This window comes from Pithys albifrons, chromosome Z, assembly GCF_047495875.1.
Source record: "Pithys albifrons albifrons isolate INPA30051 chromosome Z, PitAlb_v1, whole genome shotgun sequence".
In the NCBI taxonomy this organism is placed as follows: Eukaryota; Metazoa; Chordata; class Aves; order Passeriformes; family Thamnophilidae; genus Pithys; species Pithys albifrons.
The window spans coordinates 11,302,461-11,356,617 of NC_092497.1; the positions used below are offsets into that span (position 1 = coordinate 11,302,461).

General features: G+C 40.8%; 1 protein-coding gene across 1 annotated transcript; it reads right to left on the reverse strand.

The window, feature by feature from the left end:
- Positions 1-10,746: 10,746 nt before the first annotated feature.
- On the reverse strand, positions 10,747-42,931 carry MTMR12 (myotubularin related protein 12). The gene is given in 17 exon segments (XM_071581323.1): positions 10,747-13,128; positions 14,130-14,291; positions 15,036-15,151; positions 15,154-15,202; positions 15,926-16,098; positions 17,004-17,074; positions 18,685-18,763; positions 21,607-21,731; positions 23,866-23,972; positions 26,188-26,263; positions 27,426-27,549; positions 30,735-30,828; positions 31,465-31,595; positions 32,802-32,874; positions 33,766-33,905; positions 35,019-35,073; positions 42,827-42,931. Coding segments are annotated over 17 exon segments (2,208 nt in total). The 5' UTR covers positions 42,887-42,931; the 3' UTR covers positions 10,747-12,555.
- Positions 42,932-54,157: the final 11,226 nt, after the last annotated feature.

Genomic DNA, 54,157 nt, shown 5'->3' on the forward strand with positions numbered 1-54,157 from the left:
AATGTTAATACCTTCCATAGTATCTTCTACTCAGGAAGCAAAAGCATTGATAAATGTTTGTAGCGTAAACATACAGACATCTCTGATTCTTCCTAATTCATTCAAGGTAAAACCATGTCTAATTACTTTGCTAAAACTAGCTTTTAAAACATGGAAGGATAAAATCCAAGTCAAGTCCTGTCTTACCATCTTGCTGTGAACTACCTTTCACAGCTGACTATGATAATGGGAGAAAATCCCAGATGTTTTTTAGAGGGGATGCACTTGCTCTTAACTGAGGAAGTTGAGAGGCTGGTCCCCCCACTCAGCTGCACAGAGTGCTCAGCTCCACAGCACTGCCAAGTCTGTTTCAATCTGTAATTCAGGTGCCTCTGCTGACTGCAAGGCAGAAAGTTTAAGAATATTCTTCCTGTGAATAGGTCCCCAAAGGGCAAAACCAAGCTAAATATGGGCTAATATTTTGGGGGGGGGGGTAGTTAATTCTGCACTGGATATCTATCTGCACTGAAGCAATATCTATCTTCAGTATTGCAAAATGGTATTACATAATTTCGTTGTGATGGCTTTTAAAGAGATTTTTTTGGCAAGCACTTGACTGTCTATGCAAATACATAAATGTGCTGCAAAAGAGCTATTATTCAAACAGAAATCGCTTCATAGTCAATCCTATCCACAGTGCAGACCACATTCCTAAATCAAATTGAAACAGTAATTTGAAGGGTTGGGACAAAGGCTGTTTAGAATGTTACCCGCATAGCAGAGATTGATGAGCATTTTAGCTTCAAAACATTACATTATTTCTAAGGTTAGCCAGTTATTTAAAGACTTATTGCTGTCCAGTTGAATGTTTTCATAAGTACTGACTGTATTAAAGAGTTCATTAATGGCCTAGAAATGTGGTAAGAACTCCTGCTGTGTACTAATGTAGGACCAAAACCAAGACTACCTGTGCAGATATAAGTAAAGGTGATGTGAGACACATGGGGTGGTGATTCTAGAATGTCTCCTGTTTTTTGAAACTAGTATTTGTACCTGGGACCTGACTAATAGTCAGGAACTGTCAGAAGACTCATGAAGAAGTGATAATCTTACCATCAGCCATGTACACCTATAGCATGTTCATGTTTCTGCCTTTAAGTGGATTTTTTTTTTGTCCCTGAAAAACAGATTGAGGAAGAAGGATGGGGGATTTGAAACTTCACCATTGAAGCCAAAAAGAGCTAAAACAACAGCAGAATTACACAGTAGAGCTGGAAATGTTACATGACTCTTTTTCTAGGGATGCTGGTATGGGGAAAGGGAACTCACTAGACAAAAGCTTCACTGACTCCAGAGTGAACTGGCATCTTCATTTCTCTGCAAGCCCAGACATGCAGCAAAGAGCAAGTGACAGCCAGTGAGCCTGACGAAAACAGTGTTGAAAAACTTGTCATTTTCTGTATCTGGGAAGAAAAGGAAACAAAGTGTGAAAAAGTGCTTGCATCCCTTGTTCAGTGATGTGAACTGCTGTCTTGCTGATGGCCACTTGGTTCTGTATCTATCTCTCTATATGTTCTGTATATCTATATTTTTGAAGGTACTAAAATGTTGCAAATGTTATCTTTGAACAAGGCAGAAGAAGCTTTTCTTTCCTCGAATCTGTTTACTGTTACATTATAACTTCAAGCTATGACAATGCTGCCTTCCCTGGGGCAGGCAACCATCGGTCGCTTTCCTGTGCTGATGCAGGTACTTGCAGGACCGGCTACACATCAGAAACTACCTCTGAGCCTCCCCAAAATCTGCCTTCCACAGCTGCTGGAGGTGGCCTGCTGCTCACAGCAATAAGGTATGTCAGTGAAGCCAGGATGAGACTTCCAGGACTCCAGTGGGAGGCCTCCCTGGGGAGTAGAAATAAAGTATTAGCAGCTGAATTATCACCAGTCACAAATTAAGATGGAAGTTAGAAACAAAAAGTTAGTGGAGAAACCCAGCTGGTGACTGGTAGCAGAAACACACCCAGCAGCCTGAGAAGGTGGCCTTGGCATGGTCCAGCAATCTCCAAACAACAGGGATGCATCCCTAGGCTGCAGCAGGGAACAAGAGTAGCTGCACAGTACACCACTGTTTTTACTTGCATAGACAGTACGCCAAGAACTCTGACTGGTTTACAAGGCATTTTTGGAAGAAGCCAATAAAAATGATTTTTTCTGCCTTGCTGAAATACAACAAATGACACCTGAGCTATCCATATTTAACATAGACTATGTCACACTAATGAGTCAGCCATCTTCATCACAGTGGCCTACTTTGGTATGTATGGTCTTTCCTCAATAAGTGTTTTTCCTAATGTTTCCATAGGTACCAGCTTAAGTCTCTTTGCCAGGGGATAAAACAGTGATTTTAATTAACAGCTATTTATTACACAGTTAAGCACTTCAGAAAGAAAAGTCAAAACCAAAACAAAACCAAACAAAACCAAACCTCAAAAACAAACAAAAAACTCCCCACAAAACAAAACAAAAAATGAAGAAAACAAACAAAATCCCAATCCAAACCAATCCCAAAAAATCCTTTATAAAATTCCCCCCAAACTAAAACTACTCTTGTTTTTCATAGTCTGTTATGAAGTAGCAAAAGCAGATCTTGTGTTTCTGCAGAACAAATGCATGAGCTGAAGATACTTAATGTTTTACTGCTCTCAGTGGTCAAAATGCACCTGTGGCTGAAATGCAGTGAGGTGATCTCCCACTGCTTAGAGCAGGAGACCCGGAAACTGACACACAAATTTTGAACTTTCTCTCCTCTTTTGATCAAGTGGGTTCTGTTTTCCTATCTGCAAACTCCACCTGGAAATGGAGAACTAACTTGGCACTTCACTGTGAGCCATAAACATCCTGCAGTCAAAACCAAAGCATTACTTACATCTGCGCAACCCAGGATTGTAAATTGGCCTCAGATATGAATGTCATATTTGAATATGTGTTTGTTAGTCTTTGTTAATACAAGGCTAATAGAAAAGTGCCAAGTGTTTCTAACATCCTGTTTTATGGCAGGAACTATTTTTGATGCTTCACAAGGCCACGTTGCTCTCAGCTATACTACTACAACAGAAGAAGAAACTTCAGTAAATAGTTTTTATGAAGGTGTGCTGCAATCTGACTGTAACTGGGACTTCATTTTTCCATTAGTATCAGGAAATATGGCATGGAATATGGAGGACCAAAACTCTTTAAGGAAGAAGGTACAATTTTTACTGCTTTCCATTGGCAAGATCATACTGGAAAGATAATGCTGCACAGAAGTAACTCTGAAATTTGAAAATGCACATATAGATAAAACTTTTTCAAAGGACACTTTTTACTACATCTCTCCAGCACAGCTGACAAAAAAAAAAAATCAAGACTCCTAATTCTGCTTCATTGGCCAGTTTTCCTTCCACAGGAAGAGATCTTTCTTGATCTGGGCAGTTGGCCAGCTCGGAGTCCAATAGGTCACTCCAGTTAGGAATAAAGCATCCTTGATGCCGTTTGGTTTATTTGCAAAATTGTAAGCAGCCCTGCTTCTTTGAGCACAGTATAAATCAAACAGCTGGAGGCAGACAGCTTCTTTGAACACAGCTCTTTCAGCCAGCACCTGACCCAAGAGCCCTTTAGCAAGGCATCTCCCCTAGCATTTCTCCACAGGTCAGTTCTCCACTTCATGCTCCTCAATGCCATCAAACACCCCTCAGAAATCTGACTGAACTGGCAGACAAAAGTCGTGACAGCTGCTATTCCCTGCCCCCCATGAAACAGACTACTTAGACTTCTGTAGCCCAGCAGTGGGGATTTGGTGATGGCCACACTGAGATAACTCACTTTTTAGTGCAACAAATGTACCTTCTCACAGCAGGCCCAGGAAGACTTTCAGGAGACTGGGGAAATATGAATCAGTGGCTGCCTGGGTGATGCCTACTGGCAGACCTATAGTTAAATGAATGGGAAAAAAAGCTAAGATAGATGCATGAGATACATTTTCAACATCTTTTAAACTCAGCCATACCTAAAGGGACTGAAATTCTCACTATAAAAGCTTTCAAAGAGCTCACACAGTCTTTAGGGGTCTGCATGTCTGGGGTCACCAATTATAGGGGTACGTAGTGGGTCACCATTTATCGGGGTCCCCTTATCCTGAGTACTGGGGACAGCGTGAATGACAGTCCGAACAGCTCAGGCACAGCAGGAATCAGAAGGTTTTGATCAGAAGGCTTACAAGACTTTAATCAAGATAGTTTAACAGACAGTTCATAGTAGTAGTAGTAGTAGTAGTAGTAGTAGTAGTAGTAGAAGTTCCTAGTAGATCTAGTTCTAGTTAGTTCTAATCTCACTCCGTAACATCCACACCTTTTATATCCTCTCATATCCAACATGTCATGACATTATTTGTTAACCAATTCACCTCACATTCACCAAAGCATCTCATTGGATACAAGACCTCACACACACTCCAGGTAGCTCTCTTCTCTTTAAGGGAGAACTCTAAACTTCTTTCCTTAAGGGATACACACACTGTCACCCCTACAACAGTCGAACAGATGCTGTTACAGCTGTTTAAGTGTTTGTGGTGGGTTCACCTTGGCTGGATAACAGTTGCCCACCAAAGCCACTCTGTCACTCCTCTCCTCAAGAGGGAAGGAGTAGAACACACAAGTGGCTCATGGGTTGAGATAAGGACAGGGAGAGATCACCCACCAACCACCACCATGTGTGAAACAGACTCGATGTGCAGCTATTAATTTAACTCACTGCCAATCAACTCAGAATAGAATAATGAGAAGCAAAGAAAAATGGATCTTAAAAACTCCTCCACACTCCTCCCTTTTTTTTATACTCAGCTTCACTCCTGGTTTTTTGTCTCTTCTCCCTCAGTGGACAGGGGAACAGGGAATGGGGCTGCAGTCAGGTATGTTGTCCTTGCCTCTCCTTCCCCTTCAGGGGTTAAACTCCTCACTCTCTTCCCCTGCACCAGTGTGGTGTTCCTTCCACAGGAGAAAGTCCTCCATGCCTTCTCCAACAAGAGTCCTTCCCATGGGCTGCAGTTCTTCATACACTGCTCCAGTGTGGGTGCCTTCCATGGGGTGCAGTCCTTCAGGAACAGGCTGCACCCACACAGGTCTGCCACAAGGTCAGAAGTCCTGCCATCAGACCTGCTCCAGTGTGGGCTCCTCTCTCCATGTGTCAGAGGTCCTGTCAGGAGCCTGCTCCAGCAAAGGCTTCCCATGGGGTCCTCTCAGCATCCACTTGCTCCAGAACAGGGGCCTCAGGTGGCATCTGTTCCCACATGGACTGCAGGAGGACAGCCAGCCAACGCTACCTTTCTGCCACATGTCCAGGGAAAGAGTTAATCCTTCTTTACTCACTGGAAAGAGGTTAAGTGTATTAAAGAATTCTTTTCTAGACTTGTGATTAAATTTAGCTTTCTTTTTAGTTTGATATACTCATATATTATTTTATTAATTGAATGTAACTTTTCAAAAGAAGTTTCTTGGCAGGGAAGAGTCATTTATAATGGTCCTCTGACAAATGCAAAGATGTCGGTCAACTTTTCCCCCTGTGTTGCAGCTGGGGAGATATTTGCCTTGTAAGGTTGTAGTGGGAAGGCAGCAGGTTGTATATTAATAACTGAGGGGGAAAACATTCAAGGAGCGGAAGGATGTCCATCAGCCTAGACAAAATACTAATGTCAGCAGCCAGTATAAGCAGAGCTATTATTACTTTAATAAGATCCAAAGATTATAAAAAAACATTTACGTTCGGTCATTTCCTGCTGTCTAAGTCAGTCTGGGTCCCTGGTAATTGTGTTTCAGCTGTTTGTAGCATTCATTATTACCTGCAGAACTCCAGAGGTTTGCATGTCCATGCAACCTGTACTTAATACCAAGCCACTGAGTAATGGTTTTACTATTACTGCATTTCATTTCAGTAACCTTCCCTTTTTATCATCCTGTCTCCAGATAGCTGTTCTACTGCAATTACAATCATAAAAAGGGCCAGTGCCTTCAGAACAACACTAGGTAAATAAACTTCCATGGAAAATTAGGTAATATGTCCTACACCTGAGAGAAATAGTGGATGGCATACAGACAAGGCAGATCACCTGCATTAAATCTAAACAAAAAGTAAATAAGTAGAAGATGCTAAAGGAGTGTGGGGGAGTAACCAAACAGCTCCCTATGTGTGGCTGGAGTTTAGAAGAAAAAAGCAGGAATGCACCAGGAATCCACCATCACTATCTGAGCAAGGGTTGTTTTTAGATTACAAGTCAGAACACGATCTTTGCTTTTTAACAGCTGCCCTCAATCACTGCTTACTCACAGCCAGGCAGGATGATGGTGTTTAAAACCTTTGCCAGCCAAACCAAAGCACAGCCTAAGGAACTGCAGGCCTGAAGATCATCAGAGTGCCTTGAATGATGATAGATTGAATTCACTGGGTTTGCTTGCCTTACTTACCTTCCTACTGTAGAAACAGGTCAGATCGAATGCAACTATACTTTAAATCACCCTATAAGGCTTCTATAGGCAACCTCAAAACAAAGCTGGCTTGGGTTGTGGTTTTTTCTTTTTTTTCCCCCCTCAGAAGTGTTAAATAGCTGGAGTTGGCTGTGCATGTTATTTAGAACATTTGAGCTAGCCACTCTTCAGTTGTGGTTCCCAGGATTTATCTCTTTTTCAACAACATGGCAGATGGAGAGTGATTTCCTGCTCCTGTGGTTCCGCCTTACACCCCATCTGCTCTGACTGGGGGCTGACTGTTGAGAGGGGCATCCTTGAACCATCCACTCCCCTTGTTTCCCCCTGCAGCCTCATGGGATGATTCAATTAACAAGCTGATCTGATAGAAAGCTAATCCACAAAGACAAAATACTTATTTCCACAAAATCAGCTGGCAGCTCCCCAAGGCCAACAGCAGAGGTGGGAGGACAGTGCACAGCAGGACCTCTTTAGTGTCTGCATTTGCCCCACACCTGGTGTCACCCAGGCCCAAACCCAAACCTGCTGGGAGTTCAGACCATCGTTCTGTGGGCACTTGTGACTCTCCACTGCAGGAACCATCACAGCAAAGTACTGAAACCATGGGAGACACTCTGCATTAGAAAACACATCTTGGGATTATCGCTCTGTTTCTTCTTTGATGCAGTTTTTGTTTGGGAAAAAATGCTGTGCAGGAGGATTTTACTTTAGTGTTGTCATTATGATTATTATTAGATAAGTTCCAGAGCTGCCATGCTCCATATTGACAGGGACTTTGCACTTTGAGAATACTGGTTAAATCATCTGTAATATTCCTTGTTTGGCCTTCAGGTATTCCCACCACAGCCCCTGCAACAGGAAAAACTAAGTATAGCTGGCAGTTATAAAACCAATCTTTTCCAAAGTTGAATGAACAGCCATCAGAAAAGCAAGAGATTTTTTTTTGAGAGAGAACCTGCAGCAGAATGTGTGGGATGGGAAACTGGAAAATGCAAGAAATGGCTTGTAGGAAACAAACTGGGTTCATCTGTATAGTGAACTCAAGGAGGCTGGTGAGGAGCATCCTGTTTTATGAATTTGGGTCATAGTGAAAGTTGAACTATCTTTTTGCATCATCACCAAAACATGAAGCAATGAACACTTAGACCCTCTGCATAAAATTAGCTTCTCTGTCATCATATTAATGCATAAACATACTTGAAAAAAAAGTCTCTAATACACAAAAGAAAATTAGTCTCACTGACTGCAAAGTGAGCCCACAAAGCACTGACATTTAAAAGCTCACTAATGTTTGTAAAATACTTGAAAATTTACACTCTTTAATAACAAAACTGTACATTAATTCTAGCAGAGTTAGCTGTTCTTAATTGGAAACTTCCTTCAAATGGGAATTAACAGTAAGGATTTTAAGTGACCTTTCAGAACGCATAGAAATATCAGTTGTTTCAGGAAACTCTGTGTTCTGTGGACTGAATTTTGGCTTCTACAGTTTAATGAAAAAATTATTTCAGAGAATAAAACCAAACAATATGCAAGATTAAAAAAATTGCATTGAGAAAATTGGGATATCTGATCTTACTGTAAAAGCAGATTTTCCTATCAGAGAGAAGCATGGCTTTTAGCCTGAGAACTGCAGATTTGAATCTTGCCTGAGCTGCAGACATGGGAGGGTTCATTCCATTCTCCCACCCTGATTTCCTTGGTAACCACACAGGGCAGCTCACTGGTGTCCTCTCCATCCACCTGCTTTGAAAACTAGCAGGTAATTTTTGATGATATTTTACCAAAAATTACATCTAAAGTGACTAGATACCCACAGTTAGTCTGAAGGCTACATGGCCTGGCCAGGCCAAGTCGTGTGTATTTACTTGGTTCCCCATGAACTGAGACACTGTCCTGTGCAGCAGGTCAGCAGCAGTGACAAACCTGCGTGCTGCTGGTACAGCACGTGACTCAGGAACAGAGAGGAGATGGATGGAGACTGAAGATGCTGCCAGAAGCAAGGGCAGGAAATGCCAGAAGGATGGACAAAGCTGAGGGAACTGTGGTATAGCCAGACAAGACAAGGCTATGGGAAATTAGAATTCACAGTTCTGCTGCACACAAAATAAATTTACAAATGCATTTCCTAGGTATGTGTTATCCTCCTGCTTTAAGCATTGAGGCATAACATTCAGGGAAGCACCTACTTAATTTTACTGGATTGCTGGAACAAAAACCAGAGAAACAAAATGCTTGCTGGAAGCAGAATAACATGGTGCAGTCAGGCAGCAGCGTTTGCTGTCCCACAGGGTTTGTACAGGAGCCCAGAGCTCCACAGCAGCCCAGCACCAGCCATCCCTTGCCCACACAAACACTTGCCAAGACATTAGCAGTCCTCTACTAACCTTTCCTCAGCCTCCATAGCAAGTTTAAAGTTGTGACTCAAGTCAGACTTACCTCCCAAGCAGAGGGAGTCCCCTCTGGGACTCAGAACTGCGTGTAGTCTCTACCATGTTCTTCTAAGGTAGCCTGGACAAACCCATTTCTACTCTGTGTTCAACAAGGTGGTGCCCTCCCCACAAAAATGGTTTCTCCAACTCAAATATCAGCTCTCCTTACCTTCTGTGTCCACTCGTTTCCAAGGTAACTCTACTATCCCACTGAGTTCTGCCATCCTGCAAATACTGACAAAAAGCATTTGTCACATTAGCTTTACTATAAACCATGAAAATGGATGTGAGACTGTAGGAAGTTTTGCCCCTTCCACTCCCCCATCTCACCCAGTGCACTGTGGAAGAACATGTATAGTTCTGTATGTAGAATGCTCTTTTTAGACTCAGCTCACTACTTGAATCTCCTTACTGTCCCAGCAAATGAAGCCCATTCCACTTAATTTCTAAAGTTTTATGCAAAAAACAGCTCTTTTCAAGGGAGTACCAAGCTGCAAATACTGCATATGAAGTCTCCACCTAAAGGTTAGAATGAAGGTGTTCTCTGGTGTGACAAAACACATCCATTGTAAGAAATCCTCAGTCGAAAGTACTCTGCTACCTCCTGACATTGTTCTGCTACCATCCTTTGAGTGTAAATGGAAAAATCTTTATCTGGAGCAAGAGATCAGGAGGCCAAGCTGGCTGTGACCACCTTTGTACAATATGTTTGCATTCCAATCTGCTACACATCAACAGCTGAACATTTTCAATAATGAATAGAGTCTTAAATCAAAGCCAAGTGGTCAAAGTACACTCGCTGGGCTTTAGAAAGTGTGGGTGAGGCAGAGGCACACCTTGTGTTACAACGTGACCCGCAGCAGCTGCACAAGCTGTTGCTACACAGGGCTTCAAGAACAAGCCTGGCATAGCCTTGGAACACTCTAGGAAACAACCCGAGTGGCACAATTTTTGAACATGTGACTGGCACTAGTGCTGACTTTGAACAGGGGCTAGTAATTGGTAGTATCTTGAAAAAAGTGGAATTTTTTTGGTTTGTACACTACAGCTTACTGTGACTGCCTCTCAGTCCCTGCTCAAACACACACTCAGTTTGAGAAACACCTCATGTGGCAATTTCAAGAAGTTGCTTAATTTAACAATGTAAGAACCATGTTCACAATGGACATGGGGGAAGTACACTGCTAAGACAAAAATAAACAGTGTTTAATACACACATTGAGCAGACAGCTTCCTGATCACCTTAGTAACTTCCCACAGCCATCCTACTTCCCTGCACTGAACTTTCCTCTCTTCGGTGCTGACAGCACCTCTCCAGTAAGTACAGCCAGAACAAAACTGCAGAGCTTCATCCCCATAACAGCCTGTAAAAACACTGGAGTATAACCAGAAAAGACTTGTCACTGCAGATTGTTGAGCTGACTACGATTTAACACGTCATTTGCAAAACAGGACTGTGAACATACATTCTCATTTCACGACAAATATTTCAAAGTATATTTTATTGACACTCTTCAAAGAGCCTGTTGGAAATAACAAGAAGGTAAAAACCTGTAAAGCTTCTAGCTTGCTTTCAGTGTTAAACTTGGAGGTAAGCCTGAAAGTAAAAATATGAAGTACATTTCCAATCCCTCAGTGCAGAAAAATGGTAACAATGGTATTTACTCTACATTAAAAGTGTTTCCATGTTCAATTGCAGATATATGCTTCTCTTCTATATATAATTCTGAAAACTTATGTACAAATAAATGTCCAACATCTGTTCTTTAATATAAATATGTAATCTTCATGACTGAAATATTACAACAGTTTGATCAAAAGTATAGAAAAATCATTTTAATATTTTTTTCCTAATGGCAGTTTAAAAAAAAAACACCCTTGAACCCAAATGACCTTAGAATGACAAGTATTTCTCCACCATAACAAAACACTGCTCATTCAACATGCAAAGTATTATTGCATACATGATTCACATGAATTACAGTTAAGTCTGAAGGAAATGTGCTGTACAGCCCCTTCTAGCAAGTGCTAGCTGTAAATCATACATATCACAGAAGAAAGCATAAGTACTAGTGTATTTTTAAATAAAACACTACAAACTCAAGTATTGTCCTCGCACTAAGACTTAAGGCAATCAAAGAGCTGGGAAGCTTCAGTCTGGCAAAGCTGCATCAAGCTCTCCCTCTTTCCCCATTAATACATTTACTTCAACATATGAAGAGTTATTTTTAGAGAACTGCTGGTGAATTGTTGCTACACATTAATACAACTCAGTGTGAAGTGATAAGTCAGTAAGAAAGTGTAATATCCCCAGTTTCACCAAGCTGATCAAATTTAAGCAACAGTTCATCCATCAGCTAAGTTTTCCAGCATAGATTACAAAGTTGCTATGAGAATAGAGAAAATATTCAATGTCTAACTTCTCAGTGTAACTGATTTTATGACCTGAATCTGTTTTTGGGGTATTTTAGAATTTAAGGATTCAAAATAGATTTGACAGTCAAATAATATTCAGCTTTACAAATGACAATTATTTGCAGTAAAAATACTTTATATAAACATACACACAGTAGATCCAAGTCAACAAGCATTTCTTTATGGCTTTTTTCACTGAGGTACATTATAACATCCAGCAACAGGATGCAAATGTTCTATGGTATAAACGCCACATTCATAAGCTGTACCACCAACCCATGATCAGTGGCAACAGACTGCAAATCCTGCAGGATCACAGGAAAAGAGTCTTCCCTGCTGTATGGAGGGTCTCAGTGCAAGATACAGAAAGCCTTAAAGGCAACTGGCATCAATGGGGGAAAGTCAAAATGAAAGTCTCACTCTACTGAAAGGAGAAAAACCTTGTGGCAAATTAGAATCTCATAGTCGGGCCACTTGTTAACATTAACAGCAAACTTAATATTCCAAGGCAGCAAGGGCACGTAGCACAGCAGCACTAAGACTTGAAATGTGTCATTAAGCTCTTGCATCTCACCCTGAGCTGAGGCCATGCACAGACTCAGAGCAGCCAACCTGCGACCACGATACCAGACAAACTCTGTGAGGGTTGAGGGGACAAGCACACGAATTCTGCTGATGCAACACTAGACAGAAAAGCCCTGGTGACCACAGGTTTATTCCTCAGCTGTCAAAAGCTGATTTGTGAATGCACAGTTAGTTGCACCATTCGCTGTTTATTTATGTGGGGGGAAACTGCAGATGTATTAAATTTCTAATCATCATACTTCCACTGCCAGTACTCTTGGCATAAGGGGAAGAGGTGTTATGTTAAGAAAGCATGATTGTTGCTGTATAAATTTAGTATTCCACCTTTAGAGCAGAAAGTCTTCTTGCTTGTTTTTCCTTTTTAAACAGAGTGGCCATATGGTTACTTCAGCCAAGACTCCCATTTTTATTACACCTAGGCTAAAAATAAATGTTTTTAGAGTGAAATGAAAGTTCAAAACACACTCAATTAATTATGGCAAGTAGATCTTTCCAATTAATGTTTTGTGACCCCACAAACCCCTTAGACAGGTTGTAGATGCTCGAGCAAATTCTTTATATGAAGATACAGCACAACATTTAAACTCAGAGCTTAGACACATACAATCCATACTGTAATATATATACACACTATGACATATCCCCACTTAGATCAACAAATTCATCATCCCTCTTGACCAAGTCATCTTCATCTTCCAAGTCTTTCCAGGTGCTGGTGGGTAAAGCTGGTTTGACAGACTGTCTCTGAAGTAAAGCAAATGGAAACAAGGATGACAAACGGGCAGAATTTCTCGGTGTGGTAACAGAATGTACATCTCCAGAAACAGCTTGACTATGTTTTTCATCCATTTTCACCTGCAAGCTTTGTACTTCCTCCATCAAGTCCAAGATCTTGGCAGTTATAGCTATTGTTCCCCCACCATGAAGCTGGGCTTCAGGAATCCACCGCAGATACCGCTGTGCCCAGACTTTGATTTCAGGGCCATCGATGCGAGGTAACAGAAGACCGTGATAGTCGACAGGTTTGCAATGCCAGCTCTCATAGAACTCCCTGAAGCTATTAGGCTCATCTGAAGAATTTATGAACTTGCCAATTCTTTTACCCAGAATGTTTTTAATTAAATGATCTGTTTCCTCCCTGAAAAATCCTCTCTTCGTGGAAGGCTTTTGCTGCGTCAATGGCAAAGAAAGTTGCCGTTGATGCTTTAAGAAGAAAGAAAATACTGAGATAAATATTGGTGGGACTTCAGAAAGCAGCTTTAAGAGGAAGAAAAACTTTTATTCAAGAATTACTTGCAAGCAATAAAGTCACTTGAACTGTATGGCAAAGCAGTGGCTGTGTTTAAACTCTTATTTGTCAGTGACTAATACACCAAATAGTTCACAGAGCATACTCAGTATTGCCAGATACCTTCCCTGCACTAACTATAGCAATGAATTAACACAGATAAAGCAATTTTCTCTGAAAAAGCCAAATCCTTTCAAGTATTGCAAACTCCCACATTTAGTTTAAGATAGTAACAAATCAAAGAGCCCTTGATTTATAAGTGTTCATCCAGTAGTTCCTCACTGCATCTCACTGCCTAAGAGATTAATGCTGTAGATGATATGGGCAGCATCTCACTTGAGAATGCTTTGACAGAATTTAACCAACCAGGAAATTTCAATTGAAAGAGGCTACTCCAAACATTTTTTCTTGAGCTTGTGCTCCTTTTCAGTAATGAGGTGGTCTACCCACAGTCCTCCACACCACAGAAAGTTTTTGCTGTTGTTGGTTCCTCTCCCTCTCTTGAGTGCACACACACTCCAGTTACACTCAAAAAAAATCTAGGGAGGCACTTATAAACCTGCTATGTATTCCAGTTAGGTACCCTGTGGAACAACAAAATAAACTCCCTTCAAACATGTTGGTGCGACTCAGCTGAATGTTAAATCTGACGATTAGCACTATACTTTTGTAAAAGAATGAAGAAAAAACCCTTAACTTCATGGCTATGCATAGTTACTGTAAAAGTTATTTACAACTGAGGTGAATGCAAATTGGGTTTCTAAGATCCAGGTGAATTTGAGGTGTGTATGTATTTTATCAATTTTAAAAAAAACTCTTTGTACCAACATTTCCACTGTGAGCACATTTGAAATAAGAGATGTGAAAAATATTTCTATCATTACAAAAATAAAAAGTTAAGCAGCACACATCTTACCTTGAATCGTGCAGTTTTCCGTTGACTTTTATCGAGTTTTGGTTTCTCTGCGTAAAAAGGGTTGTTCAGAAAAGCCTGGGCTTTGGGGTCAAACTGCACAGACCAGTCCCACACAGTAAGAAATCTGAAAGGACCACTTTGTGTCTTGAGGCTTTCACCACTCTGCCAGAACAAACAGGTCACAATTAATACTGTTAGAAAGGAATTCTGACCAAGTCAAGGTGAAATTTAGGAACTGACTTTTCAGAGAAAAGGTTACAGAGTTGCAACAACCCTTGTGCTTTCTACATGTTCAGTGACTGAACAATAGAGCAATTAAGACTTTCACAGTTGAAAATAAGGTTAAATAATTTTAAAAAAAAGTCGAACTTGGGCAGCAGACAGATTCTTCAAACACAGGCAGAATGTCAGGCCACTGTAGTAAAGCAGTGCTAATGGTTTAGATTTTACAATCAACAATTTATTTGTAAAAGACAGTGGTCTCCACTTTTTGTTTTCCCTTTTTTTAATCTCTGTGCAGCCTTGCAGAGATTGCTAGGCTGGAGCAAAGGACAAACCAAATAAAAATAAACGTTCAGGAAATGTTGATTTTGGAATACAACAGAAAATACTATTAAAGAATTTAATAGGTAACTTATTCTGCAGGTTAAAGAGCTCCATTTGCATTGAAGAGCAATAAACATGAAACAACAGCCACGCATGAGAAGTAATATATCCCTTCTGTTATCATAAACTCTTAGGTCCTGAACTTTACTCCTTAGAGCCAGAGTTGCACTTATTCACCCTTCAAGGCACTTCAGTAAGTATGGAAAGAGGTGCTGATACAAAACTAGCTTTAAGGTTTTTTTGTCTGTTGGTCAAACTTGTTCTCCAGTATTCTGTATCCACAAAATAACAAACCCTTACCGCACTGGTGTCTCTTTGATGCTGAGAGTTGAAGAAGAATGTGCTAAAAATAGGCACATAGAGGCTGTCTGACAAGACAGTTAAGTAAGTTTCTGTGAACTCAAATGCTGGAGGATTTGTTGTACCAACTGCCAAACACAATTTAGCAGAAGCAGAAAAACAGGAGCCTAAATAAAGAAAATATTGCATCAGTTTCAGGAAGGAAAAAAAGTTGCACTGTGCAAATTATTTATTTTACAGTATTTAGTGTCTCCAAATAGAAGTATCAAGGCAAGAAGCCTGGTTAACTACAAAACTGCTGCACATACATTTGGCTGAACTATGAAGAAGTAACATCTGAGCTACCCTTGGCCAACTGGTGACAGAATAGATGAACGTTTTCTACACTGATTTTGAAAGATGCCACTATGCAGCCTATTAAAGTTGGCAAAGCAAAACTAGTTTATAGCAATTCTTGTTTAGAACTACTCAGTTTACACTTATTATTTCCATTCTTTATAGCAATCTGATCTAATCCCAAGAAATAAGGAAACATGGAGAGGTGAGACTGCAACATTTGGCAAGACAGCATAAAGCTGATCTCTAGAGCTAACAAGAATAGGCAATTCCCTTGAGCTATTTCTATGGAAACTACTACCATTTAACACAGTTTTCAAGGACAGAAAAGACTCCAAGACTCAAGAGAACAAATGTAGAATTTCCCACTCAGTTATAAAGACATTGCTGACCTCTTAACAGCAAAAATAATAAACCTGTACAAAAATCAATCCATATAACAAAACACAAAAGATCCTCAGAGTAACTGGAACTTCTGTTATAACAGCTAAACCCTCCTTACACTGAGTAAACTTGTAAATACTAAGTAAGGAAAGTAATAAAAAAAATCATACCTCCTCTTTTTCACTTTTGCGTAGGTGGTTACAGCGGTCCAAAAAGGCATGTCCTCCAATTACCCACTCCTTCTGAATAAGGCTCTGAAACCCTGACTTTGTTCTGCTGTATGAATCCATCATCACTTGAACCAGACTAGAGATTACACAGCACAGATCAGAGGCACTGTCTTCTACAGAAGAGAACAGAAACCATATTGTTACTAAGCCATTCCAAAACCTTGTGTAAGAAAGCAAAGCATTGCTATCTTCACAGAAATACAGTATTTCAAGATCAGAGAATTTTTTGCAAGTGTTACACCATCAGAGAGAAGTTAATCCATGTTTCCAATCCTCTGTTTGTAAAAATGTAAGGTTACTTATAGATTTTTACTAGGAAAATACTTGCACAATAAAACCTGACAACAAGGTGTGACACTGCCTTCTCATGCAACACACATTCTTCATCTTTCAGCTGCCTGCCAAACCACCTGTTTTCTGCGCTAGGTTCTCAAATGGCAACATGTGGAAAAAACCCAATCAAGTTATCAAAGAGTAAGAGTAACTTAATGGTTTACATTAAGTAACTTAATGGTTTACATTAAGTTTGGCTTTCCATGTCATTACTGTACTCATTCTATGACAACAAACTCTGCTCAGAATGTGTACAGTAAGCATATTCTTTATGTCTAATAAAGAGACTACATACTGTTCAGTATGTAGCTAGAACATGAAAAAGTCCTTTTACAAAGTCTTCGTGTTACTGATACTCTGTGTAGATATAGTCTCACTCCCCCTTGAGGTACAGCAAAGAGTCCAGGAGACATTTATTAAAATAATTTAGGGAGCAGGAATAATACCTCTAACTTTATGTATAGCTCTCCTGTCAATTTATCAGCAGTTCTCATTCACATCATATTTCTCTTAGCCTGGATCTATGTTTATCAAGTTATTTTAACTACAGGAAGCATTTCCAGGAGCATGAGAGATTGAGGTGCCTGGCATTTGAATACTCAATGAATTTTACCAAGTCTCTTCCATAATTATAAACTTACAGTTAGAAAAATAAATACATGAGACAATCTCATTAAATTCTTACCTATAAGGAGAACATTTGTATGTTGTCTTTCCAGACACTCAGCAACTTCTATTGCTTTCTTCAAGACTCTCCTGTGGTGGTACAAGAAAAGTCAAGTGGAAGTTTTCAAGGTATTTTTACAGCTAAGTTGCTTACATTAGTTTCCATTAGACAGGGTTAGAATGCCATACTTGAAAATTGACTAGTCCTTTAAAACACAAAAACCATGCTCAGCTTGTGTAAATGAAGAACTGTCTATCTTCAAGAGTATCTTATTTGTCCATTGCTCATGCATTTCCAGTTGTAATATACAAGACTTTATTCTGGATCAGCAGCAGCCATTGCACACTGAATTATTACAGCTGCTAAGAGCCAGATTCTTTATGCTGGAAAGAGTCAACATCACCACGTTTGAATTCTAATATCCGAAATGTCTTCCATAATCTGATTTTAAGAGGCAGAGGAAAGGATGAGCAATGAGATCTTGTAAATACACTGATGAAATTTATTCAGAGATTATCATTACACATGGAAAATGGAGTGGAATTAAAGATCACATAAAAACAGATCTAACACTGTTGGTTTCTAGATCCAAATCTTCATAAAGGTGGTTATTTTTAGAAAAAGTTTGCATACAAATTCTTGCAACTGCTTAGGTCACTAATAGAAGCTGACAGTTTACTTCCTAAGTGTAGAGTTGTCAGATTCTTTCTTCTAGATGCTAGAAATTCTAGCTGAGCAAGCATTCCCACAAACTGCAAGAGCCAAGACCAGGCTGATCCAGGAAGCAACTGCATCCAAGTGTGGAAACAACCAGTCTGAAAACAACCAAGGACAGGAACTTGGGCTGGCTTACACTTTAAACTTGTGATCTTGGTTATGTCAATGAATTTCTCAACATATGGTCTTAACTAGAACCTATTATTAAACACACACATTTAAATTCTGGATTGATGAATTAATAATTATCGATATTTACTGATTAAGATTAGAAGGGACTGGAACTGACTACAGAAGCACTTCATGGTAACAAGTTGGGCACAGAATAAACTGACAGACAAGAGAGCTAAGCACAAAGCAACACTGAAAGCAAAACTCCTCAACATTCCACTGTAACAAGCCTTAAGTTCAGTTAGCCAACACCACTCCAACACTTACTCACTGTGGACTGCTGAGAGAAGAAAAAGGAACTTGAGGAACAATCAGGACAGGAAGGGGACAAAACTGAGAACAACTGTCATTTTATAAATCTTTGGTGGGCTAACATCTTGAACACTGCAGATCATCCTGTCCTAAAGGATATTGCAGAAGTAGAGAGTATAGAGAAGAATGGCAAGGCTAGTCAGAGACATGGAACAGGTTTCATGCAAGAAACAAACAGGACTCGAGTTTGGAAAAGAAGGTGACGGTGCAGAAGGGAAATTACTGGATATGTATTTTTAATAGGTTTTCTGGAAGAGCTATAATTTGAATGATCTGCTGCTTCTCACATCCTTTAATGTGGGAGGCTTAACACAAAATTGCACTGTAAAAACACTGTTTCAAGTTGCAGAAGATATATAAATGGGTCTGTAAGTGTGTCTTAAATTTTTTCCTACCACCAGTAAAGAATGTTGCTACATTTCAGAGAAACCAGACAGAAAACCCACTACAAATGCATTTACCAACAATTTGAAATGCAGAAAGCTAAGATATAGCAAACCTGATTATCTCTAGCCAGTTTGTGCTCTCCAGTAAAGAAAACCATTTCACATCAGTTGCCCAGAAGTCTGTACTGTTATCTGCAAAAAAAGCCAAACCAAAAAATTAGTTTGTTCACATACACACTGTGCTAATTAGCAGCCATTCATTGTATTGCTCTTCAATTATGAACCAATACCAAGGAGTCAGCATGTCCCAATCACTGTAAAGCTGACACCTTGTAATTAAATGAGGAAGAGGAGGAGTCCTACAAACACCAGTGAAGTTTTATAGCACCATAGGCTTTTAGAAAAAGTATGTTGAAGGTTCACAGCAATCAAACCAGGTAAATATAAATTTGTTCACAAAATGTGAAAAGAAAATAAGTCTACTGAGAGATGATGATCTATAAAAAGTTTAACATAAGGAGGCTGAATTTTCAAAATCATTACCATCAGAGCCAGAAACGTCAACGGGTTTTAGAAGCAGGTTACAAAAATGTATGGAATGTAAGACTACCAGAGAAAGGTTTTAAGCAGTTTTGATGGCAACCTTAGAGGCATTAAATACATAAAAAGGCAGCAGCTGAGAAACTGGAAGGCCAAGTACAATACCACAAAATCAGTAGACTTATGAATTTTAATAGGATTTCTGTACTTTGTTTTAAATGCAACTTAAGTCTCCATTGCTTTTATTTCTATAAAAGCCAGTAAGCAGAAATTGGAAACTTCTCACAAATTGACACAGTCAATTAAAAAGAGAATAGATTACCCTTCCTGGATGAGCCAAGCCTTGAAGCCTGAGGTATTGTGGACGGGTCCAAAGGAGACGGCACACACCAATATGATGTTCAGGCAAATCCCAATTTTATTCAAATTAGAGAACATATATAACCTGAGATAACCCGCCCCGGGCACAGCACATCTGACTCCATAGGCTAAGGTTAGAAACATGTACTTATAAGGTAAAATCCGAAGCCCTTCTGGGTGAGATGCTGGGCTTGTAGTTGTTTGACCTCTGAGTCTGGTGTCACGTGGTTCTTCTGGACCCACTGGAGTCAGTGGGCGGCAACACTGAGGTCTGACAGTTCTGCTACTAAGAAACTGCTGATACACACCACACTTCCCTTCCCCACCCTTTCCATGAAAGCTTCAGTTCTGCATGTTTCTGTGCAATTGCTCCCCTCCTAAAGTCTCTCCATATACTTCCAATATTTAATTCCAGCCCATATATACTTCTGTCTGTTCTGCATCTCATCTTTCATCTGTGATCCTCAAGTACACAGGCATGTATCCATTTTGTTCCCGTACATGTTCTGCCTCCATGCCTCTGCCCCTCATCCTGTTTACTAGACATTAAAAAAAGAAAAAAATCTTCCTTTCCCCAATTCCCTTTCACCCTCATGACCAGAGAAAGTCATTCTCCACAAAAAGATGGGAATGCATCTCCAAAGCTCCCTGTTCACATTACATGTAATTTTCACCAGTCTCACCACCCTCACAGTAAAGAATTTCTTTCTGTTACCTCACCTAAACCTTCCCATTTCCCCTTGCCCTGTCACTACATGCCCTTGTCAAATGTGCCTCTCCAGCCTTCCTGTAACCCCTTCAGGTACTGGAAGGTGCCATAAGGTCTCCCTGGAGCCTTCTCCTCTCCAACTCTCTCAGCCTGCCCTCGTAAGAGAGATGTTCCAGCCCCCTGAGCAGCTTCATGGCCCTGCTCTGGACTCTCTCCAACAGGTCGGTGTCCTTCCTATGCTGGGGACACCAGAGCTGGATTCAGTGCTCCAGGTGGGGTCTCATGAGGGCAGAATTTCCATCCTTGACCTGCAGCCCACACTGGTTTGGATACAGCCCAGGACACAACTGGGTTTTTTGGACTGCCAAGCACACACTCCCAGGTCAAGTTATCTAAAACAAATTAACTAGGTATGTACAGGACAAAAATAATAGTTAATGTGTTCAGACTTTAAAAGAAAGCAAAAGGGCAATAAATTCTGCAGGATCTTAGTACTTCTGTGGAAGGTTACCTGAATGTTTTTCTCAAGACTGTCAGTGCATAGTACTATATTGAGTGAGGTACAGTCTACTGACAAACCTTATTTAAAAAGCCGTAAGACAAAAACACATTTACTGGATTGCAGTTTTAACATATTTCCTTTTGCTTCAATATAAGAAAATAATACAATTACATCATTGAAATATGCAGTATTTCCTGAGAGATGTTAAATGACTTAAATTCAAGCTTTGGCCTTTTTCCTCCAGGAGGATGAGTTACCAAAAGCTGTATTAATAGATAGGTATTTATTTTTAGCTTTTGAGATCCACTGTGGATTTGACAGTGTATTCTGGACAATATCCTCAGTATGAAACTCTGGCAAATACCTCATATTGCAAAGTGGAGGGGAGCGTTTTTCATGTCAAGAGGTGAGGTCAAAGTACTGTTTCATGACAGCAGAAAAGGAGTTTCAGAAAAAAGAAGTTTGAAAGTTTAGAGTATACTTTCACATGGCTTCCATTTTACTCCTTTCAAGTGGACAGAATTTAAGCATCTTTGTGTGTTTTGAGATGTGACTAACATGTAACAAAACCTAGATCAAGAATTAACGAGCATTTTGACTCAACTCTTAACACAGCACAAAGGCTAAAAGGTTGACACTTAAATTTCAGTGTATTATGGAAGACTGAAAAAATCTCTTCCATGAACTTCACTCTAGTTAGTGTATTCCTACTAACAGACACTCCCTTTAAAAGTAATTTTTAGATACAGCTTAGCTAAGAACTACAAACCTTCATTAGTGTGCTACACTTGAGTATAGTCTTCAGTTACAGATTTTAAAATCTTCTTTTAACCACTCTCCAAAGGAAGACACCCAGTAAGAAAATGACTGCATTCATGAGACAAGGCACAACCTTGTTATGCTTTGCTTTAAAATTTGACTTACCTATCAAAAACAGTTGTTTAAATCTTGTATATGCAGTCTGGATATCTTGCAGAGATGGAAGGCTGCTTGACAAGTCATCCATCTTCAGGAGTTCATAGGGAGGTTTGCTAATTGTCTTATAGATTCTAAATCAAATCATCAAGAGATTAAAGCCTTCTGCTTCACAAGTCAAATAATGCATCAACTATTAACACTAAAGACAAAGTTAGTAGGAATGGTTTTGGAAAGAGCTGTAACACCAAAAGTTAGACACCTGAAAAGCTACTCCCCTCCCATGCATTTTCAAGTGCTGTCTGGAAGTTTGCCTACAAGCTTATAACAAGATTTGATGCTTTTAACCATTAGAGCAATAACATTACATTCATGCCTATTTGTGCAGTTACAAATATTAGAGGCACTACTTTGATTTTTACTACTGCTTCTTTAGAATTGTCTTCACTAGACACACCAAAATCACTTTACTAAGTGGGCTACTAAAGGTGAATCTAGAAAGAAGTGATGGATAGAAACACAAAAACCTCCCAGCAGAAGCTTACAATTTCTCCTGACTTTTACCAACCAAATTATATTCTGATATCTATCTGCCAGGTCTGCTAAAAAAACACATGAGTAAATGAAAATTTGGACTTAAAGACAACAATATGCCTTGCACTTCCTTACATATCTGCTATTTTTTTTGCTTGAAGGAGAGATAAAAATACCAGACCAGATGAAGCTTTGGTTTGGGCCCAGAACATCCCCTCTCACTCAGGTTCCAGAGCTCAGATGAATATCAGCTTAGTAAATATATCTGCTGTCATGCTGGCTTTTTATTGTCAAGACCTGGAAAAAGTTGCTCTAGCTCATATTTCAGAAGTGAAGCCTTGTGGGCACTTTTCTAGGCAGGACAGAAACCTTTGATTCCTGTATGTTGCAGTACAGAAACCTGTTTTAAGTGAGAACTGTAGGCAGCCACATCAGAAAAACAGGTTACTACACCTACCAGAAGGTGCATGAGATCAGCGAACTAAGGGAAAGCAAATCATTAGTCAAATACAATACTGCTTCCAAATAAAGTAGTAAAGAAGTAAAGAAGCGCTGGAAGATCTGGCTCTGAACAGCTTTTTCAGTAAGATAAGCTGTTAATTGTAAACACCTGCTTTGTGCCTGAGTTGAGACTACTGTTCCAATGGCACATTAACATACCCTCACAGCAATTTGCATATATATTTTTAGATACCTGTGGTAAACGCCAGTACTCCACAGCAAAGAAAATCAGCAATACTGCCCCAAGTTCAAATGATCTCAGGCAAGGGATAAAAGTATCAGCTGACACACTGTAACAGCTTAGTTAGTTTTACTTATTTTCACATCATGAAATAGCATTAAAGAGTTCCAAGTCATATAATCTTTCCCATCTTACATGAGAAATATTACAGAATCTGCAGGAAGAGTAAAAAGCCTTTTTTATGCAAGTATAATTAATTTTAGAAACAAAAGAGGTTTTGAGAGCCCAATCAAACCATCTTCTGTTAATCCTGTGTGATGAAGAGCAAGGAGCTAATGTTGAACGTACAACAGACTGTCCACAGGAGTCTGATCAAAAGCTGGCTACTAAGACAAGTCTCTCCAGAACACTCAACAGGTTAAAAAAAAAAGCCAAAACCAAAGACAACTCTCAGTCAGGCAGCTCTGCTCCTTCCCTTAAGTTCAACTTTGCATTTTTCAAACTGCTGAACTAATTCAGATGACTGCATCAGCAGAAAAAGCAATGCCTGCCTTCACATCTGAAAGCTGCAGTGGTGAACTGCAAGACTGTCTCAGGGATTTTAGATAAAGTTCTTTAAGAACACGAACCTAATTCTCAGAAGATGACAATCTAAAACACTCAGCTTGCAAATACATGTTTAGAGCTGGAGCCTGGATTTCTCCTATTTGCAAACACAATTGAGCTCATCAGTTCACAATAGTTTAACAGTACTTATCACCTACAGGCTTTGGTGTTGCTTGTCCCAAATAACACACCACATTTTGTAGACAGATTCCTCAGATTACACAGATGTACTCTCACAAAAACACTTACAGTGAAGTTCCAACCCTGCGCAATTGACCAATGCCATGAGGTCAAGGGCTTAAACCTATTTTCACTACAGAACACTACTTTTATATCTAGAACTTGTTTCCTGATGTGTGAAAGCTTAAAAGATATAGCATATACAGAAAAAGAGAAGCAAGGTCCATACCAAGCAAAGTGTTGTGGACAGAATAGCTATTACTGACCCATCCAAGAAGGCTTTTTGCATTTGTGAAGTGCTGTCATCCTGTTCTTTGGGAAATGCAGACATTTTGAGAAGAGCAGCACCATTATGGCAAGACCAACACCAAATCTGCAGAAAGACATTTACCAGGTGACAAAAATTACTAAATTATCCCATACAAGGTATTTGCTTAACTGATTGAGTGATCACACAAGAAATTTCTCTATGCTGTGCTTCACTGAATTTTTGATGTATTCAGCTGCTCCATCAGTAGCAGCAAACTTCTACACCTGCACCACAATTACATGCCTCAGTACACCACCTTACCACTTACAACTTTTAAGTTAGGGTCTACATAGACACAATGAAACAGAATGTCAGATCAAAACATTACTTTCTCAACTGCCCTCACAGGTGAAAAAAAATCTGTGGCCAGATTATGCTGGTACATATGCCACAGCAAGGTAGCCCTTTTAAGTAACTTATATGTATTAACCTTCTGTTTCTGTTCTAGCTCAGCCTCAAGAAAAATCACAACAGATGCACTGACATGCATAAAGGGTTATCTAGGCATACAAAATAAAATATTAAACACTCCACAAGTGAATGAGGTTGTCTAGTCACAGGTATTCCTTGTACCAAATCAAGTCCTCAAAGCTTCTTATTTCCTTTAAACATGATTTCTTCTCACACACATACTGCCTGAAGCTCTCAAGCTGATCTTTACCTTGTTTTGAAGCAAGGAGTAAGAATCGTTTTCTACAGGAGTATCACACAAGTCAAACTGGGAAGCTGAAGTTCTGCTACCAACTTACAGTAGCCAAGAGGTGCACCTGAGAAGGATGCAGAAACCTCACAGCCATAAAGAATGGAAAAAAATACTACTGTCCTTTCACTGTCTTTTCCAACCAATCTAATATAGTCAAGCTATCTGGATCGCAGCTTCACAAAAATAATTTGGAAATAATTAGAAGAGTTCTACAAGGCCTCTGAACAGGACAGGGGAAGAGCTACAAAGGCTGTCATGTATCCTGTTGTAACACATCTAGAGGAGAGACACAAAGATGATCTCTGCCTGTCTTTACAGCAAAGGATCCCCAGTCCTCTGATCATCTAGGAAAGAGAAGGCTCTGGGGAGAGACCTTATTGTGGCCTTTCATTTCTAAAAGGGGGTTTATAAGAAAAAGGGAGACAGACTTTTTAATAAGTCTTGCTGTGACAGGACACGGTATAATGGTTTGAAGCCAGGAGAGAACAGATGTAGAACTGGATCAAAGAAGTTTTTTACAATGGGGTTGGTGAAACACTGGATGGAACAGGTTGCCCAGGGAGGTGATAGGTGCCCCAGAAACATTCAAGGTCAGCTTGGACAGAGCTCTGTGCAACCTGATCTAGGGGAAGATGTTTCTTTTCAATCTGGAAGGGAACTGGACTAAATGTTTAAAGGTCTCTCTTCACCCAAACTAATCTGTGATTCTATGAATGCAAGATGGGATAAAAAACCAAACCCACTTCTGTTTCTGTGTAAGAGCCAGTGTAATGAGTCTCTGACTCTGAGAAAAACTGAACCAATCTACTTTTTGAACTTTAGGAAAGGCAATACAGCATTATCTTCTCCATGGACCAATTAATTTAGGAGTATGAAATAAAGATGGGTTTCCTTGGCAAATCTGGACATGCAGCAACAACTGTAAGACCTCACAAGTGAGATTACCTTGCTCCTTGTCTCCATCTGCTCTGTCTTACTGGTTCTTAAACTACAAGGTAGGAAGCCAAAGCCAGCTTGCTACAGGTTGCAAACCAGTATATTTAACTTTGTTTTCTGTATGACTGGTATAACTAGTTTTTCAGTTGGGTTAAATGACTCTGTGAACACACTGCATCATCCCAGCCATACCATTTACCAGCACCCAAGCCAGGTATCTGGAGGAATTCATCTACAGCCTCACATGCATGGTCTTCACCTCAATATCCAAACAGCACTTGAAGTCCCACAGCCTGTCCCAACCAGACGTCAGTCAGTACAGTCTTGTGAAAAATATGCTGGTGGACAGATGGGCTTAGGAGTACTGGTAGTTTGTAGGACATTGGACATCTCATGTAAGAAAACAGGAACAGTATATTCACATAGTGCTGTTATGTGTGTGTTTTGCTACATATTACACAGTTTAGCAAAATACAGAATACTTTGAGCACTTCTCCTTCCAACATCTGTTTCCCTTCTGCAGATGGCAGGTGTAAGCTGTTAAATCAAGTACTAAAAACATGCAGTACCATCTGAAATGCTGATTGAAATTTTGCCATCTCAGTGAGATTTCTTTCCCTCAGCCATGCACATACTTACAGGAATGCCTCTGCCTTCATACTTCAAGATACTCTCTTCAGAAATGCATATGGGAACAACGAAATACAAAGGCAACCTAAAAAAACAAAGACGAGTTTCTTGATCTTAAAAAGTGAACAAAGAATAATTGCCAAACTCCTTTTGATGATGGTGAGTGTTGTAGCCCATATGCTAATTATATATTCATTCTAACTGCTACAATAATCTTTCCAACTAGATAATTACATTGTCCTCAACACTGTCCCTCTATTTTCAGCTGAGCAAGGTATTTTTTCCAATCTTGAGCTCTTAATTATTTTCACTGCAACATTCCCTTGCCTTTCCAAGGTTGTAATTAAGTCCTACATTTAACTGTAACCTCTAAGAGTGATTGTCAAGACCCCTTTGGTTTTCTCACGCTTTATTGTTTCAAAAGATAACCCTCGCAGTATTAGACAGCTAATCCTGTTTCCATGCCTTTTAAGCAGTTCACATCCCAATTCAAAAATGTAATTAATATATCATGGATAACCAGCACTGGCCAACACTATTTATGTTCAAGGCCCACAGAAGCAAAAAAGATAAGTATTTAAACTCAGTTTGGGTCTCAAGAAAGAGCTCTAGAATGAATAATTAAGCCTTCTTGGAAAGTTGGCTGTTAATTTCCAAGATCTGCCAAGCCTTTCAAGATTTGACTACTAAAACAGTAGTAGTATGCAAAGCTTTGTATACATTCTAAAGGGTTCACCAATAGACGCTACTCAGCTACACTGGCAGGTAACCTCAGCTAAACTTAGCTAACTTTCCATTACAGGCAACACTACTTAACTTTCTCCAGCACAACTGGCAGACATACCCAGCCCCTCTCAGCTAAAACAAAGAGCCAACTCTAGTGCATTTAACTTGAAACTTCACAGAACAGGACTGAGACAGTGTCATCCTAACCAGTATGACAGAACTCTAAGTCCCAGACCTACATATTTTCTATTCCATTTTAAGGTGGTATTCTCCACTCCTAGAACTGCACAAAGCCTGACTGACCAAAGTTCTGAATAGTCCGACCTAATGTTGAAGTTAACACTGCTTGAGCCAGGGATTGTGTAAGATCACTCCCTGAGGTCACATATCAAAAGTAATCCATAAATAAAAATGGAAATCAAATCCTAAAAAAACCTCTTAAACAATTGTATAACCCTGAGCATCAAAAGTAGCACTGCCTTTTGCAAATCCAAGTTCACTATTCATCAGGGCATGCTTACTTTTCAGAGACTCTGTAGCCTTCATTTGTGGTCACTGTTTTATACTTCACATTCCCTTTGGTCCGCTCCAACTCATCACGCCAGTCCTCAAGGGTATCAAACATCACAGTTTGGTTTCTTCCATCTGTCAGATATGAATAATGTTAACTTTGCAGACTATCAGGGACTCTTAACACAAAAGCATTCCTAAATAAAGTAGTTTGCTGCCATTAAGGTAAGCCAAGTAAAACCTCTTGTGTACAGCAAGCCTTGAGTCAAAGATAAAATGACTCTTGTGCACCACATTGTCTCTGATCTTTAACAACACATCTTCTGTCAAATACTGCTGTGACCTCAGCACTGTCTAGAACTACCTGAAGGAAAGTTACAGCCAGGTGGGGGTTGGTCTCTTCTCCCAGGCACTCAGCAATAGGACGAGGGGGCATGGGCTCAAGCTCTGCCAGGGGAAATTGAAGTTGGAGAGCAGAAAAAAATTCTTTCCATAGAGAGTAATCAGGCATTGGAATGGCCTGCCCAGAGAGGTGGTGGATTCCCCATCCCTGGAGGTTTTTAAACTGAGACTGGCCGTGGCACTGAGTGCCATGATCTGGTAGAGGGACTGGAGTTGGACGAAGGGTTGGGACTTGATGATCTCTGAGGTCTTTTCCAACGCAACTGATTATATGATTCTATGACTAGTAACTGCAGAAACGTACAGTTCTTACAGAACTTCCATACACTTGAGGCTTTCCTCACGTCCAGCCTAAAATCCAAAATACTGTGCAGCACATGCTATTTTATACTAATACATCTTAATGGTATCTAAGAATACAGGTTTAAATGTAGAATTCACAATGACACCAAAAACCTTTCTAAAAAAATTCAGATAGTTCATTTCATTTAAAGTTCATTTTTTATCATGGATATGAGTTCTGCGTGGAATAGAACACCTCAGGCATTTGAAAATTCATTCCAGCAATTCAGTTTCCATAATTTCAACTGAGAACCTTTCCTGTAATTTTGTTAGCCACTTCAGCAGCTTGATTTAGCCTCAAAGCTTGTATAATAAACATATAATTTATGGACTAGCATCAATTGTTTTAGGCACACATCATAGTTAAGCAACATCCTGAAACATCAATACCAAACAGAGATAGGACTTCCAGAGAAGATACAATGCCAACTTGAAACTCTTCACTGTAAGAAAATAACATTGATGAAAAATTTACAGCTCAAAACAGAACATTATTAATGAGGTCTTAAGAGAAGCTACAATTTTAAAAGAATCAGACCCTAAGAGGCATAAAAAAAAATTTCTACAGTCCAGGATGAGACCTAGCCACTTACCATTGAAAACTGTTATTAAAATATGAAAGAACTCAGGCACAGCACTTCAATGCTGCTATAAAGACGAGGCTTCTCCCACATTTGCTCAGTCTCTCCCTGGAAAAGCTTAATCTTACTGATATTCGTAGCTGAAACTGAACACCACTTACAGGTGAATTCTGCAGCAACCACCTGAGCCAGCAATGTGCCCTTGCAGCAAGGGCACACAATGTATTCTTGGGCTGCATTAGGAAAGGGACTGGAGCACAAGTCCTATGGGAAGAGGCTGAGGGAACTGGGGGTGTTTAGCCTGGAGAAGAGGAGGCTCAGAGGTGACCTCATCACTGTCTGTAACTACCTGAAGGGAAGTTCTGGCCAGGTGGGGTTTGGTCTCTACTCCCAAGCAGTCAGCAATAGGACAAGGGGGCACGGCCTCAAGCTCTACCTGGGGAAACTTAAGTTGGATATCAGGAAAAAATTCTTTACAGAGAGAGTAATCAGGCATTGGAATGGGCGGCCCAGAGAGGGGGTGGATTCCCCATCCCTGGAGGTTTTTAAACTGAGATTGGCCGTGGCACTGAGTGCCATGATCTGGTAAAGGGACTGGAGTTGGACCAAGGGTTGGACTTGATGATCTCAGACATCTTTTTCAACCCAATCAATTCTATGATTCTATGAAATCCACTGCCTACCAGGGACCATTTCTCTCAGCCTTCATAACTGGAAGACTGTGCCCAGTGCGCGGCTCCCAAGGTCACGACAGGCACAGGATTCCTGGATCAAGCCCAGTGAGGGCTCATGGTCATCACTGAAGGGCTCAAAGCACCTGATACGAGGAGGGTCTGAGAACTGGGATCATTCAGGCTGCAGAAAAGAGGGCTCAGCAGGGGCACAGAGGGGCAAGAATCTACCCAGTGTGCATAAACATCTGACTGGGAGTGGAAGCACGGGAGGAGAGGAGAGAAGATGGATCTAGACTCTGACATGCCAAAAGGCAGTTACGCACAAGCTGAACTGCAGCAAATTGCATTTAAAAGTCGCAGTAATTTTCACTATGAGGAGATTCTAATAATGAAACAGACTGTCCAGAAATGCTGTGGACACTCAGTAATTGTAGATATTTGAAACCCAACTGGATGTAATTCTGGTAAACTGCTGTAGTTAACCCTACTTTGAAAGGGAACAGATGGGCAAGAACATGACTAGATGAGCTCCAGAGGTTTCTTCTAAGCTCAGTGATTCTGAAATTCCTTGACATATTTTGCTAATTGTCTGACCTTGCATACATCAGAATTTCCTTCTGTGACAGGAATAGGTGGGTTTGGTTCACTGAGGATCAGGTTCCTAATTCAAAACAGCATTACCAAAGTCTGAACTATGGAATCCTAGAAAGTGCACTGACAGCTTTCTTAACCTTGAATTTTGCAGTTTACTGACTGTATTATTCAGCCCACTTTGACCAAGAGGAAAATTATGAAATAAATCAGCTCTATGAGGAAGCCAGATGCCTTCCGGAATCTTACTATGCAAACCTATCCTTTTTTTGCAGTTGCCTGGGAGAAACATATTGCTTGCAAATGAGAGCAAAAAGGAAAATACTCTTTGATAAGATGCCACTGCAAATGCAATAATTTCAGAATTAAAAGCAGCAATTTGGTTCACAGCAAAAGCAGAGAAAAACCCACATTGATAAAATAAGCGATTTTTTAGATGAACCACATGAAAAGCGTTTGCACATACTGGTCACAGTAAGTTTTCAGTCCAGGGATGCTAGTCTTGCTTGGAAAATTTCTGTGCAACTACCTCAAGGACATCAACAGCAGACGATTTAGAGATTTTCAGCAACAAGTCTAACAATGTACAGCAAGAGGAAAGTGAGTCTTCTGAGGCTACCTGGCAGCAGGACAGAGTCATAAGCCAAGCATACACTCAAATACTAGACATCCCAGACTGCTTAAGGAACTAACTATGCAACAAACAGATCAAAACCAGAAAAACGTTTACCTGTGTTGTTTGGGGCAGCTGATGCATAAGAGAACAGAAACAAACGTTTAAGCAGCTTAGGCGTCTGGCTATGGTGAACTATACCACTGACGATCTAGAAAAGGACCAAAAATTAACACCCAAACAAACACACACCAAGATGATCAGTGCAAAAAACGTGATTTTTTTTAACACCCTCTTGGTCCAAGTTTTAAATAAAATTGATGGATTCTAACCCCACCAGCTGACTTTTAGTAAACCTTCTCTGTTGTCTGCAAGATACTACACCTACTTGGCCTAAGGAGTAATATGTATGTTCAACTTTCAGAATTACTATTATTTAAATAAAGCTAGTAGCCTCCTAGTTTGGAGTTCAGATTAACCAGTTGAAAGAACTAAAGTTACCAGAAAACTAACAGCTTTCATAAGAAAAAGGATGAAGTCTAAAATATAATGAAATTACATGTCACAAATAGAACAGCTTTACGAGTTTGCCTGAGCTGAAGCGAATTTCCTGTAGCACTCTAAAGTTCCAGTTTTCTTTAAAGAGCCAGTGCATCTGATCTTTTAAATGCTACTCATAATGATGCTTAATGAATTCATTGAAGCAAAATATCTTTATTAAATGATCAGAAAACACTTAAGGTTTCAGGGATCTCTCAAGGTGAATTTCATCCTTCTTTCATGCTCACAATTAAACACTCAACACTAAGCTTAAAAATAGAAAAACAAATGAAGTTACTATACTTACTCTTTTCACTTCCTCTTCTTTTGTGTATCTCAGGCAGAAATTAAATACTCTGAGGTCTTTGCAGTAGATAATTAACCTTTCTGGGTATTTTCTCAGCTGTCCAGTTAAAAGTTTCTTTTTCTCATCATAAACTGCAAAATTAAACAGCCTAAGTAAACATCAAAAAGATATTTGCCATTTGTTGATAAAGGTGTCCCTGCTTGACTCTTCAAAATTCAAGAACCTATTTGAAGCCCAAATTTTAGCAAAACAAGTATCCTTTAACACAAGATGGCATGTTCTTGTGCTAATATACTAAATCTTTACTTTCAAATCCCTCAAATTACTTCATACAAGGTAGAAACCAAATTTCCAGCAAGCCAGCTGTTCAGTGATTATTTCTGTTCACATTCTGACAGCACAGTAAGTTCAAAGTTTCAAGACACAAAGAACACCATTTAGTGGTGTTTACCCAAGGAAAAGCCCCCAAACAACTGAGATTACTCTAAGTCCTTAGAAAGGTTTTGTTAATCATGATGAAGTCCCCAAGACAGACTTTTGCTTGCTTCTCTTTGAGAATGTACCATTTCACAACTTCAAGAGCTGTCAACTCTGTATGAAACTAAGGAGAGCCTCAAACAGCTTCACTAGACTGCTCCATCTCACTCTTTCACCAATCCACACCACCACTCACAGACACTCTGAATACTCTAACACTAGACAAGGTCAGATTTCTCAATATAGTCTTCTTATGCTTACAAATGATCAGCCCCATTCTCATTTACTTTCTTTAGCAATACTGGCATGCCTGTAAACCCTGCTGCAAAGCACTCCTTGATTTACTCAAAACCTAAAACCTCATTCCCCGTCTCCTTTAATATGCTGAAGACATCATGGATCTCACGGATCTGATACAACAAAGTTCCCTTAGACAAACAAAAAGTATTGTTTAGAAACTTGGTACCTGTACTGCTCTGCAGTACTGCTGCTCAAATGAACTGAAAACCTCCACTTCTACTGGAATAGTTGATACAGTGGAAGATCATTGGGCACCAGACTTAAGAGACTTTTCACAGTACGTAGTCTGGTTGGAATGACTATTTTGAAAGAATTGTTCTGTCTGTCCAAGCAAGATAATTGATCAAATTAATTCAACGAAATGAATTAAAATTACTTTGACAAGCTTGAAGGATAAGAATGGGTTCTGATAGCTTTCTTATCTCACATTTCATCATTAAATATAACTGCAGCTGCTTCTTCTAGACTACCCAATCCTAGTTTCCAAACTGACAAATCCAGCAGTTTCCTAAAAAAGATGTATATGTACAAAACACCTCAGAGGAGAAAAGCCAACCTACCTCCATAGATTTGATCTACACATTGCAGGGTTATGTCATTTTCTCCTACAATTTTATTCTTAAATTCTGGCTCCTAGAACATAAAAAAAAATTCTTAGAAATGTCACACTGCCAAGCAATAGCACCTTCTCACAAGAAAAGGATGCACTCAGTACATCAATATCAGCATCACTCCTTACTCTTATAAGCTGTGTAAGGCAAAACGCCGAAGAATAGTTATTGAAATACAAACAGGTGCAGGTTACACAGACATAGCTTGTAAACTGCAGATACAGTTTTATTCAAATGTCAGCCATGCTTAAAATGGAGACAGTTTTTACTTTTCAAATAGTTCAAAGCATGCATTTCTACTGAGAGTCATTTTTCAAACTACAATCATTGCAGTAAACAGGAAATACAGTAACTTGATGTAATCTAAGCCCTTTAAGACAAATTTCCCTGCTATGGGAACCTGGCAGGAAATACTAAGTCTCTTAAAAGAACAAGTATCCCAAGAATATTCCAACATTATAGTCAGATCTATCACTGGGTAAAATGAAGACATGCGCAATGCAATTATCTTGTCTATTGTTGTCACCAAACTTGAAGTGACTTGGAGTTCCCTTCACTTTTATCATTCCACAAGTTCAGAGGTAAAAAGGGCATTTGAATGACACCACACTTAAACACTTATGTAAAATATTATTGCCAAAAGGCTGATGTATGATACATATACTAACTATGTCTAAGGTAAGTGTCCACATAAAGACTTCCATTGTTTTTACTTAAAACAGTCATTAGAGCTTGAGGGAGGATAAGCACAGATCAAGCAGATGCAGATTAAAGTTAGTCTGAATCATTAAAACCTTTTATAAAATTTATCTTTCCCTTATATAAGGAGGCAGAACAAACATGATTACTTATTCGGACACACTACAAGGCCTCAGGGCCTGTTTGGTCATAATTAGAAGACTTGTTTTCCTACGTTATCGTCTGAAGCAGAATCATCATCAAGGAAAGAAATCTTGAAGTTTGTGCACACGAGTTTCCCGTAGGTGCCACGGTTTGACCCATCTTCTTGCATATACTTGTACACTGTGCTTGCTTCACAAAGCAGCAGTTCACCTGCATAAGAGAAACACTGAACTTTCAACACAGCAGACATTTGTAAGTGAATTATTTCAATTGTCATCTTAAACTCATCATTAAATTCCTGACAGTCGCTTAGAACTCGTCTGAAAATATTTCATCACTGTTACATTAAACCATTAAGAGGCAGCTCCTGAACCAGCATACTGAGAGCCTTCCAGGTCACTCACTTTATTCCAGACAGCCTGAACTGCAGATATTTAGGAGTTCTGTAACCAGAGGTACCCCGAGGTACCAGAGGTAGTCCCAAGAAAGTAGTTAATACAGTGAATAAATAAGTTGATAATTGTTCAAACATTCCTTACTGTTAAACTCTAAGAATGCTGAAACATTTGAGTTAATTATTTCAAGTTCATCACAGCTAATCTTTCGTAGGTTTCACTGAGGATGTTGCTTATTTTACAGGTCCCAGGGCTGTTTTAAAGTTCTCAAACACAGGTTTGCATAAATAATGGTCAGTGAAGATGGAGTCTTAGAATTCATGGGAACTGAACTTCAAGCTTAAGAAAATAAAGTTTTAATAGGTATAATCAGACACATTCTTTCCTAGAAACTGCAAAAAACCCAAAAGAACAATACTAGTTTACTGAAAACTTCTAACTAAACTTTTATTGGTATTTTGTCTTTCCTGATCTTGGAAAACATTTTTTAAAAAGAAATAACTGTAAATTGAAAAAAAAAAGTCTTAACAGTAAATGAAGCATCAGAAGGTCTAAGTAACTTGCAGTAGAACTCAAGCAACTAGGAAGTTTCCTCTATTTCTTGTCTTCAGTTCCCATACAAACAAAAACCATCCAAATTTATCTTTTAAGAAATAAGGCAAACTGAAGTACAGACAGTTCTCCACATGCAGCTTAACTAAAGATACTGTACTCTGTAAAAAAATAATTTTAGAGTTTAACATACCATGCAGATGCAGATATTAAAAATAATTCAACCTGACTGGTTGTTAAACCAAACCCTCTATCTTACTACTTGTGGCAGGGATGTCACAAATGTTTGCTGCAAATGTGGAAATATTTTAGTATTATTCACATAATTGATTTTTAAAAATTGTTTAATCCTAATATTATAACAGACAATGGTTACCTGGCAATAAGTGAGGATTTACTTCCTTTTCTATGGGTTCCTTTATATGTATTTCCTGAAGAGAGAAAGAGTCATTATTACTTTGAATTATTACACTTGAGATGCTGTAAATAACTGTACTTTCCCTTGTAAATTTCTTACATTCTAGCAAACAGGCAAATTAAAATTATGGGGAAAGCCTTCTATACGAAAGAAGAGCAATTTTGCAATGTGATCCCTCCACTAAATGTCAGCAGTCAATTAGCTAAATAATTAAGCAGTTTGCCACTCAGAGTGACATTTCTGAATACACAAAAAAATGCATTATTTGTGTGAGTAACAGACAGAAATAAAGCATTACAAATACTTACCGAGTTCTCTCAGCACACCTGAATGGATAAGCATTAACTTACTATTACAACACCATCTCCCAGAATTCATTCATAAGCTTTTCCACATTTGACTCAGTATTTTTTTCAAGGTTCACTCACCACTACTTGTTTCTGATTTTCTTACATGTATTATTTCAATCAAAGTACAAAAGTTACTTAAACAGCACTAACATGACTATATGAAAAGGGATTTCAGGATCTCAGAGCCAAGAGGTTAAAAATGGTGACAGGATATCCTTTAGTTTGGACCTAAACTGAACCTATTAAACTCTCAGTACCACTTATTCTAGCCTTAAGGCACTGATACAGTTGGGCTAAAATCTCCAGCCCAAAGACTAATAAACTAGAGGACATGCTCCACCCTTCCTGCTCAGGCAGTTTAGAACTTCCTCTTCGAAGTCCAAATCCCTTCACATGCATTGGAGTCTTTCTGGAAAACTATTAGTTAACTGGAAACCCCCCAGGGCCAGGGCAGTGAGCAAGCTAATTTTAGTCTGTCACCAGCATCCAGAGTCAGAGATTCAAATCAAGGCAAGCAACCAAAGGGAGATATAAACTGGATTAAATACAGAGAAACAAAAGTCCCTGAGAGCACAAAAATAACCCCCCTCTGCCATTCATATAAACACTTGTTTTCAACACTCAGAAGACCCAGAACAAAGTTTGAAGGTTGCACAGCAAAGCTAAAACCACCAGGGAACTGTGTCATGAGAACAGTAGAGATGTTCAAGACAGGATGAAAAGAGGTGGTTATAAAATGAAAACAGTGGCCATGTGAAGAAAGAAATCCATAACTACAGCTGGGAGCTAATGCAGAAAGTGAAACACAGTTTGTTGCCTTTGACTTCTAAGTGTGGATGTTGTACAAGTAAGTTTTAATCAAAGTTCATGCTTGTCAGCTAAAAATGTTACTACAGGTTAAGCTGAACACTGCTGCATTCAGAGAAGAACCAGACACCTTTCTTTGCCTGCAGTGTTGCCTCCTCACCACTGGTAGCTCTAAGCTAAACTCAGGGTTTACTACTGACTTTAACAGCCATACCTTATACAATCCCTCTTTGTGTACAACAACTACAGCAACACTGCTCAGAAAGTGTGTGCCAACAATCACTGCTACGGGACAGTAAAGCAGTGTATTAACCAGGGGCTTTTCCAGTAACTTTTACTTTGGGAGATGTCATAAGGCATGTGGTAACTACTGTTTCTGTATTCACACTGCCTGAATGTTTGAACTCACTGCCATGAGACCAGTTTATGCTGGTGTTGGCAGATAAGACCTGAGGGAAAAAAATTACCTCAAAGACGTTCTTTACGCTTGCCCATTTGCTAAAATGCAATGAAGTTTTTATAATAGGTATCTAAGGCAAATGGTTTTGAACTGGTGGTCTGGGTGTTGGTTACAAGTTTAATCGGTTATCTTCTGAAAGGAATTTGAATTTTCATTAAATTGCATCACAGCAGATTAGAGACTTCAGTCAAACATTGAGATCACCTTGTAAAATCCAGGTTCACTTTGTGGAAAAAACCCCACCACTGAGGTGCTTAGCACAGGCAGAACTCTGTAACATGCAACGGCTTTCAAGAGCTAAGCCCACAGAACAGTTCTAGTTGAAAGTCAACATTTGTATGTCCAGAATGAAATCATAAACATGTTAAAGACAGTTTTGATACATATATGCGAGGGATAGCTAGACTGCAAGCCATGAATGTCACTGAAAAATTCATGCTCATTTTACAAGTGAGGGTATTAAAACACATTAAATTCTACCAACATCACATTTTGTATTTGCTCTTTTCCAGGAGAAGGCAAAGATCTTTAGGAAGAAAATGTGTTACCTCACCATGAGTCAGTGCAAGTTGTGTAGGAAGCCACATGTTTAGCTACCACCTCCACTCTTTCAACTTCGTTTTTATAATGAATTCAAGCTTTGGGGCAACACAGATCACACCACTGACTTACGAGCCTGTTGACACTACAGTTCATGCTGCTCATCCCTTTAATCAGTCACAGGTTCAGAGTCACCCACCCACTCCTCTTACCGCGGGTTTGTCTCATGCTGAGGTAATTTGGTTCCTAAGATCAGCTGGGATGTAACTTGTGTTACATCTGGTTTTGTAGTCAGTGCCCACTTTTAGCAGAACTGGCTCATCAACAGGTCAGATGAGCACAGAAACAAAAGGAAGGGAAGCAGCAGGAGTTAATCTATCCTAAATCTTTCCTTTTCCACAAGCTACTAAATACACTTTGGACTTCAGGAATCTTCACCCTCTGACCATTTGTTGAAGCTAAGCATGCAAGCACTTTCCATATGTGACCACAGAAATGCACACAGACCTCTACACAGACACTTCTTCATCTGTAGCTTCCCTGTTCTGAATACCCCAAGGAGTATTTTGTCACTTCTTATTCAAGATACAACACAGGAAACCCTACCACCAGCCACCGCTAAAAGCAGACACCCACAAGACACCACACAAATGAGGAAAATTAACTTTGATTGCCTCAGATACCATGGAGACAAAGACCTCAACTTTGCTGAGGGTTTTAGAAACTTCTTTCTCAGAGATGCTTCTCCCTTGTGCACTCACCTTGTGCTGCAGTTCTTTTTCCAGCCTCTAGAACAGTGGTATTACTGCAATGCCCTTTAATTATCAATTGTAAGAGTATCAAATCATGCCAAAACTTCAGGCTGACACATCACACCTTACACTAATTCATAATGCATCCTCCTTTGAGCTAGTTCAAAGCAACTTCGGGTGGTTGCCCTATAAAACCACAAAGTGCCAGGGAAAGGAGACACCACACTCCTCAAAGATTCTCTGCCTCATCACAGGGGAGACAAGACAACACAGAAACTGTTTTTCTTATGGAATGGGTCACCTCTTCTTCTATTCTTGCTTTTTACCCAAGTATAAGGAAAAATTGCAGTTTGCAATGCCCAGGGACTACATCCAACTCTTCCCAAAAATATGTGCATTTGCAGAGACTGGTGTATTATTCCCCATATCTGTCTGAGGAGACAGGTCTTCTCCAAGTGCTGAAGGCACGCGTGAGGCAACATCACGTTTGGGGCAGCAAAGTAAAGCAGCAGCTCTGCTTCATTAACAGGGTCCTAACAGTCAGAGAAGGACAGGAACCCCAAATGATTCCTGCTTTTCATCCAACAGCCTCACCACAACTGAGCGCAACTCCTCATTCCACATGAGGGTACACAACTGTTTACAGGAAATATGTAAAGAGTGAAAAATATTCCCTGCATGCCAGACTCCAGATCTTCTTAGAGAATCTGGATTTACTTTTTTTAATCGGTATTGCAAAACATATAGATAGACAAACACAGGCCTAAGAGCAACTGGATGTTGCTCATCACTCCCAGCACACACCATGCACTGTCTGCTGCTGCAGACTGTATTCTGTAAACCCTGACCCACCTCACTCCACAATAATGCTTCCATTTATCCACAGAGGTAATTCCAACAATGAAAAGTAAGATTTTTAGTAAACATACTGAGAAAATACATTTCTGAGATTCAAATTACAAAGGAACCAGTTATCACTTTCAGGGCATCAGGAGTACTGGTTGCAACAAACATTCTTTCAAAGCTGACAGCAAATAGTAGAGCTGTGAGAGCACAGGATACTTTCATGTTTTTATATAGTTTCCCACATGTGAGCTCTGCACAAGGAAGCTCTACATCATGGTGAGGTTTGCTATGAACATCTGTTTTTTCATATTTACTTCACTAAAAGAGGGGTAAGAGAAAGATAAAAGTAGAGTAAAAAAAGTTATCCACTGTAGAAGTCAGTGTATGGAAATACTTGCAAACTAGACATGGTACTCCAACAAATGGGTTCAGTGTTGCAAAATAAATCCAACTTTTGTTGGATTCGACCAGAATGTCATATGAAAGAGGAAATACCTGTGCAAATGCTTGGCATATACTTTATATTCAGAAACAAACCGCATTAAATATTTGGTGTTTTCTTTATTGGTCACACAAGCCTGATCCCATGTTGTATGCCATGCAATCCAGAGGATATACTGACTACACTCTAATAACATTGCTGAAAATAATCTCTAACTGCTTGTTTTCCTTCCTTTCACTCCATTATTCAGCAGTCCATTAGATCATAGCGCATGTTTTCCATGTGTGTTTCATCTCTTATCCTTTCCCTTTTCCTTACATTGTCCTGTCCATCCCCTCTGACATCAGCTCCTGGCTTCCCCACTGTCAGCCCAGCTGTCCACTTCAATAACTCCTATTCCTTATACCACCTTTTAATTCCGCAATTCCAGTTTTCAAGGAGAACTGTACTATTTTAAGAGTGATCTCTGCAGAACACACGATCTTGTATGAAGATTTACAAGCAAAAAGTATTCAGGGTGGTTATGAGCTAACAAATGTGCAGAACCTGAGAGACAAAGCACAGGGGGTATGAAAGTTATCCTCAGAAGCCTGTGGAATACTCCAGGTGTCAGGACAAGCAGCATGAAGCAGAACATAATTTTTAAAGTTTAAGGGATAAACAAGAGAGATACCATTCCATAAGAATGAATATGAAGGATTTAACTTTAAAGAATGTATATGCACAAAAAGTAACTGTAAGCTTGAAATGACATTAATAAATACTTTATCCAAATTAAGACTTTTTTTCTAGGAAAATATGATCTGCCTTGTTAGTCTTGTAAATACTTTCAGCTTTGAAAGTTTTAAGAAGTTAGAAATCGTGAATTAATTCAATGGTTCCTGTTTCTGTGTCTCTATAGACAAGTATTCCAAGTCTATGATCAGACATGTCAAAACATTGACTTTATACCCCAGTATTCACCCCACTTCCTGCAGGGTAGCCAAGTCTGTCCTGAGGGGAAGTGTGTCATTAATATCAACATCCTATGGTCTTGCTCTCAACAGACCATTGATTGATCTGTGGTTCCATCCAGCAGAGCATAACTAGGTTATATTTAGTCAGATGTTAAAAACAGTGCTTTTCCAGACATTCTGGGGTTTCACTGCAGAAATTACTTCTGTTTCTTTAATAAACAGCATTTTCTTTTCACTCTTTACTTCCATGTGGTCATCTATTAACATGAATAGAGTTCCTGTTTCTTTTCATATTCAGTCAAACACACAGAGCAGCTTAAAGTTAACCTAATTTTATTTTTCAGAAGATTGCCCAGTGTGTCCCTCCAGTATCTGAAGATGGACTAAAAAAGATGGGGCTAAACCACAACTCAGTTCTGCCTGTTGATTTCCATATTGTAGGGCTACCCTAACCTAGAAGGGGCAGCTTAACATCTTAAAGAACTTCCCAGGGAAACAAGGACATGCCCAAAGAACCTGGAGGCTGCAAGCAAGGGGTTCTACAGCACAACACTACTGTACTGCTCTGTTGCACAGTGGTTGACAGGAAATTTTGCTGCCGAAGTACAAAGAGGTTTAAGGCAAGGCTCTGTAAAGTCACTGAGTCCACCATTAACTCCAGGGCTACCCAGATGTAACCTCAGGCTCAGCAAGTCCCTGAACTGCTGTTTCCCACCTTTTCACAGGGCCTGCCAAAGGAAGCATCACACTGAACACACCTGTTGCAAATACTCTTCCCTGAGCATCTGGAAGTTAACAATACCTTGATGAAGTTTCCCAGCTGACCAAACTATGCTCCACACAGGAGGAATTTCCATTGTTCTATCAGTCTAGCTCCATTTTAAAAACTCAACACCATGCAAGGTAACTGGTATAGGAAACCTGTGTCCAGAAAGGTTTTTCCTTGGCTGTATGTAGAATAGAGTTCATTGAGAGATGCTTACTTCTGCTTACTTTAGGGTATTTAATCAACCCGTTTTCTTCTAGATACCCAAAAAGCCTTACAAATTTCAACATATATCTAAAATTTTATTTTTAATCCTAAAAAAAGTTGCTGAAGTATTCAGTTTCCTGTGTAACCATTAAGGCAGTCATAGGCTGTCAACAGAGCAGAGTCAAACTTGCTCTACTTGCTGCTCACATCAGACTTCAGTTTCACTATTTGAAGGTGCAAAAGAGACACCAATTATATGGCAGAAGTCATGACTGTAACACAAAGTTCCTGCTGCAAGAGTCTGTGAAATTCTTATATTTACATGCAAACAGGAGAGGGTTAAAAGCATGAATACATCAAGAGTTAATGACTGCAAGCTCAAGTTAATCAGGGCATTTCATTAGGAGCTTCAACTTCCAGTATTAAATACAACTGTTATTCTTCCTGTAGCCATCAGGATCATATTTGAAGTGTTACATCACTGCAATTAAAATCAAAGTACTCTTTATTATTTGGTATTTTACTGTATTATATATATTTGACTTGTACTTTTCCAAACCAGTCATTTTTTCTAGTGAGCTTTAGTCATCCACTTCATTCATTTAAGTGGTGAAGTGTCATCCAATAATTCCAAAAAGTGAAGTTGTGACCTTCATAAGAGTTGGTTTCCCAGAGAATACTTTTTTTTTAAAAATATTTGTACAAGGTACTTTCCTAAGGTGGAAGTGACTTCATACAGGGGTATATCCAGAAATATTTGTACATATCATATACATCCGGTTTTGCTTGGAAACACAAGAAAGAGAAAACTTTTAAAGTAAACTGACCAAACCATAAGCCCCGAGGCATGAACAACATATAGAACCAGTTTTCCTATCACAAACTAAGGACCTACGTTTTAAACATCAGAGCTACTTTAGTTTTAACAACTCTGTATTGTTTTCAGATCCAGTGAAAATAAGAACAGCAGACTCACCACGGTCCTATCCGTGACAGACTGACACGATACACAAAAATCTCTTCCTTAAGCAGGTCTCATAAGAATCCAACAATTAAGAAGAACCGGTTTGACACAGATTATAAAGAACGAGGAGGGAGGAAAAATAACAACAAATAAGGCTCATTTCCATGGATTGGTTTTCCTAGAAAACAGCTGTTTACCAGGAATAAGAATGGAGGAATACAGAACAAAACTACTGACCTAATGCCATTTGGTAACAAGATGACCTCAGTAAACCGAGTCTAAGGTCACTTCGATCAAGCCGCCAACGTGTTTCAATAAATAAGCGCAAGGAAAGAGGCAAGACCAACATGAAAGATGGGCACAGGAGGACACAGAGAGCCCAGAGGGTTCGGGAGGGACAGCCAGGGCTGTGCAGCGGCAGGACCGGGAGGAGCCCGCGGGATGCTCGGGGGCAACACGCACAACAACAGGTTCGGACCGAGCCGCCCCCGGCGCCCACAGACACAACTTCCCCCTCAGCCAGCGCTACTTTCTGAGCTTTCCTCACCCCCTCACCTTCGGGCAGCCGCAAGGAGGCTCAGCCCCGTCGAACCCGGCGGCACACCCGGCCGCGACCCCACTCCCTCAGGATGCTCCGCTCCCTCCCCGAGACCCCCCGGCCCGGCCCGGCCCGCACCTCGGGGCTGATGTAGGACACGAAGGACGGCTTGGCCGCCCTGGCCCCGCCGCCCAACATGTCCCCGGCCGGCGGCGGCGGCGCTCCGCAGGGCTCGTCCCGGGCGGGGAGGCGGCAGAAGGAGCCGCCCCGCCGCGGCAAGAGCAGGATCCGCATCACGGAGCCGGCACCGCCCATGCCCGCCCACAGTCCGGCCCGGCCCCCGCCCCGGCCTGGCCCCCGCCGCGGCCTCCATTTCTGCGGCACCGGCACCGCCCCCGCTCCCGCCCCCGGCCCGGCCCGCACGGGTAGCCCCCGCCATAGAGTCATAGAATCGACTGGGTTGGAAAAGACCTCCGAGATCATCGAGTCCAACCCTTGGTCCAACTCCAGTCCCTTTACCAGATCATGGCACTCAGTGCCACGGCCAATCTCAGTTTAAAAACCTCCAGGGATGGGGAATCCACCCCCTCTCTGGGCAGGCCATTCCAATGCCTGATCACTCTCTCTACAAAGGAGTTTTTTCTGATCTCCAACTTAAATTTTCCTTGGCAGAGCTTAAGCCCGTGCCCCCTTGTCCTATTGCTGACTGCCTGGGAGAAGAGACCAACCCCCACCTGGCCAGAACTTCCCTTCAGGTAGTTCTAGACAGTGATGAGGTCACCTCTGAGCCTCCTCTTCTCCAGGCTAAACACCCCCAGCTCCCTCAGCCTCTCCCCACAGCACTTGTGCTCCAGTCCCTTTACCAGCCTTGTTGCTCTTCTCTGGACCTGCTCCAGCCCCTCAATCTCTTTCCTGAACTGAGGGGCCCAGAACAGAACACAACACTCAAGGTGTGGCCTCACCAATGCAGAGTACAGGGGAAGGGTCACTGCCCTGGGCCTGCTGGCCACGATATTTTTGATCTAGGCCAGGGTCCCATTGGCCACCTGGGCACACTGTTGGCTCACGTTGAGCTTCCTGTGACCCCCTGCCCAGCCCTGTCCAGCCTCACCAACCCCTGCCTGGCCCGGGGCATCGCCAGTGGGATGTGCCCCAATCTGTGTCCGAGGAGGGCCCTGCGTGGCCCCTCCTTGGCCACGGGTGGGCTGAGGGGCCTTTTGAATCTCGGGGTAACCACGTTCCTTTTGGTGCCTCCCCCGCCACTGCCTCACGCGAGGTGCAGGTGTCACTTCCACAGAGCCATAGAATCACCGAATGATTTGGGTTGTAAAGGATGTTAAAGCTCGTCTTGTTCCAAAGCCCCTGCCATGGGCAGGGACACCTTCCGCTATCCCAGGTCACTCCAAGCCCTGTCCAACCCGGCCTTGGACACTTCAGGGATGGAGCAGCCACAGCCTCTCTGGGCAACCTGTGCCAGGGTCTCCCACCCTCAGGGAAGGATTTCCTCCCGATAGACAGACTAAACTTTGTCTCATCCACCATTGCACTGTTCCTACTCTGAGCAAAGTGCCCATGTTGTGTCTGTGAACACTTACAGGAAACCTCATCATTAAATAAAATCCAAACCAAGCATTAAGACACAGAATTTTACTTATGGCAGGAGGAGTGCAAGGAAAATGAGATAAAACGAGCTCATCTAAATCCTCTAAAACCCGACTGCTGATAACCCCAAGAAGTCCTCCGCTCAATGCCTGTTAATGTGTTACAGCCACTGGAATGTCTCCCTGGAATGTCGTCTTTGGACACTGTAAATGAGCACTAGGTTTACCTGGTACCTGGCTTGCTTTAAAAAGCTTCATTTTTATATGGACAGAGAACAATGCAAATATTGTAAACTGCCTGTGGCAATGCAGCAAGACAAGGCAGCAATTCAAATGAGGAATGGTAACCCAGGCGACAATTTGCACAGAGTAGACTTTAGGGAAATATTTTTACAAAAATAAAACATACTTTACAAACTTCAGTAGATCATAGGAAGTGAATATCAATACTTCAAATAGTAATGGTAAGTACTTCTCATATATTTCCCCTCCCCCCTTTTAATTGTAATACACTTTATTTACCTTGCTCCAAACCCAGACCTAGGAAAACTGTAAGAGGAAGAAAGAGGGTTACATGGGTAAGACAGCATTTATGATTGTAAAATGGGCTGAATGTTTTAATTAAGAAACAGCACAATTTCTCTGTTTTCAAAGTCAAGCTAAAAGAAGTATTTTGGATTTAATCACCTTCTCTCTGGGAGAAAAAAAAAAGACAGAGAATTGTCTGGAAAAAAAGAGAAAATTCAGAGGGTAGGCTTCATTAGTAGTTTTACGACAAAGGCTATTCTGGAATGGGATCCCACGCAGAAGGGCTCTCATGTTTCACTCCACAGCTGCCTCCATGTCATTCCTTACATTGCAGCTGACCTCAGCTGCACGGGTCAAATGTACACCCCATGGGATTATATTGGTGTAAATCCAGGGTGAGGGGAAATGTGGTCTCTAGTGGATTAAAATACACAGAAAATGGCACTGTAAAAAAATCTTTTAAAGCATCTGAATTTGCAGTGGGAATAGCATGAATACCTCAGCACACCACGAAGTTTACAGCACACTGAGGCAAAAATCAGCTATTTACTGACATAGCGTGTTTCAAAGAGAAAGGGATGTTTTGACACCAGGCCAGGGTCTTAACTTGGATGGGAAGTGCAAAAGGAGCCTTAATTCCCACATGGCACATGGGAATTCATTCTTCAACATCTCATCAAAAAAAACCCCAACATCTGAAAAAATAGGAATGTTACTGCTGTTCTCCATCAGCAAAATATCCACATGGTCCCATGTCCTGTCCCTGGTAATAAACAGGGAGTGTATCTTCCTGTGGTTTGCTCTCTAGGCTGACAAATGTGCAGGACTGAACCCATTGCAGAAGGGATTTTGAAGCCTTTTGCCTGGAATTTGAGAGTGGGATTCAGATTCACCAGTCAGTGTGTTCATCTTTTCAGGAATGAATGAGTTACAGCTATCACACATGCAAGTTATCTGACCTCAGAAAAGTACACCGGCATCTGAAAGGGCCAGCTGCAAGCCAGACATTGTGCCCTGACAGCTTACAGAGCACCAAGGGCTTCAGGAATCTTCCCTTTCCTCAGAAAGGCCTCTGTCTTCTCCTTTTCCCTTCTAAAATCTGGAATGTCTGTGGGGAGTACTCGTAAAAGCCAACTTCAGCCCGGCCACCTAATCTCCACAGATTCCTCCTGCAGACAGTGGAGGGAAATAAGCTCCTTCTGAAGGCATTGGGAGCACCCAAATAAACTCCTTGTTCAGAAACAGCCTCAGGAGACTGCCCAGTGCTCAGAGCACCTTGGGAAATCAGCTTGGCCAGACTGAAGTTGGTGTTTTGGAGTGCCCTCCCTCCCCACCATGTCTTTACACTCCCCCCATAGTCATCTACTGCCTCTCATTTATGTATTTATATATTTCCTTTGCTCTCATTTTCATGTTCTCCCTTCCCAGACATTTTCACTGTGTAGCGTTGTTCCAGACTGCCCTCTCCCAGTGAGGAAATAAGGCAGTTCAATGCTGTATCCTTTGGGATTGTTCTGTTTCCCAGAGAAGACTTTTTAAGAAATCATTTTGCAACAAATGGAAGTTCCTAGGATGCTGTATTAACAGGATCTCTCTTCCCCATGTTACTTCTAAATGGGAAGTGCTGTTCTATGCTGCCAATAATTTCCAGTCCATTAAAAAAAACAGGTATGTAAAACAATGTAATTTAATTTTGTTCAATTTTACATGTCTATCAGTGACAGTCATGCAAATGTGTAGAAAACTTTTTATAAGTCAAGTTCTAGTTCGTCTGTGGTGGGTGAAGAACATATGGCATTTTACTGCCCCCATTTTATCCTGAGAATTTGCATTCTTTCTACAGTATTTACCTCTAATGTTTTAAAGGAGGGAAACTCACAGACCAGCTTTGCTCTTCCCCTGAACAGAGATTGCTTTGTTGAAAAAAATTGACATGCCATTAAAATTTGAGTAATTATTTGGGCTGAATTCTCAGCTGTGCCCAGGCCTGGTGGGAACAGCTGATGGAGGGGAGACACAAGGGAGCTGTTTGCTGCTTTTCCATCAGTTCTCTTTCAGGGATACTCTTAATTACAAGTTATATCTCCTATTCATGGTAGTCCTCCTTGTCAGCATTGCCTTGGTTATGGGGAGAGAATAGCCTGGATAAGGCAGTATCTGAAGTGTAGTCGGTGAAGATCACTGAATGCAGCTTTGTGTCACATTCCAGGTTTTTTGAGCCTGGGGCTTTGTAAATCTCAGTGCCTTGGGGAGTCCAAAGGGTGCTGGGACACACAGTGGGTGCAGATCACTGTGAGTTGTGAGTGCTGTGGTATAGGTTGGGCAGGTGTAATGAATTTTTAAAGCCATTCCTGAGTGTTGAGCAAACTTGGTGACTACTGAAATGCTACTCCCTCTTTCCTGGTTTTGGAGAAAATAGAGGGAGCCTTTGCCCTGCTGTAGACCTGCAAAGTCACAGGTGTGCAGAACTTACATGCCAGAGTGGTAAATTTCTGACAGGACTGTGCAGCTGTGCTCTCCTTTGACCTCACATCACAGGTACATCCAGGTGTGGACATTGTTTTTAGTAAATGCACCTCCAATAGCGACACAGGTAAAGATTTTGAATTAGCAGCTGGAAAGAAAATCTCATAAGGTTACCATTTGTCAAGGTTTCATGATTCTTCTTTTCAATCCAGATAAGTTACCTGGATGGAATTTGAATATTCCCCCTCCCCTGGCATTACCAGAAGAACTGCACTCAGGTGTACAAACCTGTGTATTTCTGTCGTGCATGCAAAGTTACTCTGACACTTGCCAGAGCACCACAGATGGTCATGTGCACTCAGAAAGGGAAAAGGTGTCCCCAAAGTGCAGGATTTACCCTGAGTATACACAGATCTGCTATGCATGCTGAGTCTGATACTCCCTATTTCTGCTATTCAATTAAGTAATTCAGTTTAGGGCTTACTATATTAAAATGGCTGGAATCAGAATGCGAGAAATACAGGAGACTTAGGATGAAGATGGAAGTCAGATTACTGAGAACTATCAGGGACAAAATCCTAAGTTATTAGTATACTGTGTTGTCCTCTGGAAAAGGTAAGCAAATCAGAGAGGCAGCAGCTATCTCTGCTTTACACAAGTTAAAATAATTTCCTATGAAAAGCCATGAATGTTAGCTTTATGCAAATTAAAACAATTCTAAAAAAGGGGGGGAAAAGGAGATACAAGAAGGGCTTTACTCTAAGTTGTTGCTTTTGGCACCGGATTCACACTGGCATTTTCGTCTGCCAGCACTTTCAGTGTCCTTTGGGAATTCATTGCCAAACTTAGTTCAGATTGCTGTCCATCACTTCCAAGGTTAACTTCAAGGTAATACCAGAGCTGTGGAATATAACAATTTATTTCCATTCTTGTTTATGAAGTATACAGTCAGAGTTCATGCAATCGTGTCTTATATGAACTCTTCATTTCTCATCTTTATTGCAGTGATCTTTCTCTACTTACTGTTTTGTTTCAATTTTTTATACAGAGTTTTCTATCCATTGTTGTGAGAATCTAGTTTCTTTGACGAGGTTTTGTGTGAATCTCCTCCAGTTAAGCAAAAGCAGATCTATTCTAACTTTCATAAGCTGAAAACTCTGGCTCTGACTCCTGATCCATCCCATGTTTCAGTCCTGAGACACCATGTGCCCAGTTCCTCCCTAAGGTGGTTAAAGAGATGCATTTTATTTCTCAAGTAAAGCCATTGGGGATGTCCCTCACATGGCTACATCATGACTCAGATGGGAATTCGCAGTTCCTTCAGCAGTAGCAATATAGAGCATTGCAATTTTGTGTCCATCCCCTAATTACTGAATGTTTTTGTTCTATGAGGGCCTTCCAGTACTAGTGTGCAAACTAGAATTTGGAGTCTTGGTCAAGTTATACTCTAGACAGCAAGAGGCCACAGAGGGGCCATGGGGACATCTGACAAGTGACTGGGAAGGTTCATCTCCCATTTGGGGCTTATAGGGCATATAGTGCCAAAACCTGCATGCAGAAGAGTGCAAGACCAAATTAGCAACTATGTGATGAGACAGAGGCATTAACTGCTAAGAATACACCCTGGACCAGAGTGTTTACTTTAGTCATAGAGACAGAGCTGGGAATTACACATTTTAAACTTGAGGATGGGAAACAAAGTATTGCTATGAGAGTTGTGAAAACTGAGGGAACAAAGCACCTCACATCTAAAAGTAAAATCACCTGCTTTTATTAGCTACAAGTGGGAGAAGAGGAAGTAAGTGACTAACACTCTACTTACCCAGGAAAGCATGGGTGTCACAAACAAGAATAAAAGAGCTAGGGAAGTTCCCCACTTTTTTTATATCTCTTGAAAGCAAACACAGTCACCTTTTCATGGGCACGCAGAGACTTCTTTGCTGTGTCGTGAACCGTCAGGTTCTGAAACCTCTCCAAAAGATGGTGAACCTCTCCAAAAGATGGTGAGCCTCTCCAAAAGATGGTGAATCCAAATCACTTCAGACTGGAGACTTCCTGTCCTTAACAGTACCCAAAGGGTGAGCCAAATCCCATCCATATCAGGAGAAAGGCTATGCCATGTCTGGATGTGAGGCAAAGTTAAATCAGGAATCACCTCTCACCCTTGGTTCTTCTAAACCTGCAGTCCAAAGGGAGGTCCTAAGGATCATAAGCTCTTAGAAAACAAGAATGACAAATAGCTATATGATCTGTCGAATAGCTATGTGACCCTCCTGATACCAAAGGATGTGAATTGACTCTTCTGTCTTAAAATAAACCCCAGGAAAGCAAAGTGCAACACTTGGCTCTCACAGCTTGTAAATTGGCACTTATGCCTTTGGATATGCTGGAGAACACGTTGGGGACATTAGTTACAGCATCCAGAATCCTGATATATGGTTTACCACCGAGGTGGCAAATTTGATGCCAATCCTTGAGCTAAATGGCAGAAAATCTGCCAAAGTGTCCTTGGGCAGCCCTGATTCTCTCTGCCCAGGCAACTTCTCCAAATGCAATGTGACTGGAAAGTCCTTGGGAAAGATTTCCAGCTATCCATCACTAGCTAGGTATCCAGTCTGTCTAGTTAAATAGCTGTTCTAGTGCAGGACTCTTCCTTCTGGGCATGAGGACTCCTGCCTTGGAATAAGAGAAGCTATTGAGACCCATCTGGCATCCAAGTCACAGACTACTGGACAGGCAGGTTCCAGTGTATTTATAGGGAGAAACACAAGGTCTATACAGTAGCCTCTTCTCTTTGTGAAGGGCACATACAGGCTTGAAGCTTTTGGTAGCTGTGTTCTTTCCTGTAGCAGTGACAATTTTATCTAGTGTATGACTGCAGTAAAAATCTGTGCTTGTTTTACTTTGCCTACGAGGCCCTCAACATACTCTTGGCTTTGATTTCCTAATGCAAAATGCACGTATGTGTCACTAATCATGGGTGTTGGGTAATGAGAGAAGCCATCCAGCTAAATAAATGCTCGTGCTGTGATCCCAACCTCCCATACAGCTGCTTCAACTAAAATCCAGTCCAGATAATTTAAGAAACAGGCACAAACCTACCCCTTCAAAAAAACTACATGCTCTTCAGCAAGAACTAGTGATAAAACAGAAACATAAGTCTAGAGGCTGGGTCTAACTTCCCATTTTTGTCCCTGACTCCAAACAGGCCTTTATTAAGCAAGGTAAGCCTTTGTTTGGCTAAGACAAGTCAGTCTTTGAAGCAGCAAACTTTATAGAAGCAGAAAATCTTGTAAAAGAAATCTCATAAACCCATATATCCTTTCCTGTTAGAAACTGTCTTTGATTTGGTAGAATATTTTCCTCTGGAATTGCTGTGGTTTTCAGCTTCAGGCCTCTGGAAAATTTTTTTACCAGAATTTCTAGAATTAAGATCTATTTGTGCTAAAATTAAAACATATGTCTGTATGGGAATTTGGCATGCCTGAATGTCAGATGGGTATTTTGGAAATATTTTTCTTGAGAACTCCAGAACTCACCTGCCCGTCCAGAACTCCATAATATTTTTTCAAGGAAGTAAGTTCTTTTAATTATTCTATTTTTTACTTGTTTGTTTTGGGGTTTTTTTGGTGTTTTTTTTTTCCTGATGCATGGCTGGAATTTGTAGAGGGACTTTTCGTCAGGGAGAATATATAAACCAGCAGAGGACTGGTAGAAGTTTATTGTGTGGACTTTCTCCCAGACCTTTGGCTTTCAGATGTTTTCTCTGACTGTGCATCACTGCTTCTTAGGAAACACTTCAGTCCTGGCTACTCCTGTAACAGGAGCTCTGAACTGGTCACACAGCTTGTAAATTGGCACATCTTATGCCTTTGGATATGCTGGGAACATTAGTTACAGCATCCAGAATCCTGATCTATGATTTACCACTGAGGTGGTAAAAGAGGAATGCTTACCTGGATTATATTGCCCTGAAAACACCCCTGGCAGAAGCCTGCAAGAACCTTAAGAAATGGATACAAGAAAGCAAAACCATGCACTACCTCCTTACACAAGAATTGCATCTGAAATCTCCCTCTCCTCCTGTTCTCAATGATTTGCCAGATTTAGTCTTCTGACACACATTTTACCAAGTCTTCCTTTATAACCTCTTTCTCAGGTCGCCTGCCTCAGTGGGAATCCATCCTTATCTTGCAGAATTTCTATAGCTCAATTCTTTGCAGCCTCCCAGTGACTCTGGACCAATTGAATCTCTCTTCTCTCTTCTGCCTACTCTGAATTGTTTAATTTCTTTACTCCCCTAAAGTATTTATTTCTAAGTTATTAACAATATAGTCCTGATTGTGTTTCTAACCACTGCTCTCTTCTAAAGCACTAGGAGATTTTATTTTGGGTTTTGCTGCCATGGTGACTTTGCTGCATTTTTAAAAAACTTATTTTAAAATGCTTTAAAAATGTGTTCTTTGGCGATAAAGGGGAACACTGTAGTAGCTGAAGCCGATCAGAATTTTTGCTTCGTGCTTGTCACAGAAAGGTGAGGATGAGCTCTGCCTTTCCAATGGGAGCTGCTGCTGAGGACACAGCGCTCTCTGCTGCTGGGTGCACACCGGGACCCTCCAAACACAGCCCCACTGATGTGCTGCATAAAACTGCACTTTCTTTTTTGGCTATATTTACCCAGGTTTCCAAAAGCTTGGAGAAGTGTCTTCCCACACTCTTCAAACACTCTCCATTCACCTGTAAGTGTGCAAGGCACAGACATGAGATGTTCAATTCTGTGACACAGGATAGATGCAGGAATGGTCAGTATTCCAGTCCCTTCTTTTCAGCTTTCCCTTCAACTTTCCCCCCCAGCTCACTTGCAGCGACATGACATGTAATATTTATTAAAACCTCAGCTCAACTGGCCTAAACTGTTTCAGTCTCAACTTCCTCAATTACCTGGGAACATTTTTCCCTCTGGTTTTGTCAGGCTCTCCAGTTGTTGCATGGCTGGCAAACAATGCACTGGTCCTCTTTCTGCTTGAAACAGAGCCTTTCACTTTGATTTTCCACACTATTTTTGGAGTTGACTACTGTACTACTTGATCTTTTTTTCTTTTTCCTTTTTAATTTAGTTTTGATTTGTAGCTCTCTACTGGCCTTATTTTATTTCTTCACTCAGACTGACCCCTTTAATTAGTTTTGTCCTTCTGTTACCATTTTTCTTGCCTTTTTTCCCATTTCCTAATGGAATGGAACTTAACAAAGTCCAGATTCTGGATTCTGCATTCTGGGCTCTGGGATGGAGTAATGCTGGGCGCAGGTATAAACTGGGAGAGGGGTGGCTGGACACCTGCAGAGAGGGATGTGGGCCAGGCTTACACTGAGCCCAGTGTGGGTCAGCAGAGTGTGCCTGGGCAGCACAGAGGGAAAACCCCATTTGGGATCCATCCAACACGGCACAACCAGCCAGCAGAGAGAGGGAATGATCCCACTGTGCTCAGCCTGGTGCAGCCCCATCGTGGGCACTGCTGGGCCCTGCAGGTGGAGCAGGATGGGAAGGTCCTGAATGTGTCCTGTAGAGGGAAACAGCTGGTGGGAGGCCTGCAAGGAATGTCCTGTGAGGAGCAGCTGAGGACTTTGGGTTTGTCCAGTTTGGAGAAAAGGAGGCTGAGGGGAGACCTCACTGCTCTCTGCAGCTGCACCTGCAGAGCTTCAGACTGGACATGAGGAAGCATTTCTTTGCTGAGAGGGTGTTTAAACACTGCAACAGACTTCCCAGAGATGTGGTTGATGCCTCCACCCTGCTGGTCTTCAAGAGCACTTGGAGAGTGCCCTTAACAACAACCTTAACATAACTTGGTCAGCCCCGCAGTGGTCAGGCAGTCGGACTGGACAGTGAGTGCAGGTTCTTTCCAGCTGGAGGAGTCTGTTTAATTCTATTCCATTTACTTCCCTTTGCACTTACAAAATATATTAAACTACTGAAATTATTGGTAGAAATTGGGATGGCATTTAATTACCGTAAACACTTTCCTGTGACAAGCACACCCTGTTGCTCATACCACAATGCTTCCTTCATGATTATCCCACCTTGCTAAAGCTGCAGTTTCACATGACTGTGTTGGCAACATTCTGGACCACTCTGGCTCCAATTCTTAAACGTACCACACTTTTCTCTCACATGTGTAAATGCATGGTAGTTACCTGAGCCATGACATTCTCAACATCCTAAGCCATCCAGGTGTCCATGTGGGACTGGCAGCTCTGGGGCTGAACCTCTGAGAAATCCACTCCCTTTTGGAGCAGTACATACCCTTAGGAGTGTGTAAAACATGACAGTAAACTCGTATACTCAGGTGCCTTCATCTCTCCCATATCGTTCATTAACTTGCATAACCAGAACATTATTGGCAAATGTAAATGTATGGCAGAAGTGAAGTCTGTGACAAGGCTGTTTTACATGTTCTGGACAGAACTTCCTGGTCATATATGCATACTATTAATACAAACACAATGCAGCATGCAGAAAAGAGCTTGTGTAAGAAGCAAGGTTTGTGATTCTCTTGTAGAAATGAGGGGTTTTGACTCCCTTTTGATGTTAAAAGTAACTTTTTACTGTAGAAAAAGCCATTTATTTTCTCTTGGTCAGTTATTCCATTCTGAAACTTAAAAAATCCACAGAGGTTTCCTGACACCATTTCATGTTTGATTTAGGATATTAGCCTCAAATAGGACTGATGCAGAATACATGGGAAAGCATTTAAAATAGAGTTTGAGCCTCTAACAGGTGATAGGCTTCAGACTACTGTGCAATAAATCATAGAATCATAAAATAATAACAAAAGAAAAAGAAAGGAAAGGAAGAAAGAAAAGAAAGAAAGAAAGAAAG